This window comes from Sceloporus occidentalis, unplaced genomic scaffold, assembly GCF_023333645.1.
Source record: "Sceloporus occidentalis isolate IW3139 unplaced genomic scaffold, rSceOcc1.0.p SCAF_335, whole genome shotgun sequence".
NCBI classification, from domain to species: domain Eukaryota; kingdom Metazoa; phylum Chordata; class Lepidosauria; order Squamata; family Phrynosomatidae; genus Sceloporus; species Sceloporus occidentalis.
The window spans coordinates 460659-530899 of NW_028317315.1; the positions used below are offsets into that span (position 1 = coordinate 460659).

A 70241-nucleotide genomic window follows, 5' to 3' on the forward strand; every position below is an offset into this window, starting at 1 on the left:
TCTGTGCCGCCATCCTTACTGCTGAGCGCCGGGATATGATGTGTTATCTCAGAACTCCGTCTTTTAAGGATGTGTGGCACCAGGTTGAAAGAAGCTATGAAGGACTGTGCCGACTTGGCATGTTCCTCTATAGCGCTTATGGGTCAGTTTGGGTGTTTAGTGATCTCATCATCGACCTGAAGCCCCAATGCTCAATAGGGCAATTGTCCTCCTAGACTTGGCTCACTAGTCCTAGACCAGGTCAGCCTAGGTCACAATGTTATCATTGTAACTACACACCCATATGAAACAAGAGGCCATGTCTGGCCAGCTCATCTTCTCTTAGATGCTGTCGTACTAACATGCAAATCATCAGGCCAGACACATCAGAGGACATTATAGTCATTGTTTCTCAGTAAAGATAAATATATAGGTGCATGTTTTTAGTAGTATGCATTAAGGGAACGGGTCATCCCGTAATGTGATTTTCCGTTGACTTAATGCAGTCCTTAGATGCTCACGATTGCCATAAACAACATTTCGCAATGACTAACTGCATTGTATATCCCAATGAGTCATTTAATATTTACTTGCGGCAATGGTGAGGTAAATAATGAGCAATTACCCCAATAAGTAAAAAATATGGACAATTGACATTTAAATGCTTGTATTGCTGCAGAAACAGTTGTCCTGGTGGAGCACCCAGTAGGCAAGCAGTCAGCTTCGTTATAATACTAAACCATGATTGGCTCCCATAAACAAGCAAATTCACCATGTAGTTATTTTGTGTTAATAATTTGAAAAACACATAAGATGCGATGTTTAGAAAACATAGTTGTAAATAATAATAGTAATAATGATATCGCTCATAGTTGAGTAGGAGGACACACAAGACCTTTTTAAACATCAACCATCGTTTTATAGCTTTTAGGAGATATGACGCAAAGAACTAAGTTGCTCTTAGCGTACCTATGGACCATCATGGTCTGGGTACATTCTGTAGAAGCAAGAGCATGACAATGTAGAAGCAGTGAAACAGAATTCCAGAACGTTAAAGTATTTTAACACTTGGAGTGGTGGGGGTGTTTTACGGCGATGTGATGAGATCCTAGGAAGAAGAAGAAAAGGTTTGGATTAGAAAAATAAATTAGATTTTTTTTTATAAGCGGCAATATAAACAACGGTAGTCTAACCTCTTTCTGATAATGAGGTCACAAGTAAAAATATCGCTCCAAGGTAGTGATCAAGATGATTCCATTCAAACTTACCATGTGTTCCACCTAGGAAAGTGTGTCCAGAAGCGCTGTGAAATTTAAAAAAAATAGGTATTTATAAGTAGGTGCATCATTTTTAGGATATTTAGAAAGTGAAAAAAATGTTTAATGCAAGTTAATAATGTTAATATATTGAGCTATTTTTTGTAAAAGATAAACATTGTCTACTTGAAATAATCTTCAGTGTCATAAAAGATTCATTTCCTTCTGCCCTGTTCACGTAGTGTTTCCATTACTTACTGGAAGTCATGTCCTTCCAGTAGGCGTTTGTAGGTGGCGATCTCCATCTCCAGATGGGTTTTCTGGTCCATGAGGATCCTGTACTGGTGGTTCTGCTGCTCCAGGTCAGATCGGATCTGTGCCAGCTGGGATTCCACAGCATTGATCAGACCTTGTAACTGGGAGAGCTGGGAATTGTAAGTGGCTTCGGTCTCTGCCAAGGTGCCCTCCAGAGCGGATTTCTGGAATATGATGGACAGAGATGCATAATAAATCTGAAGTGAGATAGTGAGGTGAAGTATGGGATGATGTCAAAATAGATGTTTTAACTTATTCGTAACATTCTAACAAAAGGGAAGCCACATATTTCATGCATTGTCTGAAGTTAATAGGTAAGACATACCATACTAAGTTGGCTCTGTAGCTCGATCTCCAGTGTTTGGATATCCCGCTTTAGGTCTATTAGTTCTGTCTGGACTGACTGTAGCTGCGCAGTACCAGATGTCACCTCGCGGTTCAGCTCTTCACTCTGCAAAGCACAACATGTGCAGATATGTTGTATTTTTACATGTTGCCTTCTTGTTCAGCTGGCAAGTAGTGTGCAAGGTTTATAATGAATGCGTTTTAAGGAAAATAGTAAATAGTTTGGAAAAAGAAAAAGATGGTAATTAAAAATATCTACTCACCCTTTGCATAAACATGTTCTCGACCTCCCTCAGGTTCCTCTCCATCAACTCTTCATATTGTTGTCGGATCTCAGACAAGGATCTGTTCAGATCAACTGATGGTGCAGCGTTGACTTCCACGCTGACTCTCTGTCCCAGCTGAGCTCTCAGTGAATTCACCTCCTTAAAAGAATTCCGGAATTTTTTTTTTCATTCAACAGTCAAAATTTTCAGTAACCACAAGGCTTTAGGTTCATTCTCAAAACATTACCTCTTCGTGGTTCCTCCTCATCTGCTGAAGCTCTTCCTGAAGGTTCCGAACTTGTCCTTCAAGGTTACAAATTTCCACATTCAGTCCTTCTAGAAGTCTACGCAGTCCATTCAGATCTGTCTCAACATTTTTTGTCAGCCTCAGTTCCATTTCATATCTGACAAATAAAAATATATTAACAAAAGGAGCTGTTATAATAATGATGATAATAATAATACATCATTGATATAATCATTTAATATTTTTTCCATAATAATGTCACTGAAATACATTTGATGATCATACCGCAATAATGTGTGATCAGATATTCTCCTTGTTGGCGTGTTTGTGAATATTGCACTCTAATCTTAGTCTTAAATAGCTTAGTTTCCACCAAGGCAATAGGATTTTATAATGTTACCAGTCAACAGGATCTATTGAGCATACCAAAGGCTCTTATAGATTGAACTATAGGTCTCCTAACTGAGATTACGTTATTTTGTAGCTCTGTGGCCATGGAAGTCTAAATGTGAGAAGAGATGTGTGATTAAACCCAGGCATAATCCATACTATTTTGCTTATGTCTGCTTATACTCAAAACATCAGGGTTTTTTGGGGGGTTTTTCAGTGTCCAGGTAGATGTGATGTTAAAGCATATAAGCAGTAAATGGGGGCTTTGTTTTAGACTTCTTCATAAAATAACATACTTGCTTCTAAAGTCGTCAGCCGCCAGGCGAGCATTGTCTATCTGCAGAACAATCCTTGCATTTTCCACACTGGTCGCAGAGATCTATGAAATGCATTAATGTAAAATATAAGCATAATTATTTACCAATGAAACTTAAAATGTATATTATTTTATACATGAAGTGTTTCCTACCTGTCCCTGGAGCTCTCGAATGGTCCTGAAGTAGTTACTGAAGTCAGGTAAAGCACTGGGTTGATTTCTGTCATACCACTCTCGGATATTCCTCTCCAGCTGATGATTTTCCTGCTCCAGTGAGCTGACCCTCTCCAGGTAGGAGGCCAATCTGTTATTTAGAGCCTGCATGGTTTCCTTCTCATTGACACCAAACAAACCACCTTTGTTCCAGCCCACATGGCTTCCAAAGTTTTTGGAGTGTCCACTATGACCAGAAGAATGCTTAGAGATTGAGATGCCTTTACCTCCTGAACCTCCATGTACACTAGGAGCACTGTAGTGGCCTCCATGGTGGGAAGGGTAAGCCATTTTATGATGGGAGATATGGAATCCTTCATGGTGCTTCGCATGGTAGCCCCCATGGTAGGAAAGATGGGATCCTCCATAATGGGAACCTCCTTGTTTTTTGTTATGGGAGCTTCCTTGATGGACTGAAGAGAGATGTCTGGTGACATTGATGGGATGTCCACCAAGGTGACAACTTTTGGCTGAGAATCCGCAGTTTTTTCCAGAATGAATGGGACTCATGGCGATGAGATGTTCTTAATAAACAACCAAATGATATTGAGCTTGTTGAAGAAGTACAAATTTCCGTTAGCACTGGCTCCATATTTATAGCAAATACAGGGGAGTGTTTCTGCATGTTAACATTTTATGAGCATCCAATGCTTTGCTAGGCCTGAGAATTAAACTTATCAAACAACAAATATTAAACAGTTTAAAGATGCACGAAAATTGGCATTTTATCTGCTTCAAGCACATCTTTACAATATAAACTGTGCATATCAAAACTTTTAACATTAAAGCATGATTAATAATTATAATAAGCAATAATACGGATATTAGCCTTTGATTCGTAAGCTTGATGCTTTCATTTGCCTCTCTATATATGTCAATAAAATCTTTGCTAAGACCCATAAGCTGAATTAATTCTGAAAGGTCAATACAAGCCAACAAAAATGTATTATAAAAACGATCCTTTATTTAATGTGTTAAAAGCATAAAACATCATTATAGTGGTAAAAAAAAAAAGGGTTGAGTAGAGCTTTCACTAAACAAAACCCCCATATTAATGGAAAAAAGCAGAGCAAACAGAGACAAAACCTGTTGAGATTAATACAAGATCTGGAGCTTGAGCACAGTTTTTGACATAATTATCAAAAGAAATATTAAATTACCTGTTTCTTTTTATAAGGATATTTTTGGGGATATTAATTTTAATTATACGTATATCTGGAAAATGTGGCAGCTTAAAAGGGAATTAAATGGCGCTCATAATGTCGGAAAGATATGTTTTTTTATTCATTGTATTCAGGAGGTGAAAAAATGCATATTATAGAAAATGCAGGGAATGTTATTATTTTTTAACTTTTGCACCCCATTACATTATGATGAATTTATGTAAAAATGCTTTGTCATTAAAACATAAATTATTATTAACCCACAGTAAAAACATGAACCTGTTGAGCTTTAAGACTGATGCTCAATTTTGTATCTACACATTTCTAAGACATTTACACAGACCCACAAACTAAATGCACTTAGAGAGGATGACATAAGTAGAATCCATGATTATCATTCGAATTATTATTATCTTTTATTTATATAGCACCAACAATTTCCGCAGCACTTCTTACCAGCATTTGAAATACCTTGGGGTGTCTAGTTTTCAAAAATATATGGTTTGATGGGGTAAATTGAATTGACTGGCTTCAAAAATGGCCCGATTAGAACATGGGGGCAGAAGGACCAGATGTCAAAATTCCAAGTTGAAAACCTGATTTGCACATGTCCCAAGTGTAGCCTTTTAGCCCCAAAATAACCTGACAACCCCATTTATGGGTGATATCACTATACTCAGGAGATGTTGCTACATTTATACCTAAATTACAATTTGTGTGATAAAAAAAAACCACACAAACCACCCTTTGTCAAACTTTGTGGTGGTAAATGAGTGCATCAAAAGGGTCAAAATACCAGCATCTAGTTGTCCCAAATAGCACATGGGACCAGATTTGGAAAAAAATGGTTTTGAAATAGCAAAATGCTACTTGTACTTATTGCCCTATAATTTGCCAAAAATCATAAAAACTTGTATTTCTATACTCAGTAAAATAGTAGAATCTATTTAGAATAGATTTTTCAAATAAAAGTGAGAAAAAAGTGTTTTTTTTCATTTTTTTCATCACATTTTTTTTTATTATCGGAAATTAGATGTTATGATCAACAAAATGATGTCACAAACCCCCCCCCCAATATATAACGTGTGTGGGTACATTAAATGGGAGAAGAGAAAATTACAGCTAAACACGACCACCGCAAAACCTTGGTCACAAAAGGTAGAACAAATAAAAAACAGCCTGGTCCTTAAGTGCAAAAAATGCAGAGTTTGTCCTTTCTAACCAAATATTGGGGCCAGAACCTGACGTGTGCAGTGTGCCCAAAACATGGTATGCAATTATATCCAGGGCTGTTTTTTATTGCCATTCTGGCCGTACAGAAAAACACCTTCTATTTGAACTTTATGTAAATATATAGTGCACGGGTTTATATCAACAGAACAACACATTAACTGGGTTCTGTTACAGTTGTTTTTTTGTGTTTTTCTTTTAATGTATTTAGAACTGTTTTATTTGTATTTGCTAAATGTGGGTGGAAGCAGCAGTTTGCATTTCACCTTGAATCTGTCTGACAATGGAATGTACGGTTTAGGCCATAGTTTGAGTTGTGAGTACAGAAGGTTACCTGCTTTGGAGGACTCTGTGTGAGTGCCAGTTATATTTTTTGGACCCAATATTTCTGAGCGGTATGTTTGGGATTATTGGAGTTGCCATTTGTTACAGTATAGTGCAAGCTGGTCATCAGTTGGTCTCCATGGACTCCATGGACGCCATTCTGGTCTTTGGTTTGAAATATGTTTGTCCAGGTATAGAGAACATGGGTTCTGGGTTTCATTGTCCTTCATGTTCAGCTTTACTTCCCAGTGTGCTAATGCAATGCTGAACCGTCTTTACTCTGCCTGTCCTAACACCTTCTGGCTAGTCTTGGCTTACCAGTTTGTCTTTTTCGAAAAGTCCCAATTGACTCTGGTGGAGAAAGGGGGCTGCCATTGGTGAAAAATCATGGTCCAGACTTTAGCAGATGGCCATTAAAACCATTTTATATATGATCATCCTTCCTAAGTAACTGCTACTAATGGATCCTGCACTTCATCCGCTGCCCCTCTTGACTCTGTTTTCTAGTACATATTCCTTCTCTAGGCTTTATGACCACTGTGTATTGCTTACCCCATACTATGGGTGTAATTAGTCTATTAACCCCTTTTTTTCTAACACTCCCTGGCCCTCATTTTTTTAATCATCTTGTCCAATATATATTGATTAAAAGCCAATAGGTGCTTTGGAATTATGTTTGCATTACATAGTAACTGTACCGGCTCATTTGGCAATTGAAATAATAGTCAAATTTAAAAAAAATAGCTAGAAAAAACACTTTTATAACCCTATACCATTTGGTTTTGAATGTTTAATGAAAGAATATGGTAATAAAGGTAGGCTTGACTTTTTTTTTGATAAAAATACAAATATTGATGATTAATTTATCAAAGTCATAAACAAACACAAAAATTGCATTCTGCGAGTTGCTTTATTTGAGAAAATTTGCAGAAATTAGGCAGTACAGGCAAATATCATCTTGGTTATCCTAAAAAGCACGTTACAATGAATTGAAGTAATGAAAAATTTTCTGTGGATCATCATATTATTTTTCATTTTGGTCAAGTGTGCAAAAAGGAAACGTCTACATCTACGAAGAGATAAATCATGTTCTGTAATCGTTAGAATGTTTAGCAACAGAAAATCAATATATTTAAATATTTAAATTAGGACATTTGTTCTCCGCTGTCATTTTAGCTTTCATGTATTACATGTGGATGGTAGAATGAATATAGAGTATAGAGTTTTCTTTATATATTTGAAATTCCATATTTAAGAAGAACATCTTTGGGAAAGATGAGCCCTTAATTGTATCACGCTTATCAAGACATTAAGATTGAATTGCGCTAAGCAAGGAGTCATCCAGAACTTTGCTTATTCTATAAAAGAATGTTCTATGAGATTTAGCAAACTATATTAAACTAAACAAAGCAGCTTGGTCTTGAGAGTCGAAACTTTGCATTCCACGCAGCTTTTCTTGCTGGTTTCATCTCTCATCTTCTCTCCCAAATGTTTAACACTTGTGATGGTCATGTTGGGTGCTCTGATAGCTGTGATGAGACCCTGTTAAAATAAGCATACATTAAACCATGCTTTCTCACTTTTTGCACCTAAAAAAACCTAATCGATTGTCCACAATAACCTTTTTTTTCCCACCATTTACACCTTCTTGTAGACTGTTGTTGAGTTGGTATAGTTATATTGTTAGAGTTAAATATACATGAATCATTTGATATGATTCAGGGAAAAAAATATTTTCTCACCAGGACCAGCAGCACATTTTTGCTTTTTTTTTGGCTTTTGAAGAACAACAACGTGCTTTTCTCAATAGCACCGAAAATAAGTTTTACGCAAGAATGGCCATATATCGATAAAATAATTTGCCACTTACCGTGTTTTCCATCTATGACAGTGTGACCGGAGACACTGTAGAATGAAAAAAGAACCATATTCAGAAAACAATGCTCACATAGTACAGGAATTTGGAAGTATCCATGACTTTATGCACTTTTTCATCTTTGTCTGTTGACCATGCACTTCATACCTATTCTTTCCTTTTGAATTATATCAAATAGAAACACTGAGAACTTAATTAAGTCCCTATAGTATTATTTTGATGATAACATTGCCTCAATTACTTTCATTACTTACTGGATGTCATGTCCTTCCAGTAGGCGTTTGTAGGTGGCGATCTCCATCTCCAGATGGGTCTTCTGGTCCATGAGGATCTTGTACTCGTGGTTCTGCTGCTCCAGGTCACATCGGATCTGTGCCAGCTGGGATTCCACAGCATGGATCATACCTTGTAACTGGGAGAGCTGGGAATTGTAAGTGGCTTCGGTCTCTGACAAGGTGCCCTCCAGAGCAGATTTCTATAGTCAGAAATTAAAAAAAGGGTATAATATTATAATTGTATTATCAAACTCAGTGCATATAATCACAACTGGATATTTATAAATGTGCGACTAAATAATTACGTATTCACACCAGGACCCAGAAGACAACAAATGACATCATACCATGCTTAGCTGGCTCTGTAGTTCGATCTCCAGGGTCTGGACAGTGCGTCTCAGGTCAATGACTTCAGTCTGAACAGACTGTAGCTGTGCGGCACCAGATGCTACTTCACGGTTCAGCTCTTCAGTCTACACAAAACCCACAAATACATGATTTTTTTTTAGGTACAGTTAAAAAATAGACAGTTCAATTCATGAAATCTAATATTATTTCATCCTACACACGTCTTTCTCAAAAAAAATAAAAGGAAGGGGCAATTTTTTATAGTATATTTAAAGCTGAGGTGCGTTGTCCGCAAAATATACATGTAGATAATGAAAGGTGTGTAATAAAAATGTAGTCATGTTACATTTTGGTTTTGATGTTTGAAACTGATACATCTTCAAGGAAGCTGGACTATATTGAGGTAGATACACCCTTTTATTGTAAGTTATTGTAGGAAGGTCTCCTTTTTAGAATTTCATATACGGTTCTATGTAACTTTTTGTTCTATAGCACTGTGGATTCTGTTGGTGCCCTTTAGGTAGTCCTCCTTAAGTTTCTAAAACAGAAGAAAAACCTCCTTACTCTCTGCAGGAACATGCTCTCGACCTCCCTCAGGTTCCTGTCCATCAGGTTTTCATATTGTTGTCGGATCTCGGACAAGGCTTTGTTCATATCTATGGACGGAGCAGCATCCACTTCCACGTTGATTCTCTGTCCCAGCTGAGCTCTCAGAGCATTCACTTCCTAAAGTAAGAATGTTACCAAATGTATTTATTATAAGATCAAAAATGGTGGCTAGATTGAATCATGTAGGCCAGGGGTAGGCAATCTTTGGCTTTCCTGATATTGTGGACTACATCTCCCATAATGCTCTTGCAGTCATAATGCTGGCAAAGCATCACATGAAATGTAGTTCACAACATCTGGAGAGCCGAAGATTGCCTATCCCTGATGTAGGCAAATATGAACAAATCATCAGATTATCTTTTATTTAGTATATCGTAAATATGTCCTAATTTGAGTATTAGAGAGCATGAAAGCATAGAGAACCCTACAATTTCTATGACTTTATTTGACTTCAACAATGGCTCAACTGGAAATCCACTGACTTCCAAAGTCTATCCTTTCTGGACCTCATGAACAATTCCTCAAGTCAAAATACTTTGAAGGGTGTCATACTACTTTCCACCAAAAGTGATATTTTTTAGAAAATTCTTTTTCTATAATTTGGCTTTTTAAGATAATTAATTATCACATTGCTAATTCTGTAAACCATACCTCCTCATGGTTCCTCTTCATTTGCTGAAGCTCTTCCTGAAAGTCGCGGACCTGCGCCTCAAGGTCCCGTATCTCCGCATTCAGTCCTTCTAGAACTCTGCGTAGACCATTGACATCTGCCTCCACACTGTTCCTCAGCCTGAGTTCCATCTCATATCTATCAAAAATGTTATAAATTAGTATTATTATCTCAAACAGATAACACTGTAGATTTTCTAGTTTGCTGTCTTTGTTTTATTAACAAAACTAGATTTGTTGCCATCAAAACGCATAGCCTTCTATTTGTTGCATTTTCTTTTTAGCGTAACCTTCATTTTTCAAATCCCTCCCCGTATAATTTTGCAGTTATGGTATAGAAAACATACTTATTTTTGAAGTCATCAGCAGCCAACCGAGCATTGTCTATCTGCAAAACAATCCTGGCATTTTCCACAGTCACTGCAGAGATCTGTGAAATATGCAAAACGGTCATTGTTATTACATTATCTCACATTCTTTATGTTTGTAAGTGATCATTTTTAAAAGGTCTTACCTGTCCCTGGAGCTCTTGAATGGTCCTGAAGTAGTTACTGAAGTCAGGTAAAGCAGTGGGTTGATGTTTTTCATACCACTCTCGGATATTCCTCTCCAGTTGGTTATTCTCATTCTCCAGTGAGCGGACCTTCTCAAGATATGATGCAAGCCGATCATTCAGAACCTGCATTGTTTCCTTCTCGTTCACCTTCAACAGACCATCTTTGTTCCAGCCAGCGTGGCTCCCAAAATGATTATTAGAGTGGGCACCATGATTATGGCTACCGTGGCTCAATGAGGAATGCTTGGAGACTGAGATGCCTTTACCTCCTGATCCTCCGTGTACGCTTGGAGCTCTGTAGTGACCTCCATGCTGTGAAAGATGGGATCCTCCATGAAGGGAAAAGTGGGAGTCTCCATGGTGTTTCTTATGGAAGTTTCCAAGATGGACCGAAGAGACATGTCTGGGGACATGGCAGCTTTGCTTTGAGAATCCGCCGGTGGATTGATGGCTCATGGTTACCAAGTAATGGATTCTTGAAGAACAGTTGAGCTAATATTGCAGATCGCTGAAGAAGTGCATATTCCCCTCAGCCCTGCCACTGTATTTATACGAAGAACAAGGGGTGTTGCTGAGCATTATTAATCATTTTATGAGCATCCAATGCCTTTAAAGAAGCCTGTAATGCAAAACAAGCAACTAAAATGCAAGTTCTCCGAAAATGGAAAAGGATGTCATTGATGAGTTTTTATTACAATGTTTAAACAGTAGAAATTGGCTTGATGCACACCCTTATTATATGACAAATGCGGATAAAACATTAAAGCATAGCTGTGATGCAATGTGTCTTGAAGTCAGATGGCCCTTTTTGACGTGTCCACCTTCTTGTAAAGTTAGCAAAAATACAGAATGCTAAAAAATGTAGTAGATATTGACACACAATTTTCTGTATCCAAAACCCAGCCATAACCAGCATAAAATGCATAATTTAATCATACAGGGCATCGGGGGTAATGTATAAAAAGTAGTTCTAGTGGAAGGTTTCAAAAGTGGTCTACTTAATAAAAGTCTTTCTTTCTGGACCATTTTATTCATTGATCTGTTCAGATTTATTGTTTTATTCCATTTCTGTGAGGGATGCTATTTGCTGATCGTACTGAAGTTCAATACAACTCTATTTGATATTTTTTTTTAAAAATGTTTTTGTGATAGACCATTAATGAAATTAGAACCACGAATAAAACATACCAAAGGCTATATGAACACACAATGTTATATTCCATACAGTGAGAAAAACTACATTGTATTTTGTCCTAAATTGTAAATTCTTCTGCAGAATTCTCCAGCAAACTTCAAGTAGCTGGTGCCTTCATTGAAGAGAACTAGACGCCATGATACTCTGTGTGAAATAAGTTTGTAGATCATTATCTTTCAATCACATGTAGTTGGCATACCTGGGAACTTCTGGGCTCCGGTTACCCCGGAGCATCCCCTTGCGGGACACGGCCATGACATCGGTGTCTCTGATGTCAGTGGGAGTTCCCGCTGATGTCGGGGGCGCTCCCGATGACGTCAGTGGGATGCCCTGCTGATGTCGGGGGGCGCTCCCGCTGACGGCAGCGGGAAACACCCCCATTTAAAGGAAAAATGGGCAGGGAGCCAAGACCCCCACTCTCGTGGCCCGGAGGATTCGGGTCTTGACCTGGAGAACCGGAGAAGCGGTGCTTCACCCAGCAATCTCTGGGTCAAACCTGGAGAGTTCCCAAGTATAGTGGTTGGTTCTTGCCCTTAGGGCTACATGTTACCTTCTCCTTTTAAACTACAACATTATACAACTTCACAGCACAAACTATTCTGAAATTATGGTATTTTTATTTGAGATATCCTATATTTTCTCTTTTTTGCAACCTTTCAGCTGTTTGAAACAGGTAAATCTGGCTTACAGTCCGGTTGGAGGCGCTGGTAAAATAGATTCCGAAGTTACAGTTCATCTTTTTACAAAGGAATATCTCTATTTCTTCATCTCCAATGAGATTCCTCCTTAGTGAAGCCCTCCATGTATTTATATTAACATTTATTATCCTATTCAGCCTTCAAAAGAGAAATCTTATTATCATTAAATATGATGTCATCATCAAAACAAGCTGAATAAAAACATATTACACCAGTGAGTAAACGCATAACTCATTCTCTCTCATGTATTAAGATATACACAGAACGGTTATAACACTCAAAGGCTACATTGATGGTTTTTTCCCCAAATGCATACTTTTTTGACCAATAAGGAACTACCCCAAATATCCTGAACTTGACTGCAAGATGGGCTCCAAATATTGTGCATAGCATACATAGACATTTGTTATTATTTATTGTTTTATATAGTGTCATCAAGTCAGGCAGCATGAGGAGAAGGGAAGATGATGGCACCATTAACATTGGGGGAAACTGATGGGTGAATCTTGGCATTGGAGGGAGGGAAGATGAGAAGTTTGGTTTTGGAGAGATTGAGTTTCAGTAAACGTACAGACACCCAGGTAGAGAAAGACGCAAGGCATTTGGTGACACAATCTAAGACAGATATCAGGAGAGGATTGATAGATCTGGTTGTCATCAGCATACAGGTGGTATTGAAAGCCAAAGGGTGTGCTTGGTTTGCCAATTGAGGAAGTGTAAAGAGAGGACTGGAACTGAGCCTTGGGGGACCCTGACTGAGAGGAGGAGGAGGAGGAAGTGTTACTGGAGATGGAGACACTGAAGCTATGATCAGAGAGGTAAGAGGTGAACCAGGAGAGAACAGTGTCACGGAGACCAAGAGCATGAAGAGTTTGAAGGAGAAGAGGGTGGTCCACAGTGTCGAAAGCAGCAGAAAGGTCTGGTAGAATTAGCATGAAGTAGTGACCCTTGGATTTAGCAGTGAGTAGGCCATCATGGTATGGGGGGATGCATAAAATGCAGGGACCCGTACTGCCGTCATGCTGCTGATTAGTACTGACATTATACATTCAGCATCAACAAATATCAGCCTTCCAACATTTTTTTTAGAACTAGGCTGCAGACAGGTTGGCATATGAATCATTAGCCTGCATATTTTAGTTTTTGACACTTTGCCAGAAATTATGGCTTCAAGCTCCATTATAAAAAAAAACATAAAGCACTCGTCTACACTAATTACCGACGCGGATTAAGCAAAAGGGGAACTCAGATGACTAACTGGGCCATCAGTCTGGGTCAGTAAACAGTCAAATCTCAGAGAAGATGAGGTTTGAAGGGGACATACTAAAACATTATGGACAATGCTATGCTTCCAACTTTATGGCACCAGTTTGGAGAAGGCCCTTTTCTATTTCAGCATGACTGTGCCCCAGCGCACAAAGCAACGTCCATAAAGACATGGTTGGATGAGTTTGGTGTGGAAGAACTTGACCGGCCGCACAGAGCCCTGATCTCAACACCATCGAACACGTTTGGGATGAACTGGAACGCCAATTGCAAGCCAGGACTTCTTGTCCAACATCAGCGTCTGATCTCACAATCCACAATCTTGGGGAAAGCCATCCCAGAAGAGTGAAAGCTGTTATAGGTCCAAAGGGGATCAACTATGTGATGTCATAAAAGTCCCTGTTGGTGTAATGGTCAGATGTCCCAATACTTTTGTCCATATAGTGTGTAGAGCTCCAACACGGTAAAATGGTAAACTGGCTTGCTTTATTGATTATTTTTTCTAAATGCCTCTGGAGTATGATACAATCTTATTTGCATACAGAAGCCATGTTCTAGGGGGTATTAATGCCACTGTAATGGACACTAGACACCCATTTTAGGAGGAATATAGGGACCGTAATATTATATTGGCTTTCAGGGATTAAATGGTGACCTTTTGCATTTTCACCCCCTTATTTCGATTTCTATGTGTATTATGAATATATTTAATGAGTCTACATTTAAGTGTTACTTCCCTAATCTCTTTACCTCTGTTGTGTATTTGCCATTGTCGTTTGTGTGATGAGATTAGTCTGGTGCTGATGTTGTTTGTGTAATCCCTTGCCACTATGTTATGTGTTAATTTTGTGTCTACCTTGTAGCCGGCTTTCACTTCAAGGAGGGTGACAACGATGGCCAGGGACATCCTGTAGACCCTCTGGTTTCCATTACAACCACCAATTGCTTTATGTATAGTTACAGGGGCAAAAACTATATACTGGAATCTTTTCTCTGGACAAAATGTTAAGTATATTTTCATTCTCTAAGGTCATCCACATAGATAATCACAATTCCTACATATGTAGTTTTCTTTCATATCAACCATTATCTAGAAATATAAATTTTTTCTCATTCTATTTTCCTTCCAATGTGGTTGTGAGGACATTGTCTTAATGATCTCAAAGGGTAGAGTGAAATAATGAACAGACATAAAACACACATCAATGATGCATAAAATAGACTTTAATTTGTTGACAGGAGCAAGAGAAAAACATTCCATCAACAATTATGGTATTTTTATTTGAGATATCCTATATTTTCTCTTTTTTGTAACCTTTCAGCTGTTTGAAACAGGTAAATCTGGCTTACAGTCCGGTTGGAGGCGCTGGTAAATTAGATTCCGAAGTTACGGTTCATCTTTTTAGAAAGGAATATCTCTATTTCTTTATCTCCAATTAGATTCCTCCTTAGTGAAGCCCTCCATGTATTTATATTAACATTTATTATCCTATTCAGCCTTCAAAAGGGCAGGAAATCATTAAATATGATGTCATCATCAAAACAAGCTGAATAAAAACATATTACACCGGTGAGTAAATGCATAGCTCATTCTCTCTCATGTATTAAGATATACACAGAACGATTATAACACTCAAAGGCTACATTGATGGTTTTTTTCCCAAATGCATACTTTTTTGACCAATAAGGAACTACCCCAAATATCCTGAACTTGACTGCAAGATGGGCTCCAAACACTGTGCATAGCATACATAGACATTTGTTATTATTTATTGTTTTATATAGTGTCATCAAGTCAGGCAGCATGAGGAGACGGGAAGATGATGGCACCATTAACATTGAGGGAAACTGATGGGGGAATCTTGGCATTGGAGGGAGGGAAGATGAGACGTTTTGGAGAGATTGAGTTTCAGGAAACGTACAGACACCCAGGTAGAGAAAGACGCAAGGCATCAGGAGAGGATAGATAGATCTGGTTGTCATCAGCATACAGGTGGTATTGAAAGCCAAAGGGTGTGATTGGTTTGCCAATTGAAGAAGTGTAAAGAGTGGACTGGAACTGAGCCTTGGGGGACCCCGACTGAGAGGAGGAGAAGGAAGTGTTACTGGAGATGGAGACACTGAAGCTATGATTAGAGAGGTAGGACGTGAACCAGGAGAGAACAGTGTCACGGAGACCAAGAGCATGAAGAGTTTGAAGGAGAAGAGGGTGGTCTACAGTGTTGAAAGCAGCAGAAAGGTCCAGTAGGATTAGCATGAAGTAGTGAGCCTTGGATTTAGCAGGAGGGTGACAACGATGGCCAGGGACATCCCGTAGACCCTCTGGTTTCCATTACAACCACCAACCACTTTATGTTTATCTACAGGGGCAAAAACTAAAGACTGCAGTGGAATCTTTGCTCTGGACAAAATGCTAAGTATGGTTTCATTCTCTAAGGTCATCCACATAGATAATCACAATTCCTACATATGTAGTTTTCTTTCATATTAACCAGTATCTAGAAATATAAATTTTTTCACATTCTATTTTTCCTTCCATTGTGGTTGTGAGGACATTTTCTTAATGATCTCAAAGGGTAGAGTAAAATAATGAACAGACATAAAACACACATCAATGATGCATAAAATAGACTTTAATTTGTTGACAGGAGCAAGAGAAAAACAAATCCATCAACAAGGTTTTCTACAGAGCTAGAAAAGATTAAAAACGGAACATAGAGACAGACTGGGTCCTTCCAGATTAGAAGAATATGATGAACCGGTAATTAGGACCAAATGACAATTAAGAATTTTCTCAGTGTGGTGGTTTCACAGCTTGATCTGGCGGAGACGTTCAGTGGTCTGGTGGACACGTTCAGTGGTCTGGTGGGCACGTTCAGTGGTCTGGTGGGCACGTTCAGTGGTCTGGTGGGCACGTTCAGTTGTTTGGTGGGCACGTTCAGTGGTCTGTTGGATCTTCACAGACTGGTGGCGTTCTGTAAGAGCAGACATTGGAGGTTAGGGAACCGTGAACAATTTTAATCAACTGACAATTCTATGTTTCCAGTTCAAACTCAGTTGTGAGAGGATGGAACCATTATATTTTAATAAATGTTAATAAAGATCTTTGGCAGGGTGTTGTATCCTAATATAAGTAATAATATAACAGAAATAAAAAAAGACAAAAATAAGGCAACACTTATAATAAGACGCTGTGCTTCTTACCATTTTTTTCATGATGCCCATGCCCAGTCACACTGTAGAGAAAAAAAATAAGATACATCAAATATTAGAACATTTTTTTTTAATAATTCCAAATGTTTGCCCCATATGTTCTAAAAAACAGATTTGAGTCCTTTGTTATCATTAGGTATTAGATCAGCTTGCCTGTGGCAATGTCCTGCTCGGTCTAGAGCAGCAAGGTAGGGGAGATAATATGATCTATGCATGCTGAGGTTGCACATGTTGCTTGTGGAAAGATGGTGAGGTCACTTAAGTATTGATGTAACAATGTAGTGAAATCATGTAGAGTATAAGAAGTAAGGGAAATATCTCACCAGAGATACCGGATCCATATTTATATAGGGTCTTAGAATTCAATATCAGCTGGGTGATCAAGCTGGACTACACCTGTGATGACTATGCGTATTAGTGTATTGATGATGATTTTTCTCGTAATTGCCCAGTTTAGAAACACATATCATGAAACTTTACATACTGGAAGTCATGTCCTTCCAGTAGCCGTTTGTAGGTGGCGATCTCCATCTCCAGGTGGGTTTTCTGGTCCATGAGGATCTTGTACTCATAATTCTGCTGCTCCAGGTCAGATCGGACCTGCGTCAGCTGGCATTCTACGTGGTTGATCAGATCTTGTAACTGGGAGAGCTGGGAGCTGTAACTGGCTTCGGTCTCTGCCAAGGTGCCCTCCAGCGCTGATTTCTGTATGTATTACAACACCCATGTGTTTAAATAATTCAGTAGTGTAGAGAAATAAACATACGTGTCGTGTCGGTGGATGAGAACATAGAAAACAAGCCAAAAAGAGTGTGGGTTTACAAGGTGCCCATTATGTCAGAGATACCTGAAGTTGAAGCTTGTGGCCATCAAACTTTTGTGACAAACATGATAGAAAGATATATATTTAGGGCAATGTTGTATCACCTGTAACTTTTATATAATAGTTTGTGTTCATTAGTTTTGTATTAATATGCATATTAATAATTGACGTTTGTTATAATACCAGGCTTAGCTGACTGTGCAGTTCAATCTCCAGGGTCTGCAAGGTGCGTCTTAACTCGATAAGCTCGTTGTTGACCGACTGTAACTGTTCAGAACCAGACACAACCTCACGGTTCAGTTCTTCACTCTTATAATAAGAAAAGATCATTGAAAATTGAGAATATCAACCTCTTTTTTACTTGATAAAGGAAGGTAAGACAAAAAGTGAGTGTTCGGAGCCATTGGCTATCATGTTTTTGTGAGTAGTGATTTTTTTTTTTCATTTTCTTCATGTATTTGGCAAATATGTAAAAGAAATGTTGCATATATGATTGTTATATTTGTATTGAACAATGCATTGGAAGGACATTGTCTAATTCATTACAACTGACAAGGAGTATTGAACATTCATGAACATGGAGTTGCACAAACAGAACAATAACTGCTATGAAATTCACTCAATTGTTTATGATAATAGAGGGTTGATAAAAAAAATCAGTTACCCTTGCGAGGAACATGCTCTCGACTTCTCTTAGGTTCTTCTCCATTGAGTTTTCATACTGCTGTCGGATCTCAGACAAGACTTTGTTCAGGTCTACAGATGGAGCAGCGTCCACTTCCACGTTGACTCTCATTCCCAGTTGGGCTTTTAGACAGTTGACCTCCTGGAAGGTCATATAAGACCATGAGTGACCTTGGTTTTATTATTATTATTATTACAGTCTGGTTAATCCCTTTATTCATTACCTCCTCGTGGTTTTTCTTCATCTGCTGTAGCTCCTCCTGGAGACATTGAACTTGTATCTCTAGGTCACTCCTCTCCATGTTCAGTCTTTCCAGGACTCTGCGCAAACCTTGAACATCAGCCTCGATGCTGCTTCTGAGCCCCTGCTCTATCTCGTATCTGAAAAAAGGTAAAAAAAATGAAAATAAAATACAACAAACTATTGATAAGCATTTAGAGGCCACACAGACGAACTACCTGTATCTCAATAAATGTGACCACTAAAATGTTCTGTCCAAAGATATATTTTCATAATTACTTTATTTTGCTAACTTAATTATTATTATTATTGAAAATAAGCAAACCTAAGTGATGTATTTTATGAATGGATTATTTTATGATAGGATGTGCTAGCCGGTGGGACCACCTGCTAGGTTGAGCCACGGACACCAGTTCCACATTTAGCTTTTAATGTAATATCATGATTGTTTCTCCCCTTTTGTCCATGCATCTCCTTCACCATTTGGCCAAAGCGTATCCAATTTATCTTAAACTAAAACATTTTTTGGGGTACCACACTACTGTTTCCCCCAGGCTGATATTCTATGGTTTCTTTGCGATTGAGGCTATCCATATTTCTCATTGTTGCACATAGGCCTAATTAGAGAAGACTCTTTCTCTGGTGTCAAAGCTCTATCATTTTTTTTAAATTGGAAGACAATAAAAGGAAGGTATTGAAACTCGAATTTCCTCTCCCTTCTAATCCCTTCTTCTGTTTGTTTTCATTCTTACTTGTTTCTGAAGTCATCGGCAGCCAGCTTGGCGTTGTCCAACTGTAGAAATATCTTAGCGTTTTCTGCATATGAAGCAGCAATCTAAGGCATACAACAGAAGAGTCAGTTTTACTACAAGGTAGGATAGGTGCTTGGTTATTATTTACATCATCTATCTCCTTTATTTGTAAATATTGCACGTCACCTTCAAAAATAATACACTCACCTGGCTTTGAAGATCTTTAATCATTTTGAAGAATTTGCTAAAGTCAGGCAACGCGTGAGGTTGATGTTTTTCGTACCACTCACGGATATTCCTCTCCAGCTGTGAGTTTTCTTGCTCCAGAGAGCACACCTTCTCCAGGTATGAAGCCAGGCGGTCATTCAGAAGCTGCATGGTTTCCTTCTCATTGAAACAGAACATGCCGTCGTTCTTCCAACCTCCGTGGACCCTTTGACTTCCAAAGTGATCTGCATGACTGAAACCAGAGCTACATCCTACGCTGGAAGCATAATGTCTGGAGATGGAGATTCCTTTCCCTCCTGACCCTCCGTGAACGCTGGGAGCTCTGTGGTTGACAACCTGGTGGACCTTCTGAAAGCCTCCGTGATGAGAACTATGAGATCGACTGTGGTGAGTTGAAGATACTTGGCTACTTCCTTTGACTGATCCTGAGTGCATCTGTTTGACACTGTGGCTCATGTTGATGGAGATGATGGGTTGTATTTGAAGCAAAAAAGCTAATTGTTGCTCTGAAGCTTGAGCGAGGAAGTACAAGAGGTCTGTGCCATAAGGTCTCCTTTTATAAAAGTAGAGAAGGCGTCGAAGAATGAATGGACTTTAATGGAGATTTAACAGGCTTCAGGGTAATGGGAGGATGTATGTAATGTTTAAAACTACTAAAGCTCTTACTCATTTATAGTAACGTTGAACTTCACAGATGAGTATGGTCCACACCCCGACTAAATGATGCTGTTACAAGAATGAGTTGGAAGAAGCCACTGACACACTTTGTTGGAACCTGACATTATAGACTGGTAACAATCAGGTCTAGTTATTACAAATTGAAATCGTGAATTCTATAAACGCTTACAACAGTCCTAGAAGATACCGTTTGTTACCTGGATTCATTTTGCTCCAATTTACAATTATTTTTGCTAAACAGAGGAGAGTCTCAGTGCTGCCCAACTCAACATTTTGGGCCACGGTGGGTTTTCCAATAAAATGGCCATGTGTTGTTTCCAAATAGAGTGAGTGAATGAAATAAGTGATTTTATGTTAATATCTACACCATTGTTCTATTGTTTTTAATAAATGGTAACAATTAAACTGCAATATTTTTTTATAAATCACCATACAGAAAACTCTTTTTACAGAAAGCCCAACCTCATTTCTTCTCATGATACAGTAAATGTGACATTCCCTCATACACTATCAAATTTAATACACTTTTCAAATGATGCCTATTATGCTTTTTTCCTCACATATTAAATGTAATTATTTAGCAATTACGATGCTAATGGGCTTTGCTCAGTATTATATCATCATTCCTGGGTCTGTCAAGTGACTTCAGTGGCTTTTAATGTAGAATAAAAATGTTTTGTTTTTTTTAAATTATCACAGAGCAATTCATATATTGAGCATTTTGAGTCAACTGGTGGCCTTTTACACTGTTCCATCTTCTGATTATCTTTTGGAATGGTTCGTGGCGTGACCCTTCAAAAGTTATACGTTCTTCTCCAGGCTCTTTTCGTATTACGTAAATTTTACGTTTTACATTTAATTTTAATAGTTCTTTTTTTTTATTAATATGTCATCCTTTATCATTAAAACTGGGCATACCATGTTATAATGTAACATATAATGAAAAATCATGGAAATATACATTTTTTCATATCAGTTTGGTACAACCGCTAAAAAAAAATTCCCTTCATCAGGCTCACGTCTTGTATTATTGGTAATTCCTTCAGAGCAGAGAAGTTTGGGGTTAGGGTTATATTTAGAATTGTAGTTAGCAGTACTTTTTATTTTCTCGTCTTGATTAACCCCTTAAGGTCAATGGGCGGTCCCAAAACCCATTGAAAACAATGCATTTGTTTTGTCATTAAGGGGTTAATATTTTTATTTACTTTTTTTATGGACGGTGTGCCGTCTTTTTAACCCCTTAAGTACAATGGGGGTCCCTAAACCCATTGAAAACAATGCATTTTGAGCCCGTACACGTACGGGCTTTGTCATTAAGAGGTTAAAATCACTTTGATGGAGCAAAAACAGCTCTATTATTTGAATTATTTTTATTTATTACTTGTAATAACAGCTTTGCAATCCCACCCAAACTACTAATAATAGTCTAATGGTGTCTTGTAACATATTTTATGATTGCTGGTTCATATATTGTAAAATCTGAGTTTGAAGGATGATTGTAAAATCAGACGTGTCTACATATCCGTTTTATTAACCCATATGGTTCTTCTCATAGGGCTTGGGAAAAATTCTGAATTTTCTTAATGATGTATTTATAAATTGTAAGGAAATAGTTGCTATTATGGATACTTACTATGTAAATGCTAAACATGCTCAGCTGGGAAAAAATTAGAAATAGGATGGTTAACCCCTTAAGGACAATGGGTGGTCCCTAAACCCATTGAAAACAATGCAGGGGTTAAGAATGAGAATGCACGCTCTAAACTAGTTCCGGGCTAATGCGGTGTGCAGCCACCAGCTGGATATGTCTGGCCACCTATATATCCAGCTGGCAGCGGCACTTATGTGATTAGGTGGCCATTGGCCTTAAAATGCCGGGGCCGCCTCGTCATCCTCAGTCTGGCCCTGCTCTAAAACAATACAAATTTTGTTCATTTCATATGTTTTTTCCACTCTCTTTTTTAAAGGATACATTTGTACTGATTGGCTGGTAACCCCTTAATGACAAAGCCCGTACATGTACGGGCTCAAAATGCATTGTTTTCAAGGGGTTTAGGGATCGCCCATTAAGGGGTTAATAACGCACAATAACTCGATACAATAATAAATGTATACATATGCATAGAGCAATACATTACAAGACATACATATGCAACGTAATGAATACACATGTTCAATGTTAAACTGTAAGTATTTTAAATGGTCACATATGGAGAGATCAAGTATCATACACAATTATTTTGTCATAAGTTACTTCCTTTTGATTTTCATTCGAATTATTATGAATTGGAAACTGTTGGTAAAGAGATTTCTTTACAGGCTTGAAAAACAGACTTGGGTAGTTTAGTGCCACTCAAGCCACGGAGATCTGGAATGCGTGTGTATTGTATGGATCAAATGAGGATCAAATGCTATTTTGCAACATGCACAAAGCTAGTCACGAATACCCGTGGGATAGACCAAAGACTGTAGAAGGATTAGCATGGACAATATAAATGGAATAAGGCCATAGTGGGCAGAGACACGTGCCCTTTGGCAGGACCCCAATTATCTGCCTTATGGAGAATATAAACTTAAAACGATCAAACTTGAAGTTTTGACGTCCACGCCAGCTATACGCTGTCACGAGAGTCATAGTTGTGCAACGCCTGGAGAGCTACTTCATAAGTGTCAAAATTTATTTACACTATAGTTATTACCCTTTAAAGGGACTCATAGGGGCATAAAAAGGTATAAAGAGCGATTGTTTGTCTTTAACATACAACTTGAACGGTGAAGCCTTCGGCACCCAACTGTTATTTCTAGGGATTGGTTTATGATTCAGTCTAATTGTTTTCGCGGTAATTTACTACTTGAGTCAAAGCCAAACTCATATAATACAGCTAGCAGGTGAACTGAGTGAATCGTATTACTTACAGCAGATGTGTGACTTCATCTAAATTCAGCAAATCCTTGGTGTGGAATACAGCCTTTACTTCAAGGGGACAATTTTATACATTTGTATAAGTAGCATTTTGAGATTTTGTCTGCTTATTGTTTATTTTTCTATGGATTTATACTATTGGCATATTGGCATATTGTTAGCACCAGTCGAATGCAGCTCTGAACCAATCAACAACAATCAGCAGCCGAACAATGGGGGGAAGAGAACCTAATGGGGCGCAGTAATCACGTAGCTCTCCAGAATTGAAAGTCAAGATGGCTGTTCCAGTGTACGAACACAAAGCTGGTTTTTACATATGTATTATTTATTAAAATATATTGATTACATAGGTCTGTTTAGTGTAGACAACAGCAAAAGGAATGAATGAGGAAAAGTGATTCTGATCCAGTAACCTGGTCCAGTCAGCCGGAACATTCCATAGGTTGATAGGGCGTTAGGACCACCATCATTCGCTTTCAGCCAATCAGTGAAAGGGTTTATGGGGCACTATGCTGAAATAATATCACATATTGTGTCTTAGCACCTAACAAAATAGCAAAGAGGTACAATAAGCACCATCAAATAGCTCTTTAGAGCAAATGGAGTTTAAAATGGGCTTTTAGTAGCCAACTCAACTTGACGACAATAAAGGTTTATATATTGGGCTATTTAAAAGAGTCACAAGGTATTGCCTTTCCTATGAAACAGAATCAGTCGTAAGCATTCAGATGAGGTCATCCTTTGGTATTTCGTAAAATTATTGTTTTCTGCATATAGTAAGTTTTATATTCAATATATGTGCTGAACACTGCAAGCACAACAACCTTAATAAACCAAAACTGTCCTAAAGGCATGGGTGCTGTTACCGTCATATTATTCAATAGTAGTAATAATAACAAAAATAATTGTTAATCAGATCCGACCAATCAGGAGCTGAGCCATAGGATCGCATCTTGATCTAATGTTTAAACAAGGAACGGAACATTTTATACTAACCAAAAACCCATTGAATTTCCATCTTACTTGACCAACGACAAGCTGTGTAGAGTACTTTGATGGCTCCTGTGGGTCCTCAAAGTTTATCACCACTGACTCATTCACTATATTTTTTACTTGGAATTGTGTATGTTCTCTAAAATCTAGAATAACAGTGTTTTGTAGAAAATTCAGAAAAACAGCTGACTTTGTCTTATTAATGATGCTTCATCTGAGCTTGGGAAACTTGTATGAAGTTTGTGTGGTGGACCTACGAGGGTAGATGATTTAAAGCGCCATAAACAAAAAGAACCACTTCCAACTCAAGTCATTGATCTAATTACAGACAAATGGAATGTGATACAAGTATCCATACGGTTCTATTTAATGATGTATTGTAACATTTCTAATAATTAGCTGCACTTGGTCTTTTCGGGCCAATGAAATCCTGTGATTACGTGTTAAGATACGTCCAAAGCAGTGGAAACGGTGACTCCACTGATCAACAAGGTGTTTTAAAGATCCCAAAATACCAAGGTGCTTTTGAAGTTATGGAAAAATCCTTGTTGTTTTCCCTATGAAATCATCTGTAGGTTTAACAGAGCAGAACGTACACAGACATTGCGGCAGGAGGAATTTATTGAATAAATTAAAACAGGGATAGAAAACATACAGTACAGCCTAGTGCAAAAAGCAATAACATTTTAGAAAAATATATCAGATATATTAACATTAATAATAATATTGATTGACAACAGAATTCAATAAAAAAAAAATCTATTTACATATTTTAGGTATGTTATTATTTCATTAGGCTTCATTTGCCTTTGCATTTCTTGTATTGGCGGTGGGGGGGGTATTTTTTTAATAGGTGCGAATTGCAGGGGCTTTTATCTAAAAATACATAGACCTGACTTGGTTTAAACAATAAAGGATCGTAGGGTTGAGACCAAGGTTTGGAAAGTACATCTAGCTCTTGATATGGTGAATTTGCTCACGAGTTGACACAATTCTTCCATCCTCAAACTCTTCTGTGATTGAGACAATTTTCAATCCGCCGCCGGATTCTAAAAACAAGACATTATTATAAGTCACATTTTTTTCTACTTTTCTTCAATTTCTCTCCAATACACCTTTCTCTTAAAGGACCTAAAGAAAATGTATGTTTGATCTATGGAAACCCAATGCCTACACTTTTATGCTAAATGTTTCAGGCATTTTAATCCATACATAAAATGACTTTTGATCTATACAATTGTTCCTCGTTTTCTAGTTAAAGAGCATTAGCCAATAACTCACAGACAGTCCCATGATTTCATGCCAATGCAGGTTGTTTTAACACTTACCTTTTGTTTCTGGGTAGTGGGATGTTGGCATTCTGTGCACAAAGACACAAGTTTAAGTACATTAGAGAAAAGTTCACAGGGTTTAAATTGGAACGATTAACAATTACAATAATTATCGAATAACTGAACGGGTTCTAGAGAAACCTTTAATGCTATTTCAAAACCTCACACATAAAGATATTTGGAGCAGCAGGAATATAACTGTGTAAAAAATCATCAAAAACGTGCTGTGTGTGGGATGTGTCCACAATAGTCAAATGTCAAATATTTATTATTTAATTTCTAACTTTATAATAGCTTTGTAAAATTTAGTTTTTAGGTCATTTTCTTAGATGAAGAAGTCATTATCTTCTACCCGGTCTCTCCACTCACCTGATGATCTTCATCGGCCCTCCTTTCAGACCCACTTTTTAACTGACAGATCAACCTCTGTCCAACAACATTATAATTTATTTAGGTTTTGTTTACATTGAGATACACCAGATACACATGTTAATGTTTGTTATTTAGTACATACGTAATGTCTTCTACTTCCAGGAGACGTCGATATGTGGCAATTTCCATCTCCAGTCGCGTTTTGACGTCCATTAGAATCTTATACTCGAGGTTCTGACACTCCAGGTTATACCTTAGCTGCTTCAGTTCATCTTCAATGTTGTTGATTAGACCTTGTAACTGGGACAACTGGGACCTATAACTGGTTTCCGTCTCAGCCAACGTCTCCTCCAGAGCAGAGTTCTATAACCGTATGGTATATATTATCAAGTTTAAGAACGTTTCTAGAACGGTAAGAAATGTCTAACTGGTGGGGTCAATGTTTTCATTGTCTTAGCACCCGTAATTTTTAATAAGATTCTCATCTCATTCATTCTAAGAGAATATGAATATTTTTATGTAAATACAAAACAATATCACTAAAAATCTTTATTTTATATTTATCCATGCAGGGAAAACATACCATGCTGAGGATGGTCTGTAGATCTATCTCCAGGATCTGTACATTATGTCGCAACTCAATGACCTTACTTTTCATCGACTCCAAATGTTCAGATCGATCACTCACTTGACAATTGAGCTCTTTACTCTGTGACATAACATACAGTTCTGTTTGTTGACTTCCTTTGTCATAATGAGTTAAAGAATACATGATTTATCAGGAGATGGACTTGTTAGGTGTGTAGGTAATATGAATTTGTTGTACCTGAGCAATGAACCAGTTTTCGACCTCTTTTATGTTCCTGTCCATTAACTTTTCGTACTCCTCTCGGATCTCTGCCAGAGCCTGTCCTAGGTTGACAACGGGAGCAGCTTTGACCTCCACATTGACTCTGGCACCGAGTTGTGTGCGCAAAGAGTTCACGTCCTATTTAGCCATAGAACAAGGAAGCATGATCACCATTCACAAATATATTATCTTTGTGTAATATCATGGCTGTTATTTATGCTTATAAATCTCATTTTATAACTATATTCATGTATCTTGGCCACTCACAGATGCAGTGCATATACAAGAAGCCAACTACATTGGACCAGTCATCAAGACCAAAGGGGCATAGATGACTCTTGGACTTCCCTGGCCAAAACGTCATTATAATAAAGATTTGCAAAGCACATTACCTCTTCGTGGTATTTCTTCAAACAAACCAGTTCCTCTTGGAGGTGTTCCAGATGGAGTTCTAAGTCGGTTCTCTCAAGGGTCAGTCCGTCAAGTCCTCTTCGAAGACTACTTACATCTGCATCAACCACATAGCGCAGGCTGGCCTCCATATTATATCTAGACAGACAGAACGTAGGACCGTCCATGAAAACATATAAAAGTAAAAGTAAATAAACACTGCTTGTATTGTTACAAGTTATCCTATGAAATCTGTTACTGGGAATTTTTTAAATTTTAAGCCAGTTTTCTTAAAATTCTGTTTTTATTGTTATTTTTTTGTGTGTGTTATTTGCTTCCTGCTCCCATGATACATTCTAGATGTATTGCTACAAATCAGTTGTGGGCTATGCTGTGAATAATTTGTTTCATCATGAGCAAGGTTCTAATACAGGGGCGTCCAACCTGCGGCCCTTCAGCTGCTGCAGGACTACATCTCCCACAATGCTCTTTCAGCTAAGGGGCTGGCTGAGGAGTATGGAGGATGTAGTCCTACAGCAGCTGGAGGGCCGCAGGTTGGACGCCCCTGTATTAGAACCTTGCTCATGATGAAACAAATTATTCACAGCATAGCCCACAACTGATTTGTAGCAATACATCTAGAATGTATCATGGGAGCAGGAAGCTAATATCATTGACAGGTCTGGTGTGAGGTTAATGGGTATGTTTCATTGCAGAACGGGCCATATGGCCCAATGCAGTGCGTCAAATTACTGTATCTTCATTCTTTACTTTTAATCCAGAAAAAAATATAAATTTTCCTATTTTTTTTATCTTTGTTCCATTACATGGACAACCATGATGCGAAAATCCCAGCCTTGAGGTTTAGGATTCCTGATTACAGTATTTTGACAGCACTGTCATCTTTACAACTAGAAGTCTGATACAAAAATTATTTGATACAAATGTTGCAGGTTTATCTATAAGCTCCATGCTTTTTCTATACATTTTCTTTTGCTTATTGCTGTGCTTACTTGGTCTGTAAGTCTTCTCCTGCCAGACGGGCATTATCTATCAGCAGAATGAGACTGCTATTTTCAACTGTGGCTTCAGAGATCTGTAAAAAGGTTGGAAATATATATTTTAGGTCTTTAAATTGGTCTTTAAAGTTATAAATTGTAGTTTATATAATACAAGTACAGGCAGTAGAGTGCCAGCCTTGATATATGATTTCTAGTAAGCCAATAATAAATATTTTTTGCTCGGGCTGCTTCCAGATGTAAAAGTAAACAGTGAAATACTGTGAATATTGAATAATAAAATGGTTACAACTGAGCAACCTTAAGGTTTCATGAATACCAAATAATTGTTTTTCTATAAAAACAGATACCTGTTTCCGGAGCTCCTCAATTGTTCTGACGTTACTGCTGGAATCAGGGAATGTTGGAGGAGTATGCTTCTCATACCACATTTTAATTTTTCTCTCCAACTCTGTGTTTTCCTCTTCGAGCGAGCCCACCTTCTCTAGGTAGGTCGCCAATCGGTCATTTAGTAGTCGCATAGTTTCCTTTGAATTGATGTGAAACCCAAGATCATGTTTCGTGCTCTGATGGCCCCCAAAGGTAATTAGTTCATAACCATGACCACCATGTACGCTTTCAAATCCATGGCCAAAACGAGTGCGGGAAACTCTTTTACTTGTTGAACCTATACAAACTCCAATGGCACCAGAGCAACCTTCAGGACAAGCAGAAGATGTTTGTCTGGAGATCTTTGGATAGTGGCCACCATGGCAATAGCTTGCTTTAAGAGAACCAGCATAAGACAAAGCTTTCCTAATGCCTAGGCTCAAGGTCATAGTGTTGAATAAAAGTTGGAGTTGGAGATGGAGTTGACTTGGAAAGCACAGAGATTGGTAGTTTTTCTTACTCGAAGATCCACTTTATTTATATCAACGTTCATAGGTGTTGTCAAATGTAGGATGGCTTTATGTGAACTTTATAAGCGTCTACGTCCATTTGATCTTTTATTCGGACTCATCAAAGTAATCGTTAACAATGGGCCATGTAAGCATACATTTTTGTAATGCCTTTCCACTTGACATGGATATACACCCCTCCCTGTGAAACATAAAGTCTTATAAACAAAGGCATATCACATTGTGGGGACAGAAATTCTATTTGACTAGCTGTCAAAGCAAAGACTAATTTACCCAGTTCACACAATCGGGCACATTTTACTGTACATAACTGTATTAACCATGATTCCTTTCCGACATGACAATATAACACAATAAAAGTGTGTGTCACAAGCCCATGTCAACGATGACAATGAATATGGAAAGCAGCAGACCCACATCATTGAATGATTCCGTTTCTTAGATTTTGTTACTTGTTCAACACAATATGATTGTTATGTAGTTTATTCTTGTGATTCATATCAATGAATGCCCTCAATGAATGTATGTTTATTAATCACAAGGAGGCTCTTATTTATAGTCAACGTCAGCACACATATGCGGTTGAACAAAGCTAATTTTTATTTGCTCAGTTTTAGCAAAATGAGAAAATAGGTGAAATATTCCTTTGAATGAAAACATGGTGGACCTGAATGCCAGTGCTGTGTAATGAAATGCATCCGTTACTTACATAGTTGTCTGAAAGATTGATGTACAGATCATATAGTGACAAGAACCTAAACTATGTATATGATGTTTAAAGGCAAGTTTGAGCACAAAATATGGCCCCCAACACTGTAAAGTTATGTAATTTAATTCTTATGTCCCATTTGTGAAGCTATTTCATTTGTTGAAAACAACTCTTCGTTTCCTCAACGACATGATGGATGATGGATCTTGGGTTAATTGTTTAATATCTCCTCAGCGATGTGGAAGAAATAACTTTTCCACCAATTTCCTCCTTTATGATGGCTTGAACCTTGGTTGTTGTTGTGGTTGATGAACCTAAAAGGGAAGGATTAAAAAAAGAGAATGATGTCTACTATTACCCATATCTAAGTTAAACACAAGATGGACATATCACAAAATTCAATGTTTTGGCCTCCAGCATCTAAAAAAATGTCCTTAATGTCCTAAAGATTGAGTCCTGATGTACTCAATCTTATCTTTTATTGGCCACTAAAAACTCTCAACATTTAACATTGGTCTTTAGATACCAGACAGTACTTCATAGTTGCCAACACTTCTCTCAAAAAGTGACTCTTTCAACCCAAGTCTCCTAAGCCTAGTGCACCTTTGGAAGCTACAGACTGTATTTGGGGTTGAAGGCATCTGAACTAGTTTCCTTAGCATGTTCTTACCAAGGACTTTTCAGAGATTGCAAGTAAATACAAGCACAGGTAGATGAAGTGGAAGAGACATTGACCCATACACCTACATTTATCTGAGCAGAGACAGAAAACATGCTTAATCGTTGGGTGCCGATGGCATCTACAACTGCATTCAGGATTCTACAGGATGCTTCAAAAAGAACCCTAAAAAATGTATCTTCCTAAAGTAACCAGACTAGTAGCATGGTGGACCTTGGAAGGATGGATGGAGAGATCAAGATAGATAGATAGAAAATATTTCTCACCTGATGAAGAGCTACTTCCCCTGGCAATTCTAGAAAAAGATGGAATAAAATGTCAATATATATGACCCATATAAACAGTGCCTAGTACGTTTTTGAGAAAGGCATAAGGTATAATGCTTTATTGTTACAAACTATAAATGTGCTAAAATATTTACAACACAGACAAATTAGACTTTAAAATGGTTTCTAAAGTTCCCATGGACCCTAAGCCCCAATAGCCATCCCTATAAGACCCTGCCTACAACCGAAATATCGGAATTGATGGAAGTAGTAAATAATATCACTTACTTGCCACCTTCTCCCTCCAGGAGCTGGTGATATGTGGCAATCTCCTGCTCTAGACGGCTCTTGATGTCTAGGAGAGCTTTGTACTCCTGGTTTTGACGTTCCTGATCTGCACGGAGTTCACTCAACTGAACTTCAAAACCACTGATGGTAGATTGGATCTGGTAGAGTTGTGCAGAATAGTGTCCTTCTGTTTCGGCTAGTGCGGCTTCCAAACTGGCTTTCTAAAGTTAAAAAAGTTTGCTTGTTATTGGTTCATACATATAATCAGTTATTACAGTCATAGTAATCTAATATTGGTATTGCTAGGCCTTTCAAGAAACATGACCTAGAACCATTATAATCAAATTAATTGGAGGAAGTATTAATATCTACTAAACAGAGATATTTGTCCACCTTAAGGACACTGTAATGCCTATTAAAAGGTTATAATGGTTTACAGTGTGTTACAACATATAGTGGGTATGAAGGTCATTTAGGCGATTAGTATAAGGTTCTCGTCATCACTTACAGCACTGAGTTGTGACTGAAGTTCCATCTCCAGTCCCTGCATGGTGCGTCTCAGCTCTGTGGTTTCGCTCTTGGTGGTCTGTACTTGATGAGTATTGGTGGTAACTTCCTTCTGCAGAGTCTCAACCTTAAACATTGGGGAAGCGACAGTCACACTTAAATAGCCAGATATAATGTTGAAACCCTATAAATGGATTCAGCCCCTTCAGTTGTATGGGACCCTTATGTGATGCCATAGAGGCTAAACATAGCTAAATCGCTATAATTTACAGTGACTGTTTTTAACTTGTCACCATCAAGTATTGCCTCCTTATAGTATTTTTTGGTCTTTTTCAAAGAAGTGGAATATTAAGGAAAGCTGGTTTATGGGTCTGATGGCTCTAGAGTGGGTACTCTTAACATGCACAATTAACAATCAGTAATTATTATAGGTAAGTGTGTCTTGCGTAACCAGTGCCAAGACCCCCTACACAGTAGTCTAGGTTGCCTTGAACCTAATACCAAGAATAGTCAGCCATTGAATTTATACTCAGCATATCTGCATAGGAGATATTCAGGATCTGATTCATGAATGATGGAATGCCCTACCTGGCTGGTGAACCAAGCTTCAGCTTCTCTCCTGTTCTTCTCTGAAATGTGTTCATACTGCTCCCTCAGGTCGTTCAGTGTCTTGAGCAGGTCGACTCCTGGTGCAGCATCCAACTCCACATTGACTGTGCCGGCGGCTTGTTGTTTCTTCTCACTCACTTCCTACCCGGGTCAAGAAAGAGATGACATTATCATTAAGGTACCAGGTTGCCATTAACATTCAAGCACAAGATAATCAAGCCCACCTTATCCAGTGGCAGACTAGGCATTTGCACTGTGTGCCAAAAATACTACCGCTGCTAACAGGTCTTCAATTGGCAAGCATTGGGAACCCAATGATTGCCATTAAGGATTATTCTCCGCTACTGCATTTACAATATAATGGATTTCAGGTACAGTATTGAATATAGGTGTATAAGGAGAAGTGCCTATAGAACTGACAAGGTGTGAAGAAAAGTGGAATGGTGTGTGAAGTACGAAAGTGGCCAGTGAGCAGACAGTGGTGGAGATCAAGAATGGGCATCATTAATCCAAATACATCTGCCTCCAGATGTCTCCATAATATCTAAGCTCTAATCGACCAGTCGCACTTTGGTTTTTAAAGGTAACATAAATGCTAATTTCTATAGATGATCTTGCCTCCTCGTGGTTCTTCTTGAGATAAATAAGTTCTTCCTTGAGACCCTCAATCTGGAGTTCCAGGTCAGATCTGGTCATGGTGAGTTCATCCAGAACACGTCTCAAGCCACTGATGTCATTGTCAACGCTCTGGCGCAGGGACAGCTCATTCTCATACCTGTGTTTGCAAATTGAAATCAATACCAATATATGGCAAGGACATACAGGCCCAGCCTGTCCAGGATTTGTGATTTTAATGTGTACATTAATGATTTTGTCAAGGATGCAAAACACTTACTTCAGCCTGAAGTCATCAGCAGCCAGCCTGGCGTTGTCAATTTCCAGAATGAGTTTGGAATTATTAATTGTGGCAGCAAAGATCTAAGGAGGAAGAGAAGGGCACGAGTGAACATGATATACAATGCACAGCTGAGATCTGCCACCGACTTTTTTTGGCAGATTAAAGAGGAAATTGTACCATATTCTTTTTTCCTTTTTTTCAACACTAACACCAAAAACATTTTTAAAAAATGTAATTTTGAAAACAGTAAACGGTAACAGTAAATCACCTATTGCTTTGCTTTTGTAAGACAATATTCTTTGCTATTATTGGCCATCCTCATCACCAAGCCTAAAAAAACATAGCATGCTCAATGTTTTGTTTAGGGTCATAGACCTAGAGAATAATATAGCATATAAATATTTCTTATATAAATATTTTCTTAGCTTCTTTAAAGTTTTTATTCTTTACAAAGTATGGATTGTAGACATTGGTCTTGAAAATGTAGTCTGTATTACTAATGCAAGGTCTGGGTTACTTTGGGTATAAAATTAAGGTCTTTCATGCTTCAGAGAATACTAAAGAATATGTATACTCTTTTACCATGAGAATAATAAATATAGTTAAATTGTTTCTTTTTGAGAACTTTAGAAAGCCTTACCTTGTCCCGCAGTTCTTCAATGGTGGTGTAGTAGCCACTAAAGTTCTGCTCACGTACAGTGAGTGAGGTTTGCTTTGAGTACCAATCTCGGATTTTAGCCTCCAAATCGTTGTTGGCTTCCTCCAAAGAACGTACTTTATCCAGATAATTGGCCAGACGGTCGTTGAGGTTCTGCATGGTGTACTTTTCATTGCCAGAAAGTAATCCATCTCCACCACCAAAGCCAGCACCATAAGATGCCCCAGAACTAAAGTCTACCCCTCCACCAAAGGATGACCTACCACCTAATCCAGAACCGAATCCAAATCCAGACCCCCCTGATGATGCCAATTTAACACTAGACACAGACATGGCAGATCCACCGGATCCACCATATCCACCATATCCACCATATCCACCGTGGACACTGGCTGCTCTGTAGATTCCATCACTAAGCCTCGAGGAGACACCGCTGCTTGTCCTCACAGAACTCTGACTGAAACCGTAACTCATCGTGATGGTGAGAGATGATGAGAAGAACAAGGAAACAGACCAAAAATGTGCTTGGCCAAAGATTCAGGAGTGCAACTAACCTTGTCTTATGCCCTTTCTTTTATGCTGTCCATTGGGGGGGTGTGGCACTCCAAGACAGCTTTTTCTTTCTTTTTTTTTTGTTTGACAAAATTTCCACCCCTAAAAAAGCCACGTCTTAAAACCAGTTCTCAAATGTCCAACGACAGCTATCTAGGTAACAGATAATTATCTAAGTGCTAGCTGCAGGTAAAATTCATTTCTCCACTTGTATGTGTCAGAAACATTCCTACAAATGAATACAATTCTGCAAAAATTCCTAGTAACTGCAGAATGTGAACTTCTTCACTGTTACAGTAAAAAAAAAAAAAACAACTATAATGCAGAAAGACTCTTTAATAAAATTAATATATATATATATATATATATATATATATATATATATATACGGTATATATAAGTAAAATGTTATTGTTAATCTGTTGTTTTTCTCCCATGGATTGCCCTTAAGATAGATCTGTCTGATATTGTGATCCCTGCTGATTTGGAAAAGAAAAGAAAAAAAAAAAAGAATTTGGAAAAACCTAAATAAAATAAAATAATAAAAAAAAAGATACATCTGTCTGTAATAACCCAAAAACAATATATACAGTATGTGTGAGAGCACACATATACGTATAGCCAATTTTTATAGCTAAGACACTTGTATAATACCTACAGCTTATAAAATGAATAAATGTAAATTAATATATACATAGCGATAACAAAGGATATCATGAGATTAAAGATTGTATATTTAACGTTCCAAATTCTTTGGTGTCAGCATTTTACTGCTTAGAAAAAAATCTTTTTTCTTCCCCTTGGTTATAAAATATCGTATTTCAGTTTTGCCGTTAGTTCACGCGTGTCCCAAGGGCCAGTCTAGAGGCTATTTCTTAAAAGATATTTAACATGTCAAGGTAAGCTTCCTCGGGGAACCATTCTGGATGTGGCATGTTCTAGTTTGTCATAGCAAAGAAGTTGACTGCAGGGAGTTTAAGCAGTGACAAGATGGGACGTGAATATTCTAGTATATTGTAGTATAGTGTGGAATAAGTATATACTTAAGTACATGGATTCTTAGCAAGTACTTTCATCTTTATGTCACACTTATATGCCCCCTGGTTAATTCTGCAGAAGGAGAAAAATCTACGAAGAGAAATAAACAGGCGGTCGGTGTTCTGAAGAATGGTAGTAGTTACATGTGTCCAAGCACATGGGCCGGCAAAGGACCGGAAGATTTTGCAATTAGACCATCAAATAAAGAGGTCACAAGGAGTGCAGGTCAGCCTTGTCTGGGGACCCATCAAAATTACACTCATTCCTGTAAACCTTCATGGGTTTAGATGGAACTTGGATCTACTTAAGGAATGGTGACCTTTACCCGCTGCACAGAATCATCTTATTAATTCATTAATTAAGTGCAAGCTTGGGTTCTGTAAAATGTTGTTCTTGTACTTTGACTCATTGCTCGTTTGCTGTCAACACTGACCTTCTGGGTTGTTATTTTTGCCTTGAGCTCCTGACCTTTCTACTTGTAACCTGACCGTAGGTATAAGAGCAGTTCTGATCCTTGACTTTCCTGAAGTGACCATTAATCATGTCTTTGGAGTGGGTCTTGTTCAGTATCTGTTGGAACATTTAAAGTAATGATGGCCCCATGAACAGCAGGGCCATTGGTGTTTTGTGAAGATTTCAGAGACATTTTGAGCTCAGGTATGCATTTTTCCCAGCCATCTCCTGGACACAAAAAAATCTGAATGTGAGCCTATTATGACCATAGCCAGATTAAAGTACTTGGAGACCGCCCTTACCCAATGTCCTCACACAGAATATAACGGAGGAGGTTGCTGAAGATTAAATGTATTTTAAGAACTATTGTACAAAATAGGGCATATCTTAATACCTAGTTAGGGCCGACACTATTTGCGACCCTTTCCTGTGCTATAAACCTATCACTTAGTCAGCAGTTTTAAGATACTTTCATAGTGGCACCATGTATGCTTATGGGCATCCCTGTTACACTTTCACGTATGAGGAATAATGAGGACACTTTCATAACATGTTTACCAACAATCCAAAAGTGATGTGGACGTCAAGAAGATGGGACCTTTGAGGTCTTACAGCTTATGTGACTGTAATGATCCTCTATGAACTTTGGTCTACTACAGAAGGTTGGTAATATCCATTTTTCAGATGACCATTATCTCATTTTTAGCATTTTTATAGTATTTGTTCATACCAGTATATCATTGAACGCATTTTTAGGGTTTTTCCTAGCTTAGTAAGGAGACAAAGTTTATTTGATGTATTTATTATTTAGTATTTTGGGTTTATTCATAGCTTTTGCATAGAAAGGAAACATGTTTTTAGTTTGATGTATATATGACTGCATATACGTGTGAGATAAAGAAACTGTATTTGATTTAATTTCTACTAATGTTATATAAATGTATGCCATTTAAATTGTACTACCCTTAGTTAAAATGTTATGGTTCAATGATGTAGTTTCTTAGTTTGTAGGACTCTTGGAAAACACTCTTGAATTAGGTCACTTCTTTCCAGTAGAAGAGACTTCTTCTTTAACAGTTGTATGGACTTTGGTAGTTGTGGTGCTGGTGGTTGTGGCAGTACCTGGGAAAAAAGAAGAAGATCTGTAAATGCCACGTAAACGGGAACTGATAATCTAAAGATTGGAATTTTAAGTAGTCGTTGTTCCGGGAGCCTTCCTTTGTATGCCTTATATTATCTGGTGAAGTTTCCAATGCTGAATGCAAAAGCATTTTGAGTGTATCCAATAACGCTCTATTAGTAGGTCATCAGGCACATCGACGTTATGGGTTGTGACCGATCAGACTTCCAACTTAATATCTAAGGCGCTTGTGCAGTTTTTATGTATGACCACCTGCTAGCAAAGTGTAAAAATGTAGTGTGTGGCTGTGTGCATTCAGGAGGTGGCTACACTCATGTAATTTATTGGAAGCTGGCCTTAAAGTGCCAGGGTCAATTTTTATTCCTAGTCCATCCCTGCCTTTTAGGCCCTATGGGACCCTTGGTGAATCGTTTGAGGACCACATGTGCATTGTAAGAATAGTTACCTGAGCTCTCTTTTTTGGATTCGCCAATGCTAAGGGAAACAAATGAAACATGGTAGAATGAGTTAATTAACAGTACATTTAAAATGACATATTTTTTTGTATGATTTTTACAGACGCGTTGATGTTTTACTTTACGGGTTTTGGACCATGCATTTGAAAGCCAAAAGACACTGAAGAAAAAAAAATGGAAGAAGTGAAAAAGAGTAGAAAATTATTTTGGGGGTTCTGCCAAAAATCGCCTTTGTTTAGAGGTCAATAGTCCATTGGCCTACAGAATACCTATCTATAGCGATAGTTCTAATAAAACCCGTGTATTCTAAAGTTAACAGCAAAGAACAAACAGCTTCTATGGCTGACAAAAGAGATAGAAAAAGAAGATAGAAAGAAAACAGATACCGTGAAGAAACCAGTCAGGCCTGACCAGTTTATACAAGCTGTGATCTACTGTATATTGTCCGGAAAACTATGTTGCTTTGATAATCTCTGTAGAAGGTCATATCAGTCCTCTCTATGTGGTCACCTGGCTCCGTGCTCGTCCAACAGTTTGCGGTAAGTTGCAATTTCGGCCTCCAGGTGCGCCTTGATGTCTAAGAGTGTCTTATACTCCAGATTAACTCGTTCTATGTCCGATCGGAGATTGGTCAGTTGTTCTTCGATGCTGCCAATGACAGACTGGATTTGACCAAGCTGGGCGGAATAACGTGCCTCCGTTTCTGAGACCGTGGCTTCAAGTCCACCTTTCTGAAACACGAGATAAAGGGTTTTTTGCGTCATACAGCTGCTGATAGAAATATATTAGTTGTGTCTTTTCATTGTTTGCGCTTTCCTTATTCATGCCTCATTTGTTGTGTTCATTGTTTGGATTGGATGTTGTCAGGGACAGACCTTTACTTCAACCATGACCTTAAAGTATTGTGCAAACATGTTCCTAGAATAGGAATTATTGCTTATTGCTTACTTATTAAATTGCTCAGTTGTTGGTCCCCGACAAAATGATATCTCCTATTGTAGATCCTTTTCATCCATAATATCTGAGAAGGGTCTGTTCTCAATTTATTTGTAGTTGCCTCGTCTGTTGGTCGACTTACCATGCTGTGATGGGACTGCAGCTCGATTTCTAACCCTTGCAGAGTCCGTCGAAGCTCCGTTATTTCTGTTTTGCTGCTCTGCACCTGCTCTGTGTTACTCACGACATCCTTCTGCAGTGCTTCACTCTAGAAAAGTAAAGATATCCCAAGTTGGATGGACGATCTCAGCTTCAAAACATGAAAAAAGGACGGCGATGTATCGTTACCTGAGACAGGTACCAAGCTTCTGCTTCCCGTCTGTTTTTTTCGGCAATGTATTCATATTGCTCTCTCATTTCAGACAACACCTTGGTTAAATCCGTTCCAGGAGCAGCGTCCATTTCCACATTTACTGTTCCACTCATCTGCTGACCTTTGTCACTCATATCCTGAAAATTGGATGAAACAGAAGAAGTAAAATTTTGGTGCAAAGGTCTTCCTAGTTCCTACCAATCAGAGAGCATTGTTTCTGAGTGCTTCCATTTCCAAACCTCTCACTCTCACACATATCTGCACCAGCCACAATCTCCTCATCTTTAATCTCCTTCCACTCGTCTTCTTAACCCGTATGTTTTCTCCCAAAAACATATTCACTGGCACTACCAACTACACTCTTCCTGCTCTTTTGAAAAAGTGTCCTCTTGGAATCCAACACACATTGTTTTTATGTATTTAACTATTAAAAGTTCATAAAGGTGTTTCCACTTGTTCCTCTTTTGTACTTGACTAGGTTGACCTACAGTTCAGCTAGATATGGCGGTCAATATACTCAAGGTGATAACGCAGCCGCTCCCAAATAACTTTGATTGAACTTAGCCTTATCAAATCTGCTAGATATTAGACGCAGCGAGGAAGGATAGCCATGTCCTTCAACTACATTAACTACACTATCCCTGCCAGCTCGTTACTAAAAGTACTTTATTCATCTATAATCATTGTATGATTTGGACACCCACTTCTGCATGGTTCTTCTTCAGATAAGCCAACTCTTCCTTCAGATTCTCAATCTGCATTTCCAGGTCAGACCTGGACAGGGTCAACTCATCCAGCACTTTACGCAAGCCATGGATATCAGCTTCAACGCTCATACGGAGAGAGAGTTCATTTTCATACCTGAAAAAAATAATGAAAATGGGAACATTTTAAGTGGTCCAGGCTGGCCAAAATCTCTCAGGTTCTAAGATTGATTCAGAAGTCTATCAATTATGTTTTTGCACTTATGCAGACAATTACCTGAGCGTAAATGTTCCTAGAGGAGAATTGAATGTTTCCTTTGGACCGTGAGGTATAGATTATTGATACATGCTTTAAAGCATGCCCATCAATGGCACCCATGGATAACAGGTTGCCTTCACTGATCTATAATTATATACACCTTAAAAACAGCAAAATGGACTCACTTGAGTTTAAAGTCATCGGCAGCCAGTCTCGCATTATCCACCGCCAGAATTACATGGTTGTTATCTATAGTAGCATTTAGAATCTACAAAATAAAAGCATGAGACCTTTAATGTATATAAACAATGAAGGAACAAATATAGTGACAGAGAAAACCACATCCGTCTACTAGTCATGTTCCACTGGGTCAAAGATCTAATCCTTAACCGCTTAACTTTTCACGGGCTACATGTGATCAGTGATTGCTAAATCCTACAGCTTACAGGATCCTATCTAATATCCATTTATATCTTTGGTTTTCATCCATTTATTGCTATTGAGAAAACATCTGACGGACGGGCTTCTGAGGTCTCAAAAAGTTTATCTGTCTAGACCTCTTTGGCCCAAACAAAGTATTGTCGTCAACTAAAGACTACATCTTCTCTTGGACAAATACAACAGTATCCATTACTCTTACTACTGACAAACACCATTAAGGTTTGCACTCAGTATAGCTTTACAATCTCTATGTAATATAAAGCGGTTGTATCCAACCAAATGTAACCAAACGGAGATAAACATTGGGCAAACTCCATCTCCCACTGGCAGCTCAGAATTCTACTGTGGGTAGAATCATCTTCCCACCCAAAGGAACACCGGAGAACATTGCCAAAAATATTGCTTAGTTTATTTATAATGCAGTTGGATCTTATTTACACATCCTATTTTGAGAATGTAGTCAGGGAGTCATGGATAAACTCAAAACCCACAATATTTAGGTAACTATGATACGATTGCATTGGTTTGGGAGTCGATATTAAGATTGTATATAGGCACCCGGTGATACGCTGTAGCAGTGAGAAATTAGTAAAACTTCCTTACATTACATCTAAGCCTCATTTATTCAATTAGGATCTATTTATATAAAACAAATGAATGACTTGAGTGTTACAATTAAAACAATCTCGTTTACAAACAGTAAATGGCCCAAGGTGTCTCTATCCTACCCAGTGATGTTGGATAGTGACCTGCCATGTTGTATTGCTACCAACTTTAGCATCAGCTCTACACACTCATAGATTACTTGAAACAGAGTACAAATTGTACTGTATGTTGGAAGTACAAGATTCAAATAGCTTCCCAGAGTCCTGTTATGACTTGTTCATTGTTTATAAGTCTACTGAATTTTTTGCCGGACTGGCGAGTGACGACCTGCTGTGTGTTGACCTCTTCTCATGTTTTATTCCCATATAAAAATAGGCTCAATGTATTAACGCGTTATGTTTAATGGAATTTGAAAGGATCTGCATGGGCAGCAAGGTGAGCGATATATTACATACCTTCTCACGCAGCTCCTCGATTGTCGTGTAGTAGTGGGAATAGTCCTGCTCGCGCACAGTGACCGACCCTTGCTTCTCGTACCACTCATGGATCTTCTTCTCGAGGTCTGTATTGGCTTCTTCCAGTGATCTCACCTTGTCCAGGTAATTGGACAGGCGGTCATTCAGATTCTGCATGGTGTACTTCTCATTGCCAGAAAGCAAGCCATCAGCAACATTTGAAGCATAGCTTGCACCGGAACCGCCAAACGACGACCCACCACCATGCACAGAGGAAAAGTTACCCCCATAGCCTGATGATACCAATCTGGCAGTGCTGTGGGAAATCCCGGATCCTCCGAAGCCCCCGTGGACACTTGATGCACCAAGGATGCCCCCAGAGAGGCGAGAGGAGATGCCACTTCCTCCTCGCATTCCTCCTCGCATGGAACTGCTCTGGGCAAAGCTGTAGCTCATGATGGTTTGGAGATGGACCAAAGAACAGAAAGCTACCTTTAAGGGACTGGTACCGAGAATGTCAGTGTCCTAAGCTTACCCAGGCTTCCTTTATGCTGTCCTTGGCTCCTGTTGCCATGGTGATGTTTTGTAGTGGTTTCATGTACCCTCCTATCTGGATGGGTGCCATAGTCAAACCTTTCCAAATCTAACTTTTGACAGATTCCTCTGTGGCAGATGCGTATCAGTTTTCTTGTTCTCGTTTTCTTGCCTCACAAAGAAATAATTCAAAAACAAGCAGTTTTGGGCTTCAGGCTATGATCGTAACCCGAGAGTTACCTTTCTGCTTTTAGCAAAATAAATAGAAAGTTCTCCTTGCTTTGTGTACATAAAATATGCTCAGCACGAAAATACAGGGTTCCAAAAAGAAAGGTTTTCGTATTGCGGCAATAATCATGCATTAATCATACGCTTCGGATATCTTTTAAAAGAACTAGAAATGAGAATGATTCAAGTGTTTGCCAAGTTTTGAAGGATAAAGTACAGTTCTTGTAACTTCACAAATTTAGCATATTATATTTTTTTTATTTTTTTATATTTTTTAATTGTCATGTTCAGTGTTTCAGACCTGCCTCCATCAAAGACAAATTTCGTAAAAAAAAAGAAATTAAAAATAAACATTATTTCATATTATCCCCCAGTGAAGGGCACACTATATAGTATATGTATATATAACTATATATATATATATAGTATATATAACAGTAAAGTTATTCTCACCAAAGGTGGTGTTTTTCACATACGGCTCACCAGAAAGATAGGATTTTATAATATTTTTATTGATCGTTAAGAAACAAATCTGTGATCATATAGGTATTTAAATTTAATTAATTGAAGTAATCTAAAACTTGACGGATTCTCTTATGCACATTAGAAAGAAATTTTTTTATCTACATTGTGTTAGCTAAATTGATAGCTAATGAAGTCAGCTACCTATATTTAAAGGGACGAACCAGTTTTGCAGCAAGCACTGGTAAGAATATGTCCCTATTTAAATCAATGGGAGCGCTTTCTGTGCATACACATAGTAGGAGGATCTCGTTAGTCCGCTGGAATTCTCACAAGGCTTGATGGTCTCCTGACACGCCCCGCTCCTCGCCCATTTTTCGTTCAAATGGGGGTGTTTCCCGCTGCCATCAGTGGGACCGCCCACCGGCATCCGCGGGACCTCCCACCAACATCAGCAGGACCACCCGCTGACCTCAGCGTGCAGTCCTGGCCGTGTCCGGCAAGAGAAGGCTCCGGGTAGCCGGCACCGAGAAGTTCCCAGGTATGGCGATTGTACATTCTAAAAAAAAACTGAACAGTTATTTCTTAAAGCTCAGAGTTAAGGAGCAAATAGAGTAATATAGGAGCAAAAAGCATTGTATGTGCGTGGAAATCTGGAGTATTTGGGGTGAGGACGTGTTAGGGGTGTGTGAGCCCCGTGTAAGCCAATTTAGGCCAGTTTGTCCCCGAAGGGTGTTTGTAAAGTCAGTTGCTTCTGTATGCTTTAAGGCACACACCCTGCTCTCAACCAGAAAGATAAACTGCTTGCACAAGCTACACCGAAGAGCGATTCTTTGTGCTGGGCTTAGTGGTTTGGCCGAGAACCTTATCAGATATTATGAGTCATGGCTTTGTTAAGAAATATCCCAACAACAGAGGGATCAGAATATCAGCCAGCTCCATGCATGGATATAGTCTCAATATCAGGTATGTGATGGATTGTTCTTCTTCTTGCCAGGTGACCCCACCAAACAGAAAAAACAGGTCCTGACAGCCCTATGAAGGAGAGAACATTCACCCCTCTTCGGAATTTTAAGCTCTCTTATACCTTTTTTTTGCGAACACGTTAGAAAGTGTTCTATTCGTCCTAGAATATAACTTTTTGCGATGAAAGTGACGATATAGGGTGTAGGAATCTACTCATTTAGCATCTAAACAATCTCTAAACGAATCGTAGGTGTCCAGCCATCCACAGGGACATCCGGGGTCCATAGTTAGGGAAGGGAACCGTGGTTAAATCAAGGCATTGAAACTGCATCTCTCCTGCAAACTCTGCCTTTAGCGCATAAACCCCACTGACTTCCATAAACAAGCACCTGCCTGCAGAGTATCTCTTCCACTGTAGCTGCAGCTTCCTGACACTGTAACTCTGAGCCTTGCATCTAATTTACCAGCATAGAACCATACAGCCGCCACTCGTTCTAGCTATTTCATTGAAGTATGACATTACAATTTCATTAATCATACTATCTCTTTAGTCATGGTATGTTGTTTTTATTGTTGGTTTTATTTTACTTGATAGGTATAGCTGTTGACTCAAAAGTGAAGAAGAAGCATGGGGGGGTTGTGACCAGTAAACAATAGTACATTGTGTGTGAAGAGGTTTCTCTGTTTACCTTAAGATGAAAGATGAGAGGTGAAAAAGTCACAGCTGATAAAATAAATGAGAGCTTGTCACACTACAGGCCAAGCGGGGAGATGAATATATATATATATGGTGCCCCCATAGAATCCCTTTTTTAGGCAATGCAGTCCGTCCTTGAGACCTCTGTCCTCTGTCCTCTGTAGCTCTTTGCTCCCTGGCTCTTATGTAGGAGCTCAGAATGTTTGCTGGGTATCACAGGGTTCTACACCCATGAAATGTGTTAAAATTAAACTTTGTAATTATAATTCTTCTAAACATTTTACATGTTTACGTCAATATCTAATAATAGCTTACAGTTCCGGCATCTGGCGTGACATGTGGGCTCAAGGGGCAGGCTAGGAGCAGAACTAGCCATTCACCCCTTCCCAAGAAAAAAAAAATAGTGAGCTGGGCCACCCCACCCATCCGAATGGTATTTCCCATCTGCACCATGGCTTGGCTCTGGCCCGAAGACAAGCCTGACCACAAAATCAGCGCTTGCCATTGACCGATACCGCCACCGGACGGGTATGTCTGCACCCATCCATATCCCATTGCCGGGCCCAACCACAACCGAACAACCGAACTGTAAAGGGTGTTTGCTGTTAATCTTGGGAGGAGGGAAGACCGCATTACCGTTGCGAGTTGTCTGTGGAGAATTTGACGTCTCTCACGATGGGATGGGTGTCAAACAAAGCAAAAAGGTAAGTAATAACTGACGTGACCCAAATGGGCTATTTAATTTACCTAATTTCTTTGGTACCTGCCCCAAAATTTCCTGTCATTGCAGCCTGCTGTCCTTTGTTCTCTGTAGAGAAACTGGGCCTGCCTGGACGCCATTTTAGTCCCTCGCCGGTTTCTTGTGTGATGACAGACATCTGATAAAATAAGTGATAAAATAACCTAAAAAAAATGTGAACATCTGTGAAACGTCATCTACTGCAGAGGGGTAACTAGGGGTGTGAAATGCGGGCCCTGTGACTTATAGTTTGATTATTGTAGGATATGGCTCCTTAATTCCTTAGATTTTATGTAATTTCATAGCCCCCAGCACTTTGCGTTATATAATTACTAGACGTTTAACATTTAATTGTACATGCAATAATTATGTAGCACGCCAAGGAGAGAGATAAATGCATGTCATGACATAACACGTAATACTGGTACATCTTGCTCTGTCAGACCCATAATTCATCATTGAAAAAGATAAACCAGGTTTTTTGGGGGGTTTTTTCCGTTACTATGGAGGAAAAAATTGGGTAAAAAACCTACAGGTTCAAGAAGATTAGATTTCCTCTTTCTACAAGCAGGAGTGAGGCCATCAGTCCCACTGCCAGGACTCGGGTGATCAGGTCGGGTAGGAGCCCATGCGCAGGGGATACTTGGGGTTCAGTATGTAACCCACGGTGCATGATTATGCAAACAAAGACACCACAAGCAGAATTCTAGGTAATGTAGTGTATTTTATGTATAACAGGACCAGCAAATAAGGGTAATACAGTCAAAGCAAGAAACCGGACGTATGGCAAAATAAATACCGGTAATAAGTCTTTTGACAGGGAGCGCGCTTGGAAGGGCACGGAAAGGCACATAGCCCACTTGGAAGGACACAATAGCAGGGAGTCCACTTGGAAGGACACAAAGCAGGGAGTCCACTTGGAAGGACACAATAGCAGGGAGTCCACGTGGAAGGACACAATAGCAGGGAGTCCACTTGGAAGGACACAATAGCAGGGAGTCCACGTGGAAGGACACAATAGCAGGGAGTCCACTTGGAAGGACACAAAGCAGGGAGTCCACTTGGAAGGACACAATAGCAGGGAGTCCACGTGGAAGGACACAATAGCAGGGAGTCCACGTGGAAGGACACAATAGCAGGGAGTCCACGTGGAAGGACACAATAGCAGGGAGTCCACGTGGAAGGACACAATAGCAGGGAACCAGGAACAGTACAGGTGCAGAGCCACAGCAGGAAGGTCCATAGACTTCAATACAAAGGCCCTGACTGAAGGGCAGGGCAGGTTCATGAAGGCAGGGTAATCCAGGTAACAAGGCCCAGCTGGATGTAGACTAGGGCTCAACACAGGTAACAAGGCACACCTGAGTTCTGAGTGCTCCAGAGGGCGGAGGGTGGCCACTAGTGGTCGCAGATGTAAACGCCACAGGTATAAAAACGCCATGGTTCAGGCAGCGAAAAATTGGTTCCTGACACCCACGTGGGAACTCTCCAGGTTTTGCCCGAAGACTCCGGGTGAACCATGGCTTCTCCGGTTCTCAGGGTAATGGCGGTAAATTTCCGGGTCGAGGAAGCGGCGTTTCCACTTCCACTACCCACCCTACTCCCCTCCCATCCCCATACAAATTGACAGTGGCATCACTAGGGTTGGTGTCACCCGGTGCGATGACACATGGTGTCACCCCCTCGACGTGTGTGGTGCCTTAATTCCTCCTCCACTGTCCCGTGATGATCTGCCAGTGCCAGGTCTGCCCACCTCCGCTCCAGTTGCACCGGCACGGCCAGGCTATGGTAGGGTGATCCCAGGCGGATTACACTCTCGTAGAGTTCCCTGCCTGGTGTAGTGTCACCCCCCAGTAAGGTGTCACCTGGGTTGTGACGCCACTGCAAATTGAATGTGTTTGGGGCTAGTCATGCCCACATATGTGGCTATCACCACTGACATGGCAACAAGAGGCGAGGACACCTGGCTGCGGGTGAGGTAAGGGTCTGAGAGAGGGTGAGGGAGGGAGTATGTACTATATGTATGTTAGACTGAAAGTGTATATATACATGTGTGTGTTAACATGAAGGTATGTGTGTGCGCATGAATGTGTAAGTGTTTGTGGGTGCGCATGAATGTGTGTGTGAACATAAATATATGTCAGTGTCTGTGTGCCAGTGCTTATGTGAGGTACAGGGGGCCGGCACAGAGTGCTGATGGGTCCACTTGGCCGTGCCTGTCCCCTCAGGTCAGAATGTACCAGCTCTCCCCTGAAGGGCTGTAACTTCCCGGGGCCAGAGGTACGGCTGCCCTAGTTGTCACAAGCCAAGAGTACACTTGAGGCATCTGACAGCAGTGCCCCTCTATATCCTTATGCATGGCCTTTGACCCTAATAGCGTATTTGAGTCAATCTACTTACAACTAAACAGTATGCTCATATAGCTGCCCGTCATATGTGCAGAAGAGCTGTAATGTGGGCGATTATATGGGAAAGGAGCTGCAGGAAGATACAGTAAAGGGGTATGTATAATATATATATGCTTGGTAGAAGGTTAACATACAATCATATACGGTAGTTAATATAAAATGCTCCTTCAGGGTTAATCCCCCACAAATTTACATAACTGTCCAACTATTAATTATGGAATTCACAGACTTTCTCTTTCTCTTCTACTTATCATTAACATTCCACTACAAACATGTCAGACGCTGGATTTTTTTTAAAATCATGACATTTTTCATATAAACCAGCCTTGGAATGATCTTTTTTAGTGAACGTATTATTTTTTTCCCCCTCCCCTTGGCTTAGAAAGTAACAGGGTTTTTTTGTTGAAATCTCTGGCAAACCAGTACTCATCATTTCCTTTCCACCAACAATAATTTATGTTTTTTTAAAAAAAATTCATGTAGCGTATTTATCCCCCCGGCCACCGCAAGCCTGAGGTCTCAGATGCCATAGTTTTCCTACAGGCTGTGATTAAAGCCGACGCATGTCAAAATATTTCTTTCACTGCAGGGCTCGACTTGGCCCGAGAGATATGCGGAGAATTAAAGGATTACTTCGCATGGGGCAGGCTCAGTAGAACTTTGGCAGGCAAGCGCTGCCCGTAAACGTAAGACACCGAGCCCCTAGAGCACTAGTGACTCCTTCAGTCAAGAAAGGGAATGTGTACCCTGTCCAGACACCCAATCATACAAATTAATGTCTTTGAAGGGGTGGTGGATACGTGGAACAGCCTCTCAGCAGCATGGGTTGGAATGGCATTAAGCTATCCAGAATTTAAGCCAAGGCAAAGGACTGATTAAGACTTGAGCTTTTAAAGCAGGGGGAGGCAGGCAGAGCAGACGGGCCAGATGGTTATTATCTGCCGACAATTTCTGTGTTTCTATTAACCCCTTAATGACAAAATTAATTGTCAAAATGCATTGTTTTCAATGGGTTTAGAGACCGCCCATTGTCCTTAAGGGGTTAATGTAGAGGAAATGCCAGCACACGGTGCGTTAACCTGTTATATACAGGCTAATACTGAATGGCAACACAGATGTATACAGTATGATCATACAGCTGTAAGCAACCATACGTCCTAAGTGGCCCTCTTTAGGAGTGACAGTCCCTTTTTAGGTCCTAATGCCATCTGTCCCTCCTTCCTCCCCTGATGTCCCAGTTTTTGCTGGATATGAGGGTATCGCAGGGTTCTACATCCCTAAAAGCAACAATAATGTGTACAGAAACAAAAGAAATGTGTTTATAAACAAAAAGCCCAAATAAAAACATTTCCTTTTATATTCTGTACTCATGCACTCGTCGTTAATAAGTCACATAAAAGTAATATCAGTGCCTGATCCATAGTAATGTCGACACTGACCGGGATAGCTGAAAGCCAGGGCATAAGTCCTGATGTTGGGACTGTCCTAGCAAATTCAGGATAACTAGCAACTATGCCCTAAGTTTCCTTGCTGACACACGCACATAAGTCTCCTACTGGAAGTACGGTATGTGTGTTCAGGGTAATCCTTCAAATAACACAATGTTATCGGCTAATCAGGTCCGGCAGGTAAACATCTGATAGGAAGGCTGCAGGCTGCAGTCACACAACAATGTAATTAGTTGCCATGAACACACACATACAGTATGTATAACTGTTCTAATATGTTTACATTACTAAACTCACAAGATTATATAAGCATGTTTACTTTACTGAGGGGGCGGTAGATAAAGGGAACAGCATCCCAGCAGAAGTGGTAGAGGCTAACACAGTGCATGAATTTAAACATATGGCTCTTGAATCTAAGACGATACCGAGGAATGTTTAAGGTCTGAGTCTTTATATCGGGGAAAAATAGACAGACAGACCACCAGAAATCCCTCGGTTGTGGGAGTGGCATTCTGACACGCCCCACTCTCCGCCCATTTCCCTCTTAAACAGCAGCGTGTCCCAGAACATCAGCAAGACCGCCCACTGACATCGTAGGGACCACCCACTGATGTCAAATGGACCGCCCACTGAGGTCAGGGGGACTTCCTGGCCGCCTCTCACAAGGGGGAGCTCCGGGGAGTTGGAGCCATAAAGTTCCCAGGTATGATTATCACTTGCTAACCAGCAGGCTGGCCCCATGTCAGAATACTCATATTTAATACGGGAATGCTGCTAAAGAAGTTGGAATGGCCTGTTTTAAATGGCTTAACACTCCCGTATAATGTAGTCAGCTCCGCCATTTTGCATCTCAGTACATTTTATATAGAAAGCACCAGAGAATTCCGTAGCACTATTACCATAGGGAGAGACATTTGGCCGTGCCCACTCCCAGCCCATTTCCCCTCCCACTCCCAGCCCATTTAAGGTTATCTGAGGCTAGCCCTGTCTCCATGCACACCTAGCCCCGCCTCCATGCATGACTAGTCCCGACTCCATGTAATATGTAAAGCTCTGCATACAATGTTGGCACCACATAAATAATTGTAAATAATAATTAGACTGTTTTACCAATAAATGTCTCCTGCGCGGATCTGCGGGGATCAGTAGCAACAACCAATGCGGATTGGAAAATAAGATAAATATTTGGTTGGGTCCAACGCGGCGCGGCACGTTTAATGAATTGGGGTTAGATGCCAAAATGCTGCAGTTTCCCAACTTCCAGTCCACAGGGCACTGAAGATTACAGGTTTTTTATTGAATGATCCGAATCATTATAAATAAGTTACTGATTACTTCTTTATTTATTAAGCAATATTTGCTGATGAAGGTCATCCGAAGAAAATAAAATGACTCCGTTCCAGATTTCGCACGAGGCACCATAATCATGTACATAAAAAATTAATTTTTTTTAAAAAAAAAAGAATATTTGTGCCTGTGATAAAAAAATATATAGTCTGGTGTTTGTGCCAAGTTTTTCACATACAGCAACGGATACATTAACATTAGCCAATTAGAATTAAAGATCTGTCGTACCAGCGTCCTAGACAGCCGTGTATGTGTTTAGGGATCAACGTAAACAATATATTTATACATATTTCCCGAAAAGCATGTTTTTTATTGTACTCCCTTTATTATGGATGCATCCCGTTTTTACCCCACCAAATGCAGGGTGTAATTCTTGCTTCTTGGCCTGTAACTTGTTGCTGCCATAAAAATGTTGGAGTGCCCTTTAGTACATTGAAAACCCTGTTGTTCCTTCAGCATAGAAAAGCAGGGTATAGCACGGATAATGCCCACCCTACCAGCAGATGAAAGGCCTGGTAATCCGCCAAGCTCTAGAGTTCCTAGCTATAATAATTTTGTGGCCTTATATGCCATTTAACCCTTTAATGACAAAGCCCGTACATGTACAGGCTCAAAATGCATTGTTTTCAATGGGTTTAGGGACCGCCCATTGTCCTTAAGGGGTTAATAGACTAACCTTGTAGGAGCAGGACCCTCTTCTACATTTGTACCAGCAGGGATGGGCTGGCACTTTCTTCTTTACAGTTGAGTGGCCCCCTGCCCACACTAGCACACACTCACTAGAACGCACATACACGCTCAGATTGAGACACATGTATACACGCTAACACCAGCACAGACTTAGACATCTCTAAAACACACTTACATTAAAACATACTCACTCCACCACACCACATCTCGTCAATCACACTTCTCACACCTCTTACCTCACTGCTCTCAGACACGTTTCATCCTCACCTTGCCTGATCCTTTCCTTAAAGCTGCCTACACACTGAAGCCCTCTTCTGAACAAGCCCGGGAGGCAATACCTCCCCCCCCCCGATCCCATGGCCAGCCTGCCTCTGTGTACCGTTATATCTTAATGTGTTGTCCTGTAGTTCATATTGTTGAGAATGTAGGAACATCTGTGTGAAGGTCATATATGTATTTTCGGTGTTTGTCAATCATTTCAGAAACACGGCCCTTTTATGCATGACCCAAAAGATACTATTTTATTAGACAGCTGAAGCAAAAGGTATAAATGCAGACTACAGAAGCAAACTCCCAAAGCATCACCATCTAAAGACATCTTGGTGGAAGATTACCCACAATTGCCCTGCAGCAGTCAACGGCAGAAGAAAGATTCCAGCGTCCTGGCCTTTTCATGAGTCTATGTGATCAATAAAGCGGGTATTTCTAGTCGGCTGATTTCTGGGGAAGTCTCATTTCGCCCCGATTTTAACAACTAGAAGAAAAAAAAAAGCATAAACATTTGTCCGGTGTTCTTACAAGACATGGACTTTTTATTTGCAGTAGTCTAACTATGAGGTAGAAGCCGGGTAAAACCTAAAGACTCTGGTCTCCTCGTTATGATGTCATAACCAACAGCCCTTGGTCTCCTGGGGCAAACTGGCCAGGGAGTTTCCCCTCAAAATCCGTGATTAGGTTAGGATTGCCTAGAGTGCTAAATTTAAGGGTTTTCTAGTAAACAGAGGTAGCTCTACCCACTTTACTAGGGACAACAGAATGGAGAAAAAAGAAACGCTGCCCCATTAACCTTATTTTATTACATAAAATATGTATATATTATAAAAATTAGTGTGGTCGATAATCAATCAATAAATAATAATAATGCTCGGCTCTTACCTTCTTTAGGCGATCCTCCAGTGATTCTGCAGACAAAAAAAACACAGAAAGCATTATATTATTATATATTATGCTCATTTATAAAACTTTTACTATAGTTAAGATAGGGACAGCTGTGCATGAACGATATTTCATGTAGGGGCAACCATCTGGACAGCCATAAAGCCTCCCAATTGTAGCCCTTGGAGAGGGTACATTTACATAGTTGTGTAAACCATACCCATTTTTGAGAAGAGCTGCCAAATCATAGTTATTCAGAACATTTTTAATGGGATATTACGTGTTGGAACATAAATCAGCTTCCCGTCCTTATTCTTGGAATCCAACAATTGCCAAGTGGTCCATGCTTAGTTGTCCTAGTGGTCCAAGATGTGCGGACCAGTTTCTTTTGGTTATGCTGTACTCACTGAGAATCGTGTCCTTCCAGAAGCTGTCGATAAGTGGCAATTTCTTTTTCTAAACGTGTCTTTATGTCCATTAGCACTTTGTATTCGTGGTTCTGTCTTTCCATGTCAGAGCGGAGGTCTCCAAGCTGTGATTCCAGGCTGCCTATTAAATGTTGTATCTGTGCCAACTGTGCACCATACCGTCCTTCCGTTTCCGACAGTGTACCTTCTAGTGACGCTTTCTGAAATCAACACATGGTGTCATTTTATTTCTCATATATAAACGTTTAGTTTGATATTCTCTCCACTGGGGCCGGTGGACCAACTATTCCACAGGTCTCTTCTCAGACTCCTTAAACATCAATCTCCTTCATCTTCTAAGTCTAACTAGATTCCTTTGAAGTCCTCATACACTTTTGTTTTTCATTCCTATTATAAATCATTATCGTCCTACTGCTTTGAGCTATATATATATATATATATATATATATATATATATATATATATATATATATATTAATGGAAAGTTAAACAATTTCTGTCTCCTGAGACAGGTCAGCTGATACCAACCATGCTGAGCTGAGATTGGAGTTCAATCTCCAGCCCCTGGAGTGTACGTCTTAAGTCTGTGATTTCAGTCTTGCTTGTCTGTATCACTTCTGTGTGTGATGCAACTTCCTTGTTCAGCTCCTCGGTCTACGGGAACAAAAAAAAAGAACGATGATTAGATTTGGGCAATCTATAAAAATATGTATAGCATTTGGGAGAGTTACCATGAAAAGCTTTTCTCTCGCGTCCGTGGTATGTCCCACAAAGCCATTGACGAGCGAGAATTTTAACAAGTTATGGGGTTAATCCCAGGATATCAGATAGTAACCATCGCTTAAGAAACATACCTTGGTGAAGAACCAAGCTTCTGCATCTTTGCGGTTCTTCTCAGCCATAACTTCATACTGATCTCTCATCTCGGCCAAAATCCTTGACAGATCCACAGCCGGAGCAGCGTCTACTTCAACGCTAACTTGTCCGCCAACTTGTCCACGCATGGCATTCACTTCCTGGATAGGAGAATAAGGAAAACTTAATTCAGAAAGAATTAAAAGATGGCTACTTTAACAGATACATACCATGGCTACAGTAAGAGCAGTTGAGTAACGTTGACAAAGTGACAAATATATGGTTGTTTCCTTTCCAAACTAGCCTGTGTCTAAGATAAGGACCACATGTCAAGGTCACAATTAAACAGGTTCACTATGAGTCACTTCTATGTCAACCTTCCCTACGACAAAGAAAGGTGTGGGACAAGTACATGGCTGGTGTCCTGTATAAAGAGCAGTTCTAGAGCAAAGTTCAAAATGTAGGGGGCATCAGCATGAACGTTCCTTTGGGTTGTATGATTACAGCTTTTTCAGTACGCGGCAGAAGAATCGCTTTTTGTACATGGTCCCCATTGCTTCCAACGTTACCTCTTCATGGTTCTTCTTCAGGTAAGCCAGTTCCTCCTTCAAGTTCTCAATCTGGAGTTCTAAGTCAGTTCTAGACAGGGTCAGCTCGTCCAGCACTCTGCGGAGGCCATTGATGTCAGCTTCCACACTCTGGCGAAGAGCAAGCTCGTTCTCAAACCTTGGTAAAAAAAACACACAAAAAAAAAAAGTAATTTTTAAGATGAGCAATACTCACACACTGCTGCTAACATCAATAGATTGTCCCAAGACCGGCTGAGGGTGATAACGGTAACGACCCAGTAACCCGCTTGCTTCTCCACTTATTAAAAGAAAACCTGCCTTTATTAATATTGTATTGGCGTGCAGACAAGTACAGTCATCGCTGAAAGGGGTTAATTCACCGATGTCCTGGGCTGCTTGCCAAAAGCACAAGCGCACAATAGACCCTGGTTGCTTAGCTTGCCAGAACACACAGTGCTGTGTTCCGGAAACAGAGCAGTCAGTGTTCTGCCATTTAACACCTGCGGTGGAATAGGGTATCGCTTGGACCGGTACCAGTTTGTCTATATGGACAATGGGATATACTGTGCTGCAGTTTGAGACATAATGTATATTTCTCATAGGAGTTTAGTTGAAAGAAGGCTGTGGCAATCATTGTGTTAAAATTATTTTCTTAATAACCACTAATGTGTTTGCCTCCTTTTATTCTTCATCTCTTAGAGCAGCTTTAACGTTGGCGTATATAGTACTGATAATCCCGGGAGACAACCCTGTAGGGTAGACACTCATCACCCATTTAAAATAATCTAGAAATCGCAAGGTATCCCACTTCTGCGGGAAAAAATCAAGCAAAAAGTCCCAAAATTTGGTTTGTCGGGATGAATCCAGTTTTGAGATTTACAAATCTGGACCCAATGCCCAATAAAAGTTTGTCTTTATTGGTAACACATCAGTCAAATTTTGTCACAATGTCAAGGCATAGATAGATGGCATAACACATAGGATGTGAGCAGATAGACATGTGCCATCAGAGGTCCTAATTCTCCCCCTTTGACTCCTAGGGACAGAATGCGCTCTCACTTTTCACCGTTTTCTGGACACAGGATAACCGGCTTCCAAATTCCATTCCTTGCCCGCCAGCTACAAATATGCTAGCCAATGTCTGGCCCTCACACCATAGGATAACAGCCAGGTTGTCCTTTCTAACTTACTTGGTTCGGAAGTCATCAGCAGCCAGTCTTGCGTTATCCACTTGCAGGACGATCTTGGAATTGTCGATGGTGGCGGCCAAGATCTAGACACAGCAGAAAATGGTTGGAATTAAAAAGTGAGAATTGTGCCTTTCCCTTACAGCCTTGGAGATCTTGTTTAATGTCCAAGCTTGGTTACTATTGATGTTTCTTTAGACAAATAGTTGAGATAAAGTAAAGTGGTTTATTCTTTGAGGATGCATTTGGATGGGTGAGATACCTCCAGTGGGTAGGGCTGCAAAGTAGAATTTCTTTCGAGGGTTTTCTATCCATCACCCACCCAATTTCTATGGGTCCTTTTGTAAAATATGGCAGAAAGGGTAGGCTATACCTGGAACTACCTCCCAGTAGAGGACATAATACATAGGGAGAGGTTAAAACTGAACAAAGTCAATGTCTTGGTCTGTAATTGTCTTTCCGTTTGCACAACCTGTTTATCTACGCCATTGTCATCCGACTGCTGAAGTCGGGGTCAGATCCCGGACAGCACTGGCACTGGTAGTCGAAGGTGTGTATGTATTTGAGCATTTGCAGGGGACTTTTTAAAAAGAAAGTGTGGTCCTGGCTTTCACAATTATTTATTTGCACAGAGGACAGGTTAAACCTGTACCGAGAGAGCTGCAGGATAAACCACTGCGTTAACCAGTTGGATACCAGCGATCTGGGCACACTGCTGACCACTCTGGTGCATCAAGGGTTAACCCAAATCACTGCTGCTGGTAGAGAAAGTGAGAGCTTTGAGAAACACTTCCCCGTGTAAACAGATAACGAGATCTAAAGGTGAGCTTCCGTACTACAGTGACAAACAGGTCGTGTAGCTAGTAGTCTGTAAAGGAGTTGGACGGACTGAGCGTTATGTGAGTTGGAATCCAGGATTGCTTTTGATTAGATTAGATAATATTATTAGTCTACGGATCGTTTTTTAGGACAATATCCCTGGAAATGCCACTCTGTCCAGACAAATGTGTACAGCGCTACAGCATATGTTGGCTCTCTTAGATTAACCTGTAATACTAAATATGGACATGCATGTTGGAAGTGTTCCTGTGTTTAAATCGCTGTCATGTTATATGGGTGTCCTACCACCCTTTCACCGTTAAGTGAGAGGGTGGGGTAGAGACTGGATGACACGAATCATTGGTGTATCCGTCTCACTTAAAATGTTTTTGGAATAGAATGTTGTCAGAATTCCATATGTACTTAACATTATCTACAATGTATCATCATGCACCACTCCACCTTATAAAAATCTGTAATTTACAATGGGAGGAAGTACCCTTAATACTGGACATCAGAAATATAACCCCACAGTGACGTGCCTTAATCTGCGGTTGCAGAAGATATTAAAATGTTGTTGGCTACGTGAACTCACCTTGTCTCTGAGATCCTCGATGGCCTTGTAATAGTGGCTGTAATCACGTGTAGGGCTGGGTCCCTGCTTCTCGTACCACTCCCGGATCTTCACCTCCAGCTCTGAGTTTGCCGCCTCCAACGAGCGCACCTTGTCCAGGTACGAGGCCAGGCGGTCATTAAGGTTCTGCATGGTCTCCTTCTCATTTCCAGACATCAGGGCATCCCCGCTCACATTAACGCTGTATCCTCCACCATATCCACCGCCTGACCCATAACTGCTGCCATAGCTACTCCCACCACCAAGGCCACCACCGAACCCAGAGGAGACAAAGCGAGCAGAGGACACAGAGACGCCATGTCCCCCGTACCCACCATGGACGCTTGGGGCTTTGAAAGAAAGTCTACCTGACCCACCACCTAAACCGCTTCCCAGCCCTCTGGAAGAGCCTGAGCTGCTGGTCTGACGGAAGCTATAAGAGGCCATGGTAGGAGTAACTGGCAAGGGAAGACCTGGAGATGCAGATCACAGGAGTGTAACAGTTTTCTGTCTCTCTCCAGCCTCCTTTTATCCCTCACACACTGGGAGGTGCCACAAAGCTCGGTGGAATTCACCGGCTCCTTTTTTTTCATGTCCAACAACAACACATATTTCTCATTGGTCTGTTGGTATGATCCTTCTTCTTCTGGGCTGCACTTGAAGTTATTTTTTGACACTAATCAAACAGACTGTATTTTTTAACCTAAATCTTTAAACAATGGATTTCATTCACATAAGGGGTGTCTTGAGCTCAGAGCAGGGAGGGTAAAACGAGAACAGAAACAGGAGAATTTTTTTTTTTGTGATTAGAAATGAAAAGATAACTTGCCAGTTTTGCTTGTGAATTAACCCTTTCCGTCCTAAGCGCGCTGCACGCACTGTACAAATAATATATATTTGGAACAAAAAGCATCTGGGAAATACATATTATTTTTGAACGCAAACAAGCTTTTAGGATGAGAAGAACGGCTGGTATTTTACCATACATGGTCTGCTTCTGGACTTTGTAAAAATGGCTCCACGCGGCAGAATTCGGACTCTCCCGTGTCCCTTTTACCCCTCTTTGAAACTTTGGATACACAAATTACATGAAATAATTCTTCATACACTTGGTGTGCCCATCTGCACTCTCCAAGGGCCACTAAAGGATGCAGGTTTTTGACGTAATAGTGAACGTTTTTTTATTAGTTTTATTAAAACAGCTAATTAGGGATATAAGAGATATAAGGGTGCTTGCCAGAATAGTCATCTCAGCATTGCAAGGGGTTAAGTTCTTATTCAAAGTTGTGTTAAGTAAAACCATTTTTTTCCAGATATGGTCAGAAAAAAACAAGCTAGGTAGGTCATCATGTCCTCATCTGTAGTAAGCGTGTTGAATAGATGTTATGTATGATTAGAATAGAGCTACACTGGCTAATCATTATTATGGCTCATACTGCGTGACCGAAGTAGAATTACATTAGTAGGGGGCATGTATGCACTTTTAACGTCACGCCGTAACATTTCCCAAATAATATAATGGCATTCTCAGCATTAAGTCCTGCTCTGCTTTGCTGTCACCAACTTCATCAAGACCATAATGGGCACTATTTAAGGCCAGTGGTAGATAAATGACGTATATGCAGCCAAACACTATGCTCTTACACAGAATGTGGCCATGGGAGCAGCTAAACACCAAGCGCCTGGACCTGCCAAAGTGTCCGTAAAAGTAAGTGAGCGACACTATCGTTGGCGTGGGCCCATCAAGCATTTGCCCAGTTTGCTCAATGCCCAGTTTGGACCTCAACTTCTAGACCTGTCACCTTACTCTGTAACTATACTGGCTCTGTGCATGTGTAATGCCCTGTTGGCCCATTAGATGGGCACAGAGCCAAATGCACCTAAAAGAGCCCACCAAGGGTTTCATAGTAGGTATCATAGATAGAAACTCGATGTTTCAGATCCTCAGATAAAAACACCAGTGAGGGGCCCAGCTGTCTGGTTTGTATCTATGATACCCAATATGTGTGAATAATTGTCTACTGTCTTCAGCAGAAATCCTTGGTGTGCTTCTTTACTTTTGTGCATATCTATATCAATTATTTGGATATAAAGCTATTCTGAATCCAAGACAAGGCCAAGGAACAATTAAGACCCGAGTCTTACATCAGGAAAAATGGGCAGAGAAGATGGGCTGAATGGTTCTTATCTGCCGTCAAATATGTTTCTCTCGAAATATTCAAAAAATGTAATTCAGCTGCCATCCTATGGGTTAATGGGTATACAGAAACATACAGAAAGGAAGGAAAACGCAATGCAATTTATTTTTAGAATCTGCCAAATTAACGGATTAAGGCATAATGAGAACCCTCAGGGTTGTTGTCTTAGTCCATCTAGATTTGCACGCATGGGATATGGAGAGAGATTAAGGAAAGGGGGCACTACACCATGCTTTCACATAATTCTAGAGTATCCCAGACTCTTTTTTTTAGATGGGGCTCTTATAGGTGATGGTGGCACTTACTGGCATTCTTTATATAATAAATTAAAATTTAATTGACTGTTCCCGAAGATCCAAGGGGCAAGAAGCTCAACTCCTCTGATTTGAGGATTTTGAGTCACTTCTGCCTGAAGGTTGCCAGCTTGGCCCTGACCTCCAGAATATATTGCCTGATCATGGGATTTAATGAATAGAATCAAACATGCAACATATTAACATCTAGGCCGCTCTTTAGACTCACAAAGACCACAATTATCCATGGTCTTCCCTTTTCACAGGCGTCAAAGACAATATAATCTGTAACTACAAGACAAGGGGTCTCAATTCTTAATCGAGATGAATTTTAAACTCTTCACCACTGTAATGTTTCCAATTCTTTCACCGGAGCAGGTGTAGGTTCTCTAACGTTCTTTTTAAATATTGGACCATGGTAGCCAAGAACCAAAGTTCTAGAGCCAGTAGGTCATCTACACGCTTCCAGGGGTGCTGGTTTGGATATACATTCTGTTCTCTGTAGACCTTTTAACTAATTAATGATTTATTTTATTATAGCAAAAGCACGTTGTCTGTACTAAAGATACCAAAAATCTCATTCTAATTTGAATTGTTGAGCTTCAATTACAAAGAACTGAGCTAATCCTTTTCAGTGGTATACAACACCACTATCCACAATTCAGTACTTAATAGAAGAAAACTCGTTTTTCTGGTCTACTTGTGTGGTAGCCTATTTGATGTCCTTTTTCTAGACTGGACCTTTGTGACACACAGAACAGAATCATATTTAGTTACTGTTTTCCTTAGCTATTATGTCTTTAGTGGCACAACCCTATTCTGCAAGAAACAAATGAGCGATATAACATTTGCAATTTGTCTAAAACGTTCCAGGTTCTTCTCATAATTTGTATAAATGAATAAAGGCATGCAGTTATGGTAATACACCGTTATAGGTGTATGAAATGAGCCTTGAGGTGGCCACAAGGGAGCAGACATTGAGGTCTATGCGGCAAAATCACAGATTTCAATTAATGTCACAGTTTGTTGAGCCATTCAAGAGAGATCCTTGGATCTCGCCAACTGGACCATTATCCATTACCGTGGGGCCAACACAGAGCCCTTTATATTGGGACTGTCCTGTGAAAAACGGGAGGCATGTCATAGCAAGTCCTGCATGTTCATGTAATGGATTTCTGCATCACCCAATCTTTTGCAAGTAACATAGAATGCTAGCCATGTTTTACTTCAACTCTCATAACTAGATTAGGCAACCAGCTATTACTATTATTATTATTATTTTTATTATTATTATTTAATGATTTATATAGCGCCATCATATTTTGCAGTGTTGTACAAGAGGACTAACGTATCCATTTATAATATGCATGTTAAATTTAAGACTGAAGTGACAGGAAAATGATTGTTTCCATGGAAAATGTAACTATGTGAGCGCCATTCGTTTAGGGAAAATAAATCAGTTTCGTACGTGACTTTTTATATTAAATATTTTTTAATATTAATTCATTTTTGAGCAGGAGCGTTTCTGTCTGTATTCCCTCTCGTTATCCCATATTTTTGAACTTTATACAGTAAAGTTCTTGGTAAACTCTTGTGAAAGCCGTAACCTGGCCCCGTCCCAAATTCCGTTCCGCCCCGATCCTCCCTGCGACCTCTGATTCTCGCTGCGCATTCCATATGGGTTACCATAGAGCGGATTAGGCTGTTGTGATAAATATGGCCCTTTTTTTCATAGCTGTCAAAGATTTGAAAGACATGGAAAAAATGTCACAAATATTGTTGTTGTTCTGTGATTCTTGGAAGTATTATCTTTATTTGAATGCTTCAATTATTGGAGTTAAGAATATATAATCTGATTTAAGAAAAACTGTGAAGACAGCAGGAGGGAGACAGCAGGACAAAAGGCATTCAGTAAATGAACCAAAAACAATAAATTACATATATATGTCTAGAAAAGGAACGCCAGTGGGTGTGGGCCATGCCTTTCTTCAGAAGATACAGGGAATTTGAGGTTATTTTGTCTTTTTTATAATTTTTTTTATATATATTTTTTGTGTGTTGTGCAGTTGAGTGAGTAATTGCCAAAGCACCACCAAGCATCTCACCGCACCACATTGAAGTGGTGGATCTGCCAAGTAAGCAGGGGCGGACTGGCAAAACCTAAGTGGGGCCCTGGCACTTTAAGGCCAGCAGCCTGATTATGTAATTGCAGCCGACAGGTGAGTGCCAGGCTGAAGCCCACTGTGCATTTGCCTAATGTGCCACACGGCCAGCCAGGTTGGTGGTAAAGGTAAGTGACCCATGCCATCATGTAAATTTAAAGGGACCACTCACCTATCTTGATGGCTAAAGGGTCCCTTTAAATGTAATGGTAACTAGACAAATTAAAAAAAACGGCCCTTTGCTAGAAAATGGAGGCTGTGTCTGCTAAATAAGTAGTTCGAAGCTAAATCTGGTGTTTGGATGAAGAGTTTTACTGATGAGTAAAGGAATGCTCTGTATTGCTGTCTTCGATTGCTCAAAGACCATTTGGCCTAATTGAATTTTAGCTGCTATACAGGACCGATTTGCAAATACTTGGCTCCGTCACAAATAGTTTTGGGGCCAAATGTGAAACTTTTGAAAAAAATAATGTGAATGTAAAAAAAATGCCCCATTTCAAGTATCTTCTCTTGGACCACTAAGGCTATATCCATTTCACTTGGAAACAAATAGTAATCAATGTATATTGTATTAATGTATTACAAACAACTACACTGAAATAAAATAAATACATAAAAGTTTCCCCACGCACAAGAGCAGAGAACATGAAAAAAATCAAATAGTTCCAGAATTTGTACATTTTGGCTTAATTTTCCCCAAGATATTGTCCTTTGGATTAGCCATTAAGGTCTAATGCAGCATTTTTTAGCCTATGGGGTTACTCAATGACTGTTTAGAAGTTAGTTTTGGGAAATAAAATGTACAATACTTTTATTGTCAGATTTAGGGTACCGGTTGGACAAAATTGGTGTACTGTAGAGAATAGTTTTTTCCCATTTTTGGCAAAACTGCGGTTATGTTAAAGGGGTTGTTTGTAGACCAAGATAGAGAGGAATATCTTGAAAAGGATGAATTTGGTGGGCTATTTCCGATCCCACTATATATCAACATACAGTATAATATATGATTATGTGACACTTCTTGGACACAAGTCGTATGAATAACAATACTATGGAGTGTATAGATTTTAATGATAATACCGGTAATAAGCACTGATAAAGACCATATAATCATATGCGTGATGTTGAAAGTAACAGTAATACCGTATGTATAGATGTGTTTTTTGTCTGGAGCCAAGCAGCCTTGAGTAGGTCGGGTTTAATAATAGGGAGCAGTTTAATTTTCAGCTATGGCGTTACAAATCATGCAAGGACCAACTTGCACATAGGTGGAAAACTAACGCTTCTCTCCTAAGTGAAGAATTACAGGGAGTTACTAAAATCTCCACTAAAGTGGTATTCAGAAATCCAAACCTATTCTGTTGCTGGTTAGCGTATCCGTCTGTGCAGAGACACGAGTAATAAGTCATAGTCCATCACTCTCTAAGTCATTAGCTATGTGCGGACAGAGGAGGAGGAGAAGAGATTTCTGATGGATAGAGATGGACAAATTGAACCCATGCTTGTTGAGTCATTAAACAAGTCAATCCAGAAAATGTAGGCTAAGTAAATCCCGAAATGCAAGAAGAAGGATCTGGTTCGACTCCAGTTTGTACTTTTCCACTCCTGACATGGCTGACTCTCCCAGTCGGAGTGTGTGTTGCAAGGAGTATGGGGCAACTGAACCAGGATACAGTGGTACCTCAGAATATCCTATTATGCCGACCCATAAATGCTAGTACCCAAGCAGTTTGCCTAATTTCCAAAGGCTTATAATAGGGTTACATTTCAGGGGACCGTAACCTAACCATTAATAGTCATAAACACATAAAAGCTCCGTAGGAAACGCCTGTACAATTGTTGGGCTTCTGCAAATTCATAAAGCCAACGTCAAGATTTTGTTTTCCTTTTTGTTCACAACAATGTGTTTATTGAATATACCCATATTTTCTAAGAGGTCATAAACAATTCACACATTTTTAAAACTTTCCCCTGATTGCCTTAATAATAATTAGTTATAAAGAAGTGAATACTAAATGTCACAAAAACTCAGCAATTAAGTAAATTGCTTACTGACACAGTAACTCTTGGCTAATTAAATGACAAACCAGCCTAACAGGTTCCAAATCCAGAAATGCCTGAGCAAAGTGTCCAAAAATAGAGCAAAAGACTTTGTTATAAAAAACAGAGCTTTGTTTTCTTTCCCTTTCTTTCTTTCTTTCTTTCTTCATTTAATTTCTTATTTTCTTTATTTTCTTTCCTTGTTTTTCTTTCTTTTCTTTCTTTTGTTATTTTTCTTTCTTTCTCTTTCTTTCTTCCTTTCTTCCTTTATGTCTTTTTTCTTTATTTTCTTTCCTTGTTTTTCTCTTTCTTTCTTTCTTTCTTTCTTTCTTCATTTAATAACTGGAGCCGACCTGAACAACTAATCAGCCATCAAAACCTCAGGCCTTCTTCAAGCAATGAGTCTTAGATTCAGGATAGCAATATGCCTACCCTATGCATGCTTAAATTCCCTAACTGGGTCAACCTGTACCATCTCTGCTGGAGGGTTATTCCACTTATCTACAACCTTCTTAGTAAAGTAAAACTTCCTTGTATTCCATCTAAACCTATGACTCGTTTTGAGTATGACCTCCCTTTTAAAAGATAATAGAAACAAAAATGGTTAAATAGCTGTTGGTTCTTAAAGTGAAAAAACACTAAAAATAGCCTGGGCTGAACCATGCAGAAAAATTACCAGAAAATCCACATGAACCCATTTGATAGAAATGCTGCGTCCCCGTGAAAGGTGTTTAAATCCAATTGTCATAGAATATGTTAGGGAACAGCAGATAACTAAATATTGATCCACAGCTTGTTTGTCTGAGGCCCTTCCTTATAACCACAGCTTGAATAAAGGATGCCATCCAGGATGTTGTTATATAAGCAAACATGGCTCTCGGCTAATTTCTCATCAGTGTTCTGCCACGGTTTAAAGTCTCTCGTTTTGCTGAAGAATTCATTTTCTTATGCCCTGAAATACCTAGATTTTCCCAGTTTGAGCACTTCCTCCTAACTCTCTTGTCCAGGGGAGGGCAGGCACTTTCTAGGTCGGAAGGCAGGCACAGCTGAGTGGTCCCCCGGCCCCTTTTTCCCCAAGGACACACTAGCACACACACACATATACGCACTCACTCTAACACACACACTAACACGCACTTGCATATACACATTCACATACCTACTCCATCACACATACTTACTCCATCACACATACTCACTCCATCACAAGTCACTCTACAAATCACACCCTTAACTTGGTAAAGAAGACAACAATGAGGTTTCATACTTGCTGTGCATGTACCATTTGAGGCCAAATACAACCTCCCGTACCTGTGTTTTTGTAACATTCCAGCAGCTAGAGTTGTAAAGATTAGATATTCACCATGAATGCATTCATTACATCATTCACCTTTAAGCAGCAAAGCCAAAGAAGCTTGATGTCTACACTCACTTTCCTTATGTCAGAGTATTAAAGCACCAGTACAAGATTAAGTATCTGTACTCCTGAAGAGCTACTCATTATAAGTGCATGTGACATTTGAGTACAAAGTGTTTTCATATTCGCACTGTAAGACCTTAAAAGGATTCACCGTTGATCCAAACGTTATTCATTTTTATCATTGTTTATAATCCTTGAGAAGCCCTCAAAAGGCATATATCGTGTCAACCTACAAGGAGAAAATACTGTGTGATGATAAAAGTTAAGTTGTATCCTTTGGGCTACAAACTGTAAAAACCAGGAGGCCCCAACACAAAAGGTCAGATGAATGAGGACCATCACCCAGTGCTGGGTAAGGTTCAGTACCGTACACGATCACTAATGTCTCTATACCGTCTAATGCATGTTGATGGACACCAAGGAGCGTATGGACATGTGAGGTCCTTCAACTACAAACCGTTCCATGTTGTACCTGAAAGGAATTGGGTTGTCACCCAGTGGCCCAGTTGAATCACTTCCAGGGCCAGACTGGTGATGATGTGGCAGAGCGCAACCAATGGTTAGAAACGTGCAGCCAAACATTATGGTTTTATGCTCATGTAGCATGAAGCCCGGCACTCACCCGGGGTGAGTATGGGGCACCGTCAGCCAGCGGCCCACTCATCCTTATCTCTGACATGCTAGGTGTGTTTCTTTGCTCTGCCCCAATTGCAGTTTAAGTTCATGGCAATGGCAGCGTATTGACTAACACAAAGCAAGTATGGTTTGTCACACCTCTGTTGACAAACGGCCGATATGAAGCCAAATCTTTCCCTCACAAGAAGTTTAAATGAATAAATTTTTATCGTACAATTCACAACAGTGTACATAGTTTTTTTCTTTATGTTATACATTTACCCTTTTTTTTCAAGCCAACTCCTATTAATTACACCTCTGAGAAAAATTAATTTGTTTTCAATATATATTTTACCTGTTAGTCTACCTCATGTGTTGGTTGGCCGGTTCTTGCTATGTAACAGGGGCGTTCCAGGAATGTGGCATTAAACAGGAAGTGTTGCTATAAAAGCATTTAGCAAAAGTTAATTTTTTTATTTTTTTTAAAAAACCCTATAGCTTATGCTATTATTATTATTATTATTATTAATCCTTTACATTTCATTTAAACATAATGCTCATCTGATGACAACTGAGCTATATGGCAACTTGTGGCAGGGTCTGCATTACCTAATCAATTTCCTCTCTCTCCGCCCCCACCCTTAGAAAAGCTGTCTGAACCAATCAACAACAATCAACAGCAACTTAACAACAGGAAGAGATTCTTCTAAGATCTGCATGGTTAGTATTCCCCATTATGGTAGCGATCCTTAAAATGCCTGCTATACACATAAAATGTGTTTTAAAATATACAGGCCTTTTTTTTTTTCTCGTTTAGTACTTTGGTTTTCTCCAAGGTCACATCTTTATAGCTTTATCGTTGCTTAACACACCTTGTTAAATAGTTAAATTTCAACCAAATCTGGGTTATAAATCTGAAAATGCTTTAATTTCACAGTCTGCTTTGTGTATACACACTGGATGTGAGAAAAATTATTTTACAGTTGCCACCTTTTAAAATATACGTGTCTTTTCTATATTTTTTTTTTCATTAATTAAACCTGAGGCCCTAAAACTGCAGAACAATCCCAGAGAGATGCCAACTCGTCGCATAAACAGAGTGATATTGTTTGGCAGCAGTCCCGGACTGGCCATCTGGCACACTGGACAAAACACCAGTGGGCGCCCTATCTACTGCTCGGGTGCTGCAGCTGGATATGCCCAGCGACATACTAGGCGAGCATAAAAAAAGAACAAGGACTGGGTATATCCACCCGTCAGCATCACTTGCATCATCAGGTGGCCTCTGACCTTAAAGTGGAAGTGCCGCTTTATCATCCCCAGTCCGCCCCTGTTTGGTGGGGTATGTAATGTGCTGCCAGATGGCTTAAGATCACAGCCTCTTACAGTTTATAGAACACAATCCTTAGTGTCAGTGCCACATACCATGATATCAAACCAAGCCTGATCAGTCTACCTGCTATCAGGTTATAAACTAGCGTGTGTTGTGTGTGGGATGGGAACGAGACCTTATCAGTCAAGTTCAGACGCTTGTTCAAATACATAATGTAACCTGAACAATTAACCAGCAGCTAGCATTGAATTATTAATTAACTTCAGGAGACAGCGCAGTAAAACGTTGGGCGTTCTCTGTTTGGACTGCATTTGTGTCTACCTGACATCAGCCCTGTCTATTCTGTATAAGAAACAAAATGGTTAAACGGTGCACAAAAAGATTGGTCACGGAATCTGAATATCAGAACTACAAAGGCTCTGAAGGTCATTATAGAAAAAGAAATACATTTAAATTTTCATTAGTCAGAGAGTCCAGCGGGGTGATTGAGACTGAGGCATTCTATTGCTTATCCAAAGATAAAGGGGGTTTGGCAGATCGGTCTGAAAAAAAAAACATTTTGAAAACATATTTGTAATCTGATGCTAGTAATAAAGAACGTATCTGTGTTTTATTTAGCGCAGGATATTCATTTATATTAGGGGTTAAACTGTAGTCAACTATTCAGGGATGAAAAGAAAAAAAGATATTGAGGATCTGCTTCATGTATTATCAGCCTTCTGAGCTTTATGTACACAAATACTGTCTGGTTGTGGGGATTATTCACTCGTGTATAGCTTGCAGGCAAAATGAGAGGAAGGTGGGGCAGAATGGAGGAATGCTATGATGGTGGTCGGTGGACGACTCATTGAGGATGGAGAATGTTTGTTAGTAGACTCCTCTCTGTGGGTGGTGTGGCAGCCCAGAGCCCCTCTGTGATTGTTAGACTAGTCTCTCTCTTTAGTCCTCCCAACACTTCAAGTGGCCACTTGAAGAGGGACACTTCTATCTGGAGTGCAGTTAGAAGGTGGCAGGTGTTTACCGAAAGGGTGACTTTATGACAACTTTATGTAACTTTACACAATTAAATGTAGAAACGCATTTTCCGTGGTTTCTATTTCTATTGTGAAGACTGTGATATCCTTATGCACGGCAAACATTCTGAGATCCTAAAAAAAAGGGGGCCATCAGGAGAAGAAAGATGGACAGAGGGATTTGGATCCCAACGAAAGACGTCCTCTTATAAACAGGGCCGGGCTGGGGATTACAATCAGCCTTGGCGTGGCAATTTAAGGTCAGCGGCAGATGGAATGACGTATCTGAGTCTTCCTACTGGATACACATGGCTACATGCTACGCTCTGACACTTTTTGCAGAGTGCGGCCATGTGTATCTAGCTGAAGGACAACATCTGCTGCCCCAAAGGCAATAAACATACTTGGAGCCGCCATCAGCCACCACCACAATGGCCTCATACTGAAAGAGACCCACCGGTGCGTCTCTGAGTCTTTGGTGTGGCTGCCCTGCGCCTTTCTTTGAATGCTGATCCCAAAGCCTGGCACTGCCTTAAATTTTATATTTGAAGAACAACCACAACCTCTGCTTTACCTGCCCCTCCCCCCGCACCTCCAGTGTATGAGAACACCCTTGAATATCTAACCATTAACAGAGATTAGGGGTATTAGTGCAGGCCAATTAGCTTCCTTCCTCTAAAGGAGACTGTTTACCTTTTATCTAATTGTGTTTGATAAAGTAACAGAGAAGGACCGGCTCCAGCGCCAGGTCTGTAATATGGGTTGGGTCCATAGTCGAATTGCTGCGTTATGTACGTGTCAGCACATCCCCGGGTTAATTATTCTCCGCTTCTTGAATTTTCGGTTCATGCAGCGGAGTTCTCAGCTGGTGCCAAAATCGTGAAAAAAAGAATACGTCTGGAAGGATTTCTTCAGATTCGCTCTGATCCAATTGCCAGCATGAAACAAAGGGAAAACTTGCCAGGATTCCTTATTCGGCAATGTATTTAGGAAACCGTTCCGGGCAGAATCAGCTCCCTTAACCCCTCCATGGCTGAAATGGAAACGGGAAAGCCAACGTTTTACGTACGTGAGAACACAACGCCAGTCTTTGAAAGGTTCCAAAAAAAGTTTTCTCGATAGAGAGGATTCCCTAAATATATATATAAACTGAGTGCATGATTTAGTAGAACGACATGTAACATTAGTTGCAAGCCTCTTTTGTTGCCCCAAGAGCTTGTAATCTATTCTAGGACACATGCTACTATTGCCATCTTTAGGACCACTATCGTGTGCAGCTATGGCCTGATAACTGTATTAACCCTTTCCCTGCAAACAATATCCAAACTTCCTAAATACTATTTAGAACTGTAGACAGTTCTAACACAGCAAACAAAAAAGTGATCATATGGTTTATCCCCTACTTCATAATAACCTTTTAATGCCCTGCATTCACTTGGCTTTGCTATACTTTTACTAGATTGGAATTTACCATATCTACTGGGAGGCAAATCCTTGCACCTGTGACTTTTGTGAATGCTTGAGAAATCTGCTTTCGCAAACACGGTTCTTACAACATACCTTCATGGCACCTGCTTATTTAACTATACAATAAAAGCATTATATGGTAACTTAGCTAATACATATGTTTTTCTTTGTTAGCACTAATAACAAGAAAGGTTTTGTTCAGCCGCTCCCCAAAAGTATTATCTGCTCAATGAGTCATTTCAAACATAACTCCTGTCAGAATCCAGCACTTACGGCAACAGAAAATTCTGCTGGTATTTTACTAGAAGATACATAGAACTGTGAGCATGTGTGTGCGTGTGTGAGCGTGAGCATGTGTGTGTCAGTGTGTGTGTGTGCGTGTGTGTGAGCCTGTGTGTGTGAGCGTGTGTGTGTGTGAGCGTGTGTGTGAGCCTGTGCGTGAGCATCTGTGTGAGTGTGTGTGTGCGTGTGTGTGAGCGTGTGCGTGTGTGTGAGCGTGTGTGTGAGAGCGTGTGTGTCTGTCGGTGAGTGTTACTGAGGGGTACTAGAAATATATTTCTAAGTGTGATCTGACGAGCAGGGCTCCGATCCCAGGGAAATGGCGGCGTGGAACAGAATGTCGCAAAACAAATGGTTTCGCTGTCAACGATTTGACAGAACGGAAACACACACAGCTGGTGTTTATAATAAGCTGTTGCCCGACAGATGTAGGCAGCCGATAACACGAGCTTGTCTGGGAGTGTTAATGAATAACCGGCGTATAAAGCTCTGTGGGTCGGCGTTCAAGTCTTAAAGCTTTATGATTTTATCAGCTTTACCCCCCCCCCCAAAAAAAAAACATTCCAGGTGTCCTGATCAGATCACCTGGCCCGGAAGTGGGTAAGGTTGCCCAATAGGTGGGTGCGGGACGGGGGGTTGTTAGCCAACATCACAAGGAGGTCTCGGGGGAGCTGCAATGGAGGTCTGTGCTGCTGTCGGGACTGTCCCACAAAAATCAGAACTATTGGGACACAGGACGGATCCTTGTAGTCTCGGAGGTGCAGGGCGACCCCAGGTCATAGGTGACCCCCCAAGGCTTCTTGGCTTTTATTTGCTCCATAATATAAGCGCACATAACCGAGCACTAATTTCACACGTTCAGTAACATGTTCCCAGACACGGCCATTTCGATCTAAAACAGGATGCATGCGTGAGGAGGGGCCCCTGAACACGCCAGGACTCCAAATTGTCTTTGGCAGAGAACGCGCTCGGCAAGAGGAAGTTGTGTGTAACCAAGAGAGGTTGGGCCCCAGACATTTGTTGCACCCAGACTTCAATAATTTTATTTACATTAGAGGCAGAGATATAACAGCCCCCTGCAGCCGCAGAAGAGCGGGGGTCTCCCAAGGACTAATGACGTCTGCTATTAATTACCACGCATGTGCGAGTGTGCACCTTGCGCGTTATTGGCTTGTATTTGCATGCGTGATATAACTGCACACATGTACCGATTTAACACATGCACAATTACACGTGACACGAGGGGGGGGGGGGCAACACAGCTTGCAAGGGTCCCAGTATTTATACCATAAACTAGAGGTTTGGCAGGTCTGTTAG

At 39.9% G+C, this 70241-nt stretch overlaps 7 protein-coding genes across 7 annotated transcripts; all 7 read right to left on the bottom strand.

Moving 5' to 3' along the window:
• Nucleotides 1-1489: 1489 nt before the first annotated feature.
• On the bottom strand, nucleotides 1490-3837 carry LOC149274374 (keratin, type I cytoskeletal 19-like). The gene is made up of 6 exons (XM_089505612.1): nucleotides 3268-3837; nucleotides 3095-3177; nucleotides 2409-2565; nucleotides 2159-2320; nucleotides 1876-2001; nucleotides 1490-1714 (listed from the first exon to the last, which is right to left on the bottom strand). The coding sequence occupies exons 1-6, from the start codon at nucleotides 3835-3837 to the stop codon at nucleotides 1490-1492; spliced, it is 1323 nt and encodes a 440-aa protein (XP_089361738.1).
• A 4333-nt stretch (nucleotides 3838-8170) lies between these two features.
• LOC149274375 (keratin, type I cytoskeletal 19-like) lies at nucleotides 8171-10833 on the bottom strand. The gene is made up of 6 exons (XM_089505613.1): nucleotides 10336-10833; nucleotides 10169-10251; nucleotides 9804-9960; nucleotides 9108-9269; nucleotides 8543-8668; nucleotides 8171-8395 (listed from the first exon to the last, which is right to left on the bottom strand). The coding sequence occupies exons 1-6, from the start codon at nucleotides 10831-10833 to the stop codon at nucleotides 8171-8173; spliced, it is 1251 nt and encodes a 416-aa protein (XP_089361739.1).
• Nucleotides 10834-16344: 5511 nt separating this feature from the next.
• On the bottom strand, nucleotides 16345-19804 carry LOC149274376 (keratin, type I cuticular Ha6-like). Its single transcript, XM_089505614.1, has 8 exons — nucleotides 19457-19804; nucleotides 19250-19332; nucleotides 18481-18637; nucleotides 18237-18398; nucleotides 17756-17881; nucleotides 17234-17454; nucleotides 16741-16772; nucleotides 16345-16511 (listed from the first exon to the last, which is right to left on the bottom strand). Exons 1-8 carry the CDS (start codon nucleotides 19652-19654, stop codon nucleotides 16345-16347), a joined length of 1146 nt encoding a protein of 381 aa, XP_089361740.1. The 5' UTR covers nucleotides 19655-19804.
• A 5218-nt stretch (nucleotides 19805-25022) lies between these two features.
• LOC149274377 (keratin, type I cytoskeletal 17-like) lies at nucleotides 25023-28851 on the bottom strand. The gene is made up of 8 exons (XM_089505615.1): nucleotides 28384-28851; nucleotides 28028-28110; nucleotides 27017-27173; nucleotides 26601-26762; nucleotides 26358-26483; nucleotides 25917-26137; nucleotides 25400-25431; nucleotides 25023-25120 (listed from the first exon to the last, which is right to left on the bottom strand). Exons 1-8 carry the CDS (start codon nucleotides 28849-28851, stop codon nucleotides 25023-25025), a joined length of 1347 nt encoding a protein of 448 aa, XP_089361741.1.
• A 1009-nt stretch (nucleotides 28852-29860) lies between these two features.
• On the bottom strand, nucleotides 29861-34020 carry LOC149274378 (keratin, type I cytoskeletal 19-like). Its single transcript, XM_089505564.1, has 8 exons — nucleotides 33529-34020; nucleotides 32886-32968; nucleotides 32609-32765; nucleotides 31970-32131; nucleotides 31383-31508; nucleotides 30875-31095; nucleotides 30587-30615; nucleotides 29861-29955 (listed from the first exon to the last, which is right to left on the bottom strand). The coding sequence occupies exons 1-8, from the start codon at nucleotides 34018-34020 to the stop codon at nucleotides 29861-29863; spliced, it is 1365 nt and encodes a 454-aa protein (XP_089361690.1).
• A 3671-nt stretch (nucleotides 34021-37691) lies between these two features.
• On the bottom strand, nucleotides 37692-41415 carry LOC149274379 (keratin, type I cytoskeletal 19-like). Its single transcript, XM_089505581.1, has 6 exons — nucleotides 40960-41415; nucleotides 39643-39725; nucleotides 39199-39355; nucleotides 38470-38631; nucleotides 38264-38389; nucleotides 37692-37916 (listed from the first exon to the last, which is right to left on the bottom strand). Exons 1-6 carry the CDS (start codon nucleotides 41413-41415, stop codon nucleotides 37692-37694), a joined length of 1209 nt encoding a protein of 402 aa, XP_089361707.1.
• Nucleotides 41416-52036: 10621 nt separating this feature from the next.
• Nucleotides 52037-56551, bottom strand: LOC149274380 (keratin, type I cytoskeletal 19-like). The gene is made up of 6 exons (XM_089505580.1): nucleotides 56087-56551; nucleotides 54676-54758; nucleotides 53486-53642; nucleotides 52916-53077; nucleotides 52590-52715; nucleotides 52037-52261 (listed from the first exon to the last, which is right to left on the bottom strand). Exons 1-6 carry the CDS (start codon nucleotides 56549-56551, stop codon nucleotides 52037-52039), a joined length of 1218 nt encoding a protein of 405 aa, XP_089361706.1.
• Between the last annotated feature and the right edge of the window lie 13690 nt (nucleotides 56552-70241).

Bases quoted from the DNA above. Each gene is read 5' to 3' on its own strand.
- LOC149274374 (XM_089505612.1), bottom strand. From the start codon at position 3,837: ATGAGTCCCATTCATTCTGGAAAAAACTGCGGATTCTCAGCCAAAAGT. The intron at 3,178-3,267 runs GTAGGAAACACT...TGCATTTCATAG, and splicing joins TTCGAGAGCTCCAGGGACAG to ATCTCTGCGACCAGTGTGGA. The intron at 2,002-2,158 runs GTGAGTAGATAT...TGTGCTTTGCAG, and splicing joins AGAACATGTTTATGCAAAGG to AGTGAAGAGCTGAACCGCGA.
- LOC149274375 (XM_089505613.1), bottom strand. From the start codon at position 10,833: ATGAGCCATCAATCCACCGGCGGATTCTCAAAGCAAAGCTGCCATGTC. The intron at 8,669-9,107 runs GTAAGGAGGTTT...GGTTTTGTGTAG, and splicing joins AGAGCATGTTCCTGCAGAGA to ACTGAAGAGCTGAACCGTGA. The intron at 8,396-8,542 runs GTATGATGTCAT...TTCTGACTATAG, and splicing joins TACAGAGCCAGCTAAGCATG to AAATCTGCTCTGGAGGGCAC.
- LOC149274376 (XM_089505614.1), bottom strand. From the start codon at position 19,654: ATGTTCTGTTTCAATGAGAAGGAAACCATGCAGCTTCTGAATGACCGC. The intron at 16,773-17,233 runs GTATGTAAAGTT...TTTTCTCTACAG, and splicing joins CTGGAAGGACATGACTTCCA to TGTGACTGGGCATGGGCATC. The intron at 16,512-16,740 runs GTAAGAAGCACA...CTGCTCTTACAG, and splicing joins TGGGCATCATGAAAAAAATG to AACGCCACCAGTCTGTGAAG.
- LOC149274377 (XM_089505615.1), bottom strand. From the start codon at position 28,851: ATGACCTTGAGCCTAGGCATTAGGAAAGCTTTGTCTTATGCTGGTTCT. The intron at 26,484-26,600 runs GTACAACAAATT...GTTATGTCACAG, and splicing joins AAAACTGGTTCATTGCTCAG to AGTAAAGAGCTCAATTGTCA. The intron at 26,138-26,357 runs GTATGTTTTCCC...ATACGGTTATAG, and splicing joins TACAGACCATCCTCAGCATG to AACTCTGCTCTGGAGGAGAC.
- LOC149274378 (XM_089505564.1), bottom strand. From the start codon at position 34,020: ATGAGTTACGGTTTCAGTCAGAGTTCTGTGAGGACAAGCAGCGGTGTC. The intron at 32,969-33,528 runs GTAAGGCTTTCT...CTTCCTCCTTAG, and splicing joins TTGAAGAACTGCGGGACAAG to ATCTTTGCTGCCACAATTAA. The intron at 29,956-30,586 runs GTGAGAAATATT...CTTCCCTTTTAG, and splicing joins GGGAAGTAGCTCTTCATCAG to GTTCATCAACCACAACAACA.
- LOC149274379 (XM_089505581.1), bottom strand. From the start codon at position 41,415: ATGAGCTACAGCTTTGCCCAGAGCAGTTCCATGCGAGGAGGAATGCGA. The intron at 39,356-39,642 runs GTGAGTCCATTT...TATTTTTTTCAG, and splicing joins GCCGATGACTTTAAACTCAA to GTATGAAAATGAACTCTCTC. The intron at 38,632-39,198 runs GTGGGTGTCCAA...TCCAATTTTCAG, and splicing joins TGAAGAAGAACCATGCAGAA to GATATGAGTGACAAAGGTCA.
- LOC149274380 (XM_089505580.1), bottom strand. From the start codon at position 56,551: ATGGCCTCTTATAGCTTCCGTCAGACCAGCAGCTCAGGCTCTTCCAGA. The intron at 52,716-52,915 runs GTATGTTTCTTA...TTGTTCCCGTAG, and splicing joins AAGCTTGGTTCTTCACCAAG to ACCGAGGAGCTGAACAAGGA. The intron at 52,262-52,589 runs GTTGGTATCAGC...TGTTGATTTCAG, and splicing joins TCCAATCTCAGCTCAGCATG to AAAGCGTCACTAGAAGGTAC.